This window comes from Ceratotherium simum, chromosome X (genome assembly GCF_057802395.1).
Source record: "Ceratotherium simum simum isolate JZ-2026a chromosome X, ASM5780239v1, whole genome shotgun sequence".
In the NCBI taxonomy this organism is placed as follows: Eukaryota; Metazoa; Chordata; class Mammalia; order Perissodactyla; family Rhinocerotidae; genus Ceratotherium; species Ceratotherium simum.
The window spans coordinates 60,629,767-60,693,017 of record NC_141940.1 but is presented as its reverse complement, the minus strand read 5'-3'; the positions used below and the strand labels follow the sequence as shown (position 1 = coordinate 60,693,017).

General features: G+C 36.8%; 1 protein-coding gene across 1 annotated transcript; it reads left to right on the top strand.

The window, feature by feature from the left end:
* Window positions 1-10,543: 10,543 nt before the first annotated feature.
* Window positions 10,544-63,016, top strand: LOC147911867 (uncharacterized). The gene is made up of 7 exons (XM_087427666.1): window positions 10,544-10,667; window positions 12,424-12,529; window positions 14,734-14,925; window positions 17,351-17,444; window positions 49,388-49,470; window positions 50,062-50,200; window positions 62,791-63,016. Exons 1-7 carry the CDS (start codon window positions 10,589-10,591, stop codon window positions 62,920-62,922), a joined length of 825 nt encoding a protein of 274 aa, XP_087283792.1. The 5' UTR covers window positions 10,544-10,588; the 3' UTR covers window positions 62,923-63,016.
* Window positions 63,017-63,251: the final 235 nt, after the last annotated feature.

Sequence of the window (63,251 nt, the reverse complement as noted above, 5' to 3'; positions counted from 1 at the left end):
CATTCATTCATAAAACATTTATTGATCACCTACTATTTGCCAAGCAGATATTATGTCAGGCTCTGAGGAAACAAAGATGAATAAGATAAATTTCTGCTCTCAAAGGTTTCAATATTGTTGGGGAGACAGACCAATAGATAGATAGGTAGGTAGACAGACAGACAGACAGACAGGTAGGTAGGTAGGTAGATAGATAGATAGATAGATAGATAGATAGATAGATAGATAGATAGATTACAAGTCAATGTAAGTGCTGTGCTTGAGATATGCAGAGAATGCCAAAGAAGCAGGCAAAAAGAACATCTCTCTCAAACTGAAGGGTCAAGTAAAGCTTTTTGGAGGAGATGACAGTCTGAGCTGAGTTATAAGTGAGAAATAAGAGTTATTCATATTACAGCAGAGTGGGGTGTATTCCAGGTAGTGGAAGAAGCTTTTATGAAAGTCTGGAGATAAAAAGCAAGGAGGATTCTAAAGATCTGCAACTCGTTCAATGTTTAGAGGGTGAGAGAAGGAGCAGCAATAGATGAAACTGAAGAGGTAGACGGGAGCCAGATCTTGAAAGAATTTGGTACAACTTGGTAAGGAGTTTGTCTTTATCCTGAAGTGATTGAGAGTCACTGAAGGAATTGACGCAGAATAGTGACATGATAAGTTTTATGTTTTAGAGATAAATCTAGTGAAAAGGGGAAAGAGCCAAAAACAGTTGAGAGGTTGTTACTTTAATCTAAAATTTTTTAATTGAGGTTCTGAAATAAATCCATGGAGGTAGGGAAGAAAAAGCGACACATTCAAGAATTATTTAGGGGGTAGAAGTGAGAGGACTTGGTGACTGATTACATGTGAGAATAGGAGAGATGGTAGGATATAGGAAAACCCCTAGATATTTGGCTTTAGTGAATAGACGGATGAGAGTGCAATTTTAAATGTATTTATTTTATTTATTTAGGGTGTTTGTGTGTGTGTGAGGAAGATCAGCCGAGCTAACACCCATGCCAATCCTCCTCTTTTTGCTGAGGAAGACTGGCCCTGAGCTAACATCCGTGCCCATCTTCCTCCACTTTATATGGGACGCCGCCACAGCATGGCCTGACAAGCGGTGTGTCGGTGTGCGCCCGGAATCCGAACCCGGGCCGCCAGTAGCGGAGCACGCGCACTTAACCACTACACCACAGGGCCGGCCCCTAAGAGTGCAATTTAATGAAACATGGCATATAGGGAGGGGAAGGAACAGGTAGGGAGGCAAAATTATGAGTTCAGTCATATCAAATTTGAGGTATTGGGCTGGCCCCGTGGCTTAGCGGTTAAGTGCTTGCACTCCGCTACTGGCGGCCCGGGGTTCGGATCCCGGGCGCGCACCGACGCACCGCTTATCCGGCCATGCTGAAGCCACGTCCCACAAACAGCAACTAGAAAGATGTGCAACTATGACATACAACTATCTACAGGGGCTTTGGGGGAAAAAAAAGGAGGAGGAGGATTGGCAATAGATGTTAGCTCAGAGCTGGCCTTCCTCGGCAAAAAAGAGGAGGACTCAGCAGGATGTTAGCTCAGGGCTGATCTTCCTCAAAAAAAAAAAAAATTTGAGGTATCTTTGAAATCTCCAAGCAGAGATGTTCAGTTAGCAGTTGGACATCTGGGCTTGAAATAGATTTAGACATACTTTCAGAGAGATGGTAATTGAAAACACAATTACAGTGAGGTTACTTAACAGAGTACAAAAAGTGAGAAGATTAGAACACCAATGATAGAGTTCTAAGAAGTACCAATGTATATGAACTCAATGGAAGAAGAGGAACACCTGAAGAAGACTAAAAAGAATTGTCTATAGAGGTATGGGGAAAGTCAGAAAGATAGTGACGTCACAGAAGCCAAGAGAGTAGAGAGTTTCCAGAAGGGAGTGGTCACCAGTGTCAAATGCTGCACATGTTCACAAGAGATAAATATTGAAAAGTACCCACAGGATTTAGCAACAAGCAGCTTATATATAACCTTATTGACTACAGTTTCAATTTCAGTGGAATGAAGGAAATGGAACCAAGCTGCAGTAGGTTGAGGAGTGAATGAGAAGTGAAGGAGTAGAAGCAATGAGTGAATATTACTCTTCCAAGTAGCTGTGCTATGAAGCAGAAGAGAGAAATAGTGATAACTGAAGGGACAATGAGCTTGATGGAAGTCTGTCTCTTCTTTCTCCCTCCCTTCCTCCCTTCTTGCCTCCCTCTCTGAAAAGACTTGACTATGTTTAAATGTTGATAGGAGGGAGCCAACAGAAAGGAAAAGGTTGAAGATTCAAGAGAGAGGGGATAATAAAGGAAGATGGACCATAAGGAAGCAGAAGAGGAAGGGATCTGGAAAACAAATGGGAGGATGGGGTTTGTTAAGAATGGGAAATACTCTTCCAATGAGATAGGAATGAAGGAGTTAAGGATGGAAGCCAATGCAGAGAAGTTTATATGTGAAGGCCCAATGGCAAGGGCCAGGAATTTGAGAAGTTATCACATCATAATCTCAAGTTTACCCTGTGAAAACTGTTATTTAGGGTGGTGAAAGTCTTCAATAGTAGGTGAAAGTAATGATTGAAGGAGATGGCTAGGGTTAAGAATTATTCCTGGTTTGTCTGATGCTAGAGGCCATGAATGTGTCATGCTCTTCAGATCTACTATTCTTATATCCCATTTCCAATCCATCTGGAAATTCTGTCAGCTTTATCTTCAAAATACACCCTAAATCCAACCACTTTTCTATACCTCCACTGCCACCACCCTAGTCTGAGCCATCAGCATCTCTCTGATTATTATAATAGCTTTGTCCTCCTCACCCTCCTCCTCAGCTTCTTTCAAGGGTTTCTCTTTGTCTCTGGTTTTTAGCAATTTGAATATGACATACTTAGAAGTTGAGTTTTTTGTATGTATCTTATTTAATGTTCTCTGAGATTCCTGATCTGTGGTTTTGTGTGTGTCATTAATTTTGGAAAATTCTCAGCCGTTATTCAAATATTTCTTCTCCTCCTTTCTCTCTTTCTTCTTTTGGCATTCCCATTACACATATGTTACACCTTTTGTAATTGTCCCACAGTTCTTCAGTATTCTGTTCTGAGGTTTTTTTTTTTTTCATTCTTTTTTCTCTTTGCATTTCAGTCTGGAAAGTTTCTATTGACATTTTTTCCATCTCAGACTCTTTCCTCAGCCATGTCTAGTCAGCTAACAAGCCTATTAAAGGAATTCTTCATTTCTGCTGCAGTGTTTTGGTTTCTAGCATTTCATTTTAACACTGTCTTAGAGTGTCCATCTCTCTGTTTACATTACCCATCTATTCTTGCATCTTGTCCACTTTTTTCTATTAGAAGCTATAGCATATTAATCATGATTCTTTTAAATTCCCAATCTGATAATTCCAAAATCTCTTCCATATCTGAGTCTGGTTCTGATGCTTAGTTTGTCTTTTCAGACTGGTTTTTTCCCTGCCTTTTAGCATGCCTTATAATTTTTTGTTGAAAACCAGATATGATGTATCAGGTAGAAGGAACTAAGGTAAATAGACCTTTAATGTAAGGTATTATGTTTATCCAGAGTTAGGGTCTATTTACTGTTTGCTGTAGTTGTGGTGTCAGTGGCTACAATGTCCTCTAGTGTCCTTTTTGTTTTTGTTTTTTTGCTGACGAAGATTCACCCTGAGCTAACATCTGTCACCAATCTTCCTCTATTTTGTATGTGGGTCACCACCACAGCATGGCTGCTGACAAGTGGTGTAGGTCCATGCGTGGGAACTGAACCCAGGCCACTGAAGCAGAGCACGCCAAACTTAACCACTAGGCCACCAGGACGGCCCCTCTAGTGTCCTTGTTATTGCCTCCCCTATTGTCTTTGGATTTTCCTAGAGACTCCTTAAATAGAGTCTCATCTTGCAGCTCTCTCAGTTGTAATCCACTATTATTTTACTGCAAGCTCTGTTGATGTGGCAGTAAGGTATTTGGGAAGAGAAGCGTTGTATAATCTTGTGATTATACCTCATTTTGTTAATGGGCCTGAGTCTTTGGGCTGTGACCTTCAGAGGCATTTCTTAGCCCTTTTTCACCCCTTATATCTGAAAAATGAAGACTAAAGGGGGCTGGAGTTAATTGCCCCTCCTCTAAGTCAGATAAGGCTCTGGTAAAGTAGTTTCCCTTGAGGGCAGGAGGCTTTTGTTACTGAGAACAGAACGCTCTGGCCATTTCAAAGTGGTTAGTTTCCTCTGGTCACGTTTCAATATGCTTACTTTTCCCCTCTCCCTGCCCAAAGCATGAGGGATTTTCCTCTGATCTTCACTATGAGAACCTGGTGGTACTCCTGGAGATAAAATTAATAAAAGTCTGCCTCCACTAAGACTGGGCCTGAGGAGTTTTTTAACTTTCAAGCTGGCCCATGTTCAGCCTCCAGCAATTCTTCAATTACCATTTAAGTGTCCTTACCAGTTATTGGCTCCAGTGGCTTCTGTTCCAAGTAAGCTGATCTGGACTATTATTCTCTATGCTCATCTGCCTCTACAGTTTGGGGGGCAGTGACTTGCCCTGTGACCTCAATTCTCTGATGAGTCTAAGAAAAATCACCGATCTTCAGTTTGTTCAGCTTTTTCCTTGTTGTAAAGATGGAGCGACGACTTCCAAGCTCTTCATATGTTGGAGCTGAAACCAGAAAGCTGTAATTAGCTTTCTACTGCCCCCCTGCCTATACCCTTTCCCCTAGCAGTATTTTCTCCACACAGTGGTCAATGTGATCCTTTTAAAACATAAGTTATATAATGTCACCTTTTTTCCCTTGCCCAGAATGCTCTTCAGCTAGAAATCCACGTGACTCCCTCCCTCAATTCCTTCAAATCTCTGCTCAAATATCACCTGTCTTTAGGAAGCTTACCTTCTAATTGAGGGAGACAGAAATAATCAACAAATAAAATGTATAGAATATCAAGTGGGTATAAGTGTTGTACAGAAAAATAAAGCAGGAAAGGAGATTTGGGCGAGCCGGAGTTGTGGACGTGATGCAAATTTAAAATAGGGTGGCCAGGGAAGGCATCACTTAGAAGTTTACATTTGAGAAGAAACCTGAAAGAGTGAAAGAGTGAGACATTTGGAAATCTGGAGTTGGAGCATTCCAGGCTGAGGAAACAAGTACTTAGTCCCAGAGAACAAAAATGCCTAAAATTTTCAAATAACAGTAAGCAGTCTAGTATAGTGGTTTGAAGCTCAGTAACCAAGGAGGCAATCAGAAGGAGATATGGATAGATTATGTAGGATCTTTAGGCTATACTGAGACTGCGAGGAGCTGATTTAAGGGGAAAGATCAGAAGGTGGTTTGGAAATAAGTTTGAGACACCTATTACACAACCAAGTGGAAATGTCAGGTGGATTGTTGGATATATGAGTATGGAGTTTGGAGCGGAGATAGAAATGTTGGAGTCATTAGCCTGGGATGAGATGAGATCTCCTATGAAATGAGACAGAGAAGAGAAGAGGTTTGGATTTAAGCCAGGGCACTCCATGGTTTAGAAATTAACAGGCCAACAGAGATGACTCTGGAGTGGCCAGTAAAGTAAGAGGAAAAGCAAAAGAGAGGGATGTCCTGGAACCCAAGTAAAGAAAGTGTTTCAAGAAATAGAGTGAGCAACTGTGTCAAATAGGTAAGATTGGGTGATCATGTAACTTGTCCAAAATGGGACACTTTTGAGAGTGAAAGAGAACACTATTAATAATTATGTGGTGAGAACAGGCAAAAACTAAGACTTTCTTTGGCAAACTAGGACATCTGGTCACCAAGATAGGTCATGTAAGATGAGGACTGAGAATTGATTATTGGATTTAACATCATGGTGATCATTGGTGAGCATGACAGGAGCAGTTTTAGTGGAATGGTGAAAAGAAAATTTGATTGAAGTGGATTTAAAACAGAATGTGGAAGAAGAATTGAACTTAAGTCTAGACATCTCCTTTGAGGAGTTTTGCTGTTAATGAGAGTAAAGGAAAATAGCTGGAGGAAGACGTGGGGTCAAGGAATTTTTGTTTTTGAGATGCATGACATGAGAGCATGTTTGTTGATAGGAATAATCCAATGGAGAACCAAAAATTCTAATGCAGAAGAGAGAAGGAAGAATTGCTTAGCAAAAGTCCTTAAGTAGGCAAGAGGAGATAAGGACCAATGTATAAATTATCATTGTCATTAAAAATGTTGTTACTTTTATTATTATTTTTATTCCTTTCAGTACAAATGTTCAAATGCCCTTTGGCTTGCCTGATTCACATGAATCTGTTTCTACTGTTACATTTGGAATTTTCTAGCCCTTTGCTAACCACCATCATAACCAGCCTTTCCTTTTGATAAATTATAGCTTGGACACCAGATGGAATCTTAATCTTACCAAAGAATAAGAGTCCCTCACTGTATAGGATGATGTTTTTAAAAGGAGAGGAGCCTAGAATTTATGATAATGGCTAATACTTTAATAGCATCTACTATATGCCAAGCACTGTTCTAAACATTTTACATATATCAACTCATTTCATTATTACAATAACCCAGTGAGGCAGATGCTACTGTTATTCCCATTTTACAGATGTGGAAACAGAGATACACAGCAAGTAAATGGGGGAGCCATGTTATGAACCTCAACTATTGGGCTCCAGAGTCTATGCACTTAACCCCACCACAATGTTCTTCCTGTCTTCCGAACAAGAATTCATTCAAAGCCCTGGTGAAGATCTCAAGGTTTAGACTAAACTGAGCTCAGTTTAGTCTCCAAAGAAAAGAAAGAAAGCTAAATTCCTTATTATAGTGTCCTGGCCTATCCTCATAAATCTCAGACAGACCTCTCAGATTTGTTTCATTTTCTTATGGCTCATTATTTATGGATTTGCCTTTGTCCATAAACATGTAAAGAGAAGTCATATATGCCTTTCTGAAAGTAAGGGATCTGACTTTAATTTACATTAAACTTGTTAAACCTTTCTATGAGCAACCCTGACTCCCCTTTTTAAAATAACTTTGTATTGAAGTGTTACATTCATAAAAATACATAAATCATAAGTGCACAGCTTGATAAATTTTCACAAAGTGAGCACACCCATGTAACTAGTAACCAGACCAAGAAACAGAGTATTATCAGCACCCCAGGATCCCCCTCTTGCCAACTCTCAATCACTACTCTCCCAAAGGTAACCACTATTGGCTTTATGTTTTTGAACTTAAATCCAACCCATCTTTTAAATTCACTCCTACTCCCATTAACAGTCTATATATTTATTGCCTGATTTTGATGTTCTTTCCAACTCATTCAAGGATGAAAGCTAAAATTATATCATGTCCTATTCACCTAAATGAGCACTTTTTCGTTCTTCTGAGTTTTTGTTTGAACCACATTTATGTCATAAAATTATAAATAGTAACAATAGTTCTCACTACTCAAGCACTTATTATGTGCCAAATAAGTGCTGTGTTATTTTTTTAATCCTCATAGCAAGGCTATAAGGAAGGTACTATTATTATCATCTGTTCTTTTCAAAAGAGGAGACCGAGGCTCAGAGAGGTTAGTTAACTTTCCCAAGGTCACACAGTTAGCAAATGGCACAACTGGGGTAAATTTTTTGTGCTTTTGAAATAGTATGTTTGACCATATCTAGATCAAGCTGACATACCCCAATTCATATAAATGAGCTCTTGTTATTATAAGATTACTTTTACTGAATTATTTACGTATACTTTATTCACATCAAATTATACTTTAATTGCTGGCCACACTCAATTCTCCATTATACAATTATTTCAAAATTTAGGATCCATTATAGGCCTTCTTGGATTTAATTACATCCTGTTTAATGCATCAGAATAACAGGTTTGTAGCCATTACCCTCAATGCATTAGAATACAGAATATTTGCACTTGTTGTTGTTAGTGCTGTCAAGTCAATTCCAACTCCTAGTCACCCTGTGTACAGCAGAGCAGAACTCTACCCAGTGTTTTTGCACCATCCTCTCACCTTCCTGTGCTATATCAGACAGTGGTCTGCTGCTATTCATAGGGTTTTCACGGCCAATTTTTTTGGCAGTGGGTGACCAGGTCCTTCTTCCTAGTCTATCTTAGTCTGGAAGCTCTGCTGAAACCTGTCCACCATGGGTTACCCTGCTAGTATTTGAAATATCTGTGGCATAGCTTTCAGCAATATGCAGCCACCACAGTATGACAACCAACAGATGGGTAGTGTGGTTCCCTGATGGGGAAATGAACCTGGGCCATGGCAGTGAGAGCACTGAATCTTAACTACTAGGCCACCAGGGCTGGCAATATTTACCTTATATCTCTAAAATTCTTTAAAAGTCACTTTAATTGATCCATATTATTGTTCTTTTTCATTAACATGGTGTATCAGTTAGAATACTTTTGGCTGCAAGTAACAGAACACCCAACTAAACACAGTTTAAATAGTAGAAGTTTATTAATAAATCTCGTATAAAAAAGGTCTGAAGTTAGGCAACCCCAGGCTTGATTTAGTAGTTCAATAAGGTCATCAAGGACCTAGGCTGTTTCCATGTTTACACGCTGCAGCCTCTAGTGTGTTAGGATGGCTCTACCCATGGTTGCAAGATGACTGCAGCCATTCCAAGCATCACATGCTGGTACAGCTGTATGCAAAGAAGGAAGAGAGGGGGCTGCAAGAGATGGCAGCCCTTTTCTTTTTATCAGGGAGGAAAATTTTCTGAGAAGCCCCAGCAGACTTCTCTTTATGTCTCATTGGTTAGAATTGTGCCACATGGCCACACCCAGCTGCAAGGTAGGCTGAGATAGCACTAACTAGCACTTTCAGCCTTTGTTGGGGGAAGGAAGGCTTTTGCTTACATAGAAGAAGGTGTTTGTTGGGCTGGGGAGGGAGAATGTATTGTCGGATTTGCAACCACCATTGTGTGCCTCACATAGATAATTTATAGTTAACCTTAATATCTTAGAAAGGATAGAAATGAAGAAGGAAGATATTATCTACTCCCATAGTAAATCAGATATGTTAGCTGAAATGTTTCCTTCCCACAACTTGTCTGCCACTGTGCTTCTGATTACTCACCATATGACAGGACTTTCTAAGTGGGCCACAGTGAATTTGTTCCATAGTGGCTAGAAATTTCAGGAGAGTAGATTTCAGTTTAATAAAAGAAAGAATATTTCTGACAGAGCTGGCTGCTTCCAGAGGGTCTGAGTTACCTGTCACCAGAATGTTTAAGCAGAGCAGTTTAGTGACAATAGTAATCTATAAATTCTGAACCAAAGGAAACTGAGATTCTTCTCAAATGCCAGGGTAATTTTGTAGAGGGGATTCAGGCAGTGGTTACGTGGAGAGTTAGACTCTATTTTCTGTAGTTCATAACCCTTTGTATCTTATTTCTTACTAAACACTCAAATAAGGACTTGCTTCTCATGGTAATAGAAATAAATAGAAATGTTTCATTTTTTAAAAATGGGTATATATATTCTCATAATACTGTACTAATACCATTAAGTACATATTTCACTACTATAAGTATTGTAAAACAAGAAGATTATTTTTAAATGAGATAGAATTATTGAAAACAAGTAAATTATACTGGGTCACGGTAGGCTGTGTAGATAAAAAGTTGTATGTATTAACAGGTGGCATGAAGATTCAACCAGGAACTCTCATGAAACTACCATTTTATTAGTTACCAGAAAGAAGGAGTGGAGAATAAAGTACAATAATGGATAAATTCCAGCAGGAAATAGTACATAAAATATACTTGCCAGTTGGTAGGGTAAATAGCAGATTTTGAGATGCACAGGGGGTACAAGGTTAACAACTTATCAAAATGACCTAGATGGAAAACATATGGTAGATAATATTAACAGAATGTGAACTGACATCCTGACAAATGTGGACTTGAGGAGAGAGAGAGAGAATGAATGAAGGAGAGAGAATTCTAACGAAAGCCTGGTGTACAGCTGGATTCCATCTGTGTCTGTTGTCCTGCCTAATACTTCCTTCCCTGTTCCTCTTTATTTTCTCTTCCTGGCAACTCTCCTTACTTCTATTTCTCTCTTTCTGTCCTCTTCCACTCCTTTTTTTTTTCTTACTCTTTTTTCATCTCTTCTCCTTGCCAATGATATTCAATGTTTTCAGATTATTGCTTAGCAGTCCCAGTGGCTGTAAAGTCCAAGATCTCCGATTTTGAACAGGGTTTAAAACTGCATTCTTAGCAGCATATTTCAAGCATGAGGTGTTTTTTTTTTGGGGGGGTGCAAATGATAAAACATTATGAAACCTAGCGCAAAGATAAACAAATGGTTCTTGTAAGTAACAAACAGCTGTGACTAAACTCAAGCAGTATTACAACTCATCGACAAGTCATGTATGTTCTTCACATAGGAACTGTAGACATAGAGAACCAACTGTACAACCAAAACGTTAACTAGTAATTTACACAGGCTGGAAGGAAAAAGTTCAAAATCCATGCTCACTTATCTCTTATATAAACCACTCACAATCTATTCGCTGATCGCCTCTCATAATTGCTGTAGTCTTTAAGTGCAGTTGTTAGGGCTGCTTGTGTTTCTACCTCACTCTCATGATGGTGGATTGCATGTTTATATTGACTCGAATTCTGCTCATCTCCTGCTGTTTTCTGACTGTACATTGCGCACAACGTAAGAAAATTTTAAATTGTTTTATTTCCATAGGTTGAAGATGTAAAGAATTAATTAGATTTTAATTAGAGAGGGAATCAAGGCTGCGGTAGGTAGCTTAAGGGACTAGACAGGATTCCAAGCAAAGTTTTGTTGTTAAAAATTCACAAACCTGAAAGTATCTGATTTTTTTAAGTGTTTATTTTTAGAAGGGACAAATAATTGTTTTCTCTTGAAGCTAACATATTTGTCTCTGATCTCTGAGATAAATATAAAAAATTCTATGAACTACCAAGTAAAATTTTTACTTGTGTCAATATTAGTGTTTGTTTTAGGCTGCTTATATTTAACACTTTGTTTCTCATAATATATAAAGGTTGTACTGTATTTTTCAGAAAATTTTTGCTCTGCAATATGTTCAATACAAACATGTACTTACTTGATATAATAAAAACCATGTGAATCTCTACAAAAGGAAAGAGATTTCCAAATAAATAAATTATATAATCATATCTGTGTATAAAACATGGCCTAGCAAGCCAAGAAGTACAATTCTTTCCCAAAACATTGCCTGTTGAAAGCAGGTATGACTTAAATTTCTCCAAGCAGCACCATTTGAGCCACTAGTCTGGTGAGGGATTTTTGCAATATTGGGTAGTTAAATGGTCAGTGGAGCATTTTGGTCAACTGAAGTTGTTTCTATACTCAAAGGTTAGAGTGAAACTGTTTTAAAGTACTGTATTGTGTTTTCACTTAAAAATTACATTATGTTTTCTGATGTCACTCTTTGATTTCTTTTAGAAATACGTTTATGTAGCAAAATCAGTGTGTCATATTTTACGTTAGGAAAAAAAATATGCTCTCGAAATGGCAAGCAGTTTTTCTTTGGATTCTATAGGTCTGGTCTTATCAGAGATATTTTCCCTTCTAGCCTGTCACCTCTAACTCCAAACAGATACTCAGAGGCCTGAGACTCGGGCAATCTGAAATCTCACTCTATAGAATCTCTTTGTGTTTAGGCTGGCAGAAGGTCAAAATGGTTCTCCCTTTCTTGGAATTACAGTTTTTGTGCATGTTTAGAGGTCTTGTGACTCCTAATAAATTTTCCTACTCACTGATTTTCAGACTCTAGAATACCTTTTCTCAGTCCAGATTGCTGGAAGGAATACTGCAGCCATATCGTTGGCAGAATGACTCTCCAAGGTAGCCTTAGAAATATCAAAAACTCATTAAGGATTGAGGCTGAGGTGCCTGCTACTCCCAGTAGCCTACTAGTACTATTAATCTATCTGTCTCAACCAGGGCACTTTGAGACTGAAGAGAGCAGTATAATAATTATTCCAGGACAACAGGCATAAAATGGAACTGTTCTAGCAAAGCAGGATATATGTTGATTTGGATATATTGTTTTGTCTTCCCTTTGCCAGAGATGATACTCAAATTTAGTCCAAAAGAACTTTATTTCAAATGTTAGATGTCCTTTGGGCTATAATGTTGTGCATTAACTGTTTTTTAAGCTATGCTGTGAAAATCATCAGGTACAAAATAATAGAATGAAATCATGTTTGTTGTTCATCTTGATTTTTGGAGACTGGTACTTGAAAATATGATATGTGAACATTCTCAAAGTACCACAAAGTTATTTTCATTTTCATATTTTAAGATTCTTTAACATAAATAGTTTTTATAACATGCAGAACTTCTCACATGTGTGTTAGCCAACTCTGAAACATTTGTTCTATATTGTTGAGGAATTTTTGAACGTTGTCATTTACAGCCAATTGTACATCTGTGACTGACTTTGATGATTGTCCAGGAAATATAACAGATTTTTGTCCAGAGAATATTGTTTGTACATGCAAAGATGGAGAGCCTTTTTGCAAGTAAGTGGTTATATATAATGCAAAAGCGGAGTAAGCACAACATGTTGTAACGAACGATTCACTTTGTTTTTATTTGTTTGCTGTATTCAATGATGCAATCTTGTTTTAAAATAATATCTTAATCATAAATGGCTCCTACACATACAGCACAGTTGTAGATTCACTAAAATATTTTAATATATTGTTTTAAAAACAATATAATAAAATTTAAAACATTGAGACGATTTATTTTAACTTTAAGAGATTAGCACCATTCAAAACTGCTTTCTCCCTACTTCTAACTTTGTCCCTTACAGTCTGTTTTCAATACAGTAGAAAACAGAGTGATCTTTTTAAAACAACCTAGATCATGTCACTCCTCTTCTCAAAACCCTGTAATTGTTTCTCATTTCACTCAATGTAAAGTCAAAGTCCTTACAATCATCTATAAGGTCTTTTGTGTCCAGTCTCCTTCCCTCTTTGGCCTTAGCTTCTCCCGTACTCCTCTAACTTTCTGTGCTTCGGCCACACTGATTTCCTTGTGTTTCTCAAACATGCAGGCACCCTCTCTCCTGTTTTAGAGCCTTTGTACTTGCTGTTTCTGCTTCTTGGAATGCTCTTCTCCCAAAATGTCCTATGGCTAACTCCCTCATCTCCTTCAGTCTTTCTTCAAATGTTACCTTCTCAATGAGGCCTGCCTTTTTACTACCCTATTATATCACTGCAACCTGTCCCACTATCCTGCCCCCCACATTGCCAATCCCCCTTACCCTGCTCTACTTTTTCTTTTTTTCCTTAGTACTTATCACCTTTAAACATTCTAGATAATTTACTTATTATGCTTATTTTTGTTGTCTGTCTTCCTCTACTACATTTTAAGCTACTTGAGGGCATAGATATTTGTTTCATTCAGTGATCTATCTAAAATGCCTGGAACAGTACTTGGCACATAGTAGGCACCCAATAAATGTTGTTGAATAAATGAATGAAATGTTATTGTTTAATAGATAATTCCTTTGTGATTCATTCCTAAGCTAAACAACAACTATACTCTTGCAAAAGCCTTTTTTTCTAGGAAGAAATCCATGAGGATTGATAAGATATACTTTTCAAATATATTTTGACATCCTTAAATGAATGACATTATGTTACATATTAGAAGCCATGTCTTATTGAGTAGATTACTACTTATTTGAAGCTGGTAGATACATTTTCCTACAGAATTCTAGACTATCAGAGCTAGAAAAGATTATAATAATCATTTAATCAATCCCTTCATGTCACCCATGACAGTACTCTTTAATATACTGGAACAATACAAACCAGGAGTAGTTTACTTAGGATCTGAAGTTTACTATTCAACTGGGTAATCCTTTATCAGTTCTACAGGAGATAATGAAGCAATCTCTAAAGATACTACATGAACTAACCTCCCCATTAGTCATGCCCATGGAGGATGGTGAGAAGTCATATTATTCCTCTCCACAAACCCATAGACATTTCCATATGGGTGTATGCCACGCCAGTTCAGTCTATGCCCCAGAGAATCACATTCAAGTTATTTGGCAGAGTGTTAAGCCTTTATAAAAACAATAGAAGTTCGTATATGAGTCATTTATTTCTATAAAAATAGAAGAGAAAAATCTGGAGCCATGGGAAAGATGGGACAGGCCGATTTTGCTAGCAGACAGTCTATCCTCACCTTATGTTTCTTCTTGTATTTGATGCAGAGCAGCAGAGTCCCTCTGTTAACCTGCATTCATTGCTGTAGGAATGGGTAGGGGGAACGCCCAGACTGAAGTTACAGAATTGGTAGACTAGGTTCCTTCGAACTATTTTTATAGCACTGATAGAACTAAAGTAGCCAGAGTGAATAGAGGTATGAGAGTGGGCAAAATGTGGATAGTTTTAAAAGCAGTCTTGAGACAGCCCTTCTGGGTGAGCCTTTTTGTTTTTTCCATTTGTAACTAAGTGCCACATCCTCATTAGCTAATGGTTGGGAAATCCTGACAGCTTTCTGTATGCTGACTCAATGTGTTCAAACCTGTAGGTTTTAGAGTGTTTGCTTAAGTGGAAAATGAGACAACATAAATCTCTTGAGGGTCTTAAAGGGAAACCTCATGGTTGAGTAACAATGAAAGTTTTGATTCATTCAAGGGAGACAATTTGGGTTTTTTTTGTTTTCTAATTTGTGAGCTTTTTCTATTTCTACTATCTCTATCTAGATGTCCAAATTTCAGAGGTCAGTGGGGAAATTATTGGTACATGGGGGCCAAATGTGACCAACTCTGGAATACTCTGGACCTGATTTTAGTAGCAGCGTTGCCTGGAATAGGACTGGCTCTAATTGTTGGCATAACAATCCAGACTATCCACTATTGTAAAAAGAAGTCGAAGAAGAATATAAACGATCACCAGTAAGAAATTTCTAAGTACCTCTGAGAATGATGGGAAATCTCTTGTGAGATCAGCAAATGACTCAAGAAATAATGGATATCATTTATCATGCATATAGCTGGTATGTTCTCTTTCATATTCATCAACATTTAATTAAATTCGAACAAAAGTCTGGATAACCAAATACATTTTGTTCAGGATTTGGATATAGCAAAAACTGGAAAGCCCCTTCCCCAGTTAAAAGCCAAGTGTAATTCATTAAAAACTTGTCCTACTTCAGTGCCTTCCTTCCACCAAGGTGGCATCTGTTTGAACCATACTGTCCTAAGGGTGTGGGGGAGGGGTGAGAGGGCTGCTGTACCAGTATCTCCTATTTACCCCGAACCCCCAGCAACAATGCCAGAGAAATGGAAAGAGGAATCCAATAGACTTGACTGTAATCTGACTCTGGGTAAATTTCTTCACCTTACTGGGCTTTGATTTCCTCATCTATAAAATAGAGATTGTTATAATCTGGCCTACCTACCTCACAGAGATGGTGAGAATGACAATGAAAGCAACAATCGTTTACTGAGGGTTTATTATGTGTGTCAGGCTGGATTACAAACATTTCATACCTATCAGTTCATTTAATCCTCACAAGAACTCTATAAAGTAAAGATGAGATTACTGAGGCACAGAGAGATCAAATAATTTGGCTGAGGTTACAGGGCTAAATCTGTACCCAGGTAATCTGGCTCCCAGGCCTAAACTCTTAACCTCCATGCTATACTAATGGAATCTCATGAGATAAAACAGTGCTTTGAAAGCTGTGAAGCCCTGCTGCATGCTCTTTATTTCTTTGTTTAAAAGCAAACAGTAGCCTTTATACTTTGCACTGCTTCTGAATGATAGAAATATGAGGCGTGAATACCAGTAGGGTAAAATCTCATCAATTTTATATCAGTTAATTCAAATTAGCATCTACTTTGAAGTATCATTCTCCAGCGTCAAGATAATGCTACCCTCTATGCAATATGAGGATAGTTTGAAATTCTACATTAAAATTGGAATTGGCTGGTACTGTGAGCCTCACACTTTTAAGAACAGGCTTGCAAATTGCAATAAAATCAACAATTTGAGCAGTCTTAGATATTTGTCTCTGGGAGGGTGAGATAAACTCTCCAATCTTTTCGTTGTTTCAAAATCTTAATTTTTGTTTGTACCATCATTCCATACTCTTTGAAGTATCATGTGTTACACGTGTATATATACATAAAGTCAATGTTAACCAACATTAATTTTGTAAATTGAAATTAATGTGGAGAATTTCATATTACCACTTTATTTAGGTTGGAAGCCTCCTGAGATTTTAAAGAATCATTATAATTAGAAATCATACCTATAAACAAGTCACCATTTAAGCTTTATCCATAACTTTCCTACTCCAAAGCTTTCTAGAATACTGGATTTGTATTCCAATCCTCTCTCTTCTACTAATTGCCTATGACTTTGAGTGGATCACACGGCCCCAGTTTCCTCCATTATAAATGGGGAGTTGGGTCATACATATCCTACTTCTCCATAGTTGTGAAAATCAAATGAAATAATTAATGAAAAAGTGCCTTGAGAAGCAAAGGCAAAACAAAAAGCTTGACTATAAATCAGGATAGTAGTAGCATTCAAAGCACTTGAGGTTACTTATAGGCTTTTCGGGTAAAGAATTAAGCTGCCTTATTTTCCTCCAGTTAAAATATAATCTAGTTTGAGCTCCTTTTTTTCCCCTCTGCCATTCTCTGAATTGTGAATTGACAAAGTGATTTTGTACATACTCTGGGAGATTCCTTAGTGTAGTGGGAACAGTATGGACACAGAGCCAGACAGACTGGGGCTCAGCTCATATCCCTACCCTATAAATCACTGACTGTGTGGCCTTGGGGAATTTCCTTAAAATTTCTCAGCCTCAGGTTTCTCATCATCAAAATGGAGTTAATAATACCTATCTTGTAGGCTTTTTGTCAATATTCAAATAATATAATTTTTTGTAAAATAAACTGATATCTGAAATTTACTTTCAATTGCATCAAAAAATAAGATGAATTAATGGATGGAGAGATGACAGATATATGTTAAAGAAAGCATAGTAAAATGTTAATGATAAAATTGAGGTGGTAGATACATGGACATTCACTGTAAAATTCAACTGATGTATGTTTGAAAATTCTTATTAAAAATGTTGGGAAAAAATCAGATAATGTTACGTAAAACACTTTGAACATGGAAAACATTCAACAAAGGGTAGCCATTATTGTTGCCTTCTCTTGGGTACATATGATAATAGAATCTTAAGATGGGAGCACTCATTCTGTATTGTCAAAAATGAGTTTATCAAAAAGATGATTTATAGCCAATTAAACAAATGCTCTATGCTAACTATGTTTTGTTTTGTTTTAATTAATGTGCCAGAGAACAGAGGAGTTTATCAGGACTTCAACCTCAGCACAATTCTGCATATACTTTTGATACTGCTATGAGACATTCTCAACCTGATCAAGGCCAGGTAAATACTAAAACTCATTTGTCACATAAACTAAGTTTACAGAAGACACCAAAAAGAGAAATGCCTTGGAGAAACAAACAAAAAAAAAAAACCTTGGGAGATTAAAAAAGTAGTCAGAGACAACAAAATGAAGTGTTATCAGAAGATCAAATTGCACAAATATGGAATGGTTGATGACAGGTTATTTATCAGTAGAGGACAGGCTAGGCCTGAGGCAAATTACACTGGGAGTGCTCTCTACTTCTTCTTTCCATCATTTGTTTCCAGGTAAAATCAAGTTAAAACACATATTGAAGACAGCCTTGGGGAAAGTTAAAACACATATCAAAGGGGAAGGAAATTGCTAAAAGAGGGCCAGAAAGATATGGATAAGAGGACAAGGATTTGAGCCATGTGGCTTTTTTTTTTTTGTACTAGCTGAAAATCTCTTCTTATCTAATAATATGTGCTCACTAGCACAGATCCTCTAAAACAGAAGAATTGTGGGAATGTCTTCAATTCACTGTACTTTAGGAATAGCTCTGAATACAGAAAAAGGTCTGAGTGCCATATTTGACCACAAGTGTCAGAAGCAGCAGCAATAAAAACAATGTTTTTATTGTTTAAAATCAAACAAATCATTAGTAAGATACCACAAAATTATCTTTTTGTTATGGTATATTAAGTCTTAGACTATGCCCAATTTTGGTCTCTATATTTTAAGGAAGACCTACATTGAGATTAAAGAACTCCAGCCTCAGTATAATTCTACACATGTACCTGATATGGTACCTTCTCAATAATATCATGGTCAGTTAAAACTGAAAGTCATGAAAAGGTTGAGATAAAAATTTGATAAAGGGTTGATGAATTAAGGATAGTGGTCAGATATTTTCTACTCAAAGTCAGAACATTTAAATAATTAAATATTGGGACTTAAATTACAGTAGGAGGGATTTATGTCTGTCTGTGTGTGTATACATATATACATATATATATATATGTAACATACATATATGTGTAACATTTTTCAAAAAAGAAGGTTAAGGTACTCTGAGCAAACATACTATGGTGATTAATGTTTATGTCTCCAAAAGGCTGACTCTAAGGCTGTCAAATTTTCTCTTGAAGTGACCAGTTGTTTTATAGATGGATCCTAAGAGGTAGAGGCGCCTTTCCTTTTCGAAGGATTCACTTATTCTTAGCCTCCCTAGTTACTTCTGCTACCCACCTATTTTTCAAATTTCCTGGTTGACCTTCTCATCTTCTCTCCTCTCATCATCCCTTTTTTACCTAATGCTATACAAGCTCTAACTGTGGATAAAATTCAGGAGGAAAGCCAAGTCATTTAGGCTATGTTACTCTCCCTTTCCTCGGTCCCAATCTTCCTGCGGCTAAATGCCTGCTTTAGTTCCTGTTACACCAATCTGAATACTTCCACTGTGGACTCCTTCTCTTCAATGCTGTGACCATTTCTTAAACTTCCCTTGACAGGGCACACTACAAGCGAACAACCATGTCTGGTCTCAATCTATCATATTCTTCTCTTCCTGATTGTTTCCCAAAGTCTGGGGAATTAGGAAGCAGAAATGGACTACAGGTTAACAATTTAACAGAGAACTAGCAAACTTACCAGCTGAGTTAAAGTTTAGAAAGGTGTGCTGATGCACCGTGCTCTGAATGTACATTTAAAATATTGACTTTGGCATGTGATGACTTCTCAGAAGCTAAGGCTCAGATCAAGTTTCCACAGAATTGAATAATGCTTTTTCAAGCAAATTCATCACTGTTTTCTTTATTCAGCTAGCTCACACACACAGAACCAGGAATTAATAAGCAGAGCCTGAGTTCATTCTTGAATTGTCAACGCTAATCTTTTCTAATCGACTTAACAATTAGATTTGAGTGGGTGGAGATAAGACAACATATTTGCTATCTCTTCTTCATCCCACCCTCACCCTACTTTTAGATTTAGCACAGGGTAGCTTGTGGCTTTCAAAGTTGTTACAATCCTAGCATGAGCATATAATTAGAAATCCCAATATAGTCTGTGAATCTCTAGCAGAAAGCTCTGCTGCATAGTTTAGTCCTGTGAGAGGAATTCACCATTGCTTTTGTTGTTTATTTTTGGTTGTTGTTCTGATGATAAACATGTTTTTAAAGTTTATCTCCCTTTAAAACCAAGCTTACATAGCATGGTTCAGCACCTTCCACAGGATATAACATGTTTGAATTATTTTCACCCAGTGAAAATATACAGCAACTATGTCAGGGAAAAAAAAAACCTACATTTGTTAGTTAGAGACCCAGGTAATGAGCCTAATCTGAAGAGCACAGAAATAAATACTGATATGGTTTAAAAAGCATACAATAGATCATATCATAGAGGCAACAAATAGTGAGAAATGCTCACTGAAAAAGAAGAATACTTTGACTAACAATGAGATTTTCTAAATTTGGCAGTCATAATCACAAACTTACCAAATAGCTGCATTTATTGTGTTTTCAAATAGAATAAATTGAAAGTGGGAGGAGATGATGAGCTAAGCTTTAAATTATCCATTTACTAAATCCAGGAAATTATTCTTCCTAGATAATAAATGAAAATAATATCCAATAATTAAAGTATTCTTAACATTTCTGAGAATATTATCTTAATTTAAATAATTTCTCATTAGAAGTTGTTAATACCATCTTCAAATAGTTATCAAGCACTCCATTACAGATGACACTGTGAAAATTGTGATAATCTCCAGACCATTGCTACATTTTCCAAATGCATTACCATTGGATATGTACGTTAACTCTACCTTATCAGTAAAGGATTAGTCACAGTTTTATGAATATTTGCATAAAGCCTTACATAATGTCATTTATCTAATTCACTAAATTAGTTTGTTCAAGACTACCAGTTATGTAAAGTGAACTGGAAATCAGCAAGGTAGGAACAACATCTTGACTGTGATTCTTTTTTTCAACAGTCCAATGTTTTGCTTAGGGAAAAAAATAATATTGACTAGAAACACTAAAGGAATTTTAGTAATTGAAAATGGAATATTATTCTTCAGCATTTTATCTTTGTTTTTTTCAAATCAACAGTGGAAATACTTAGTTTCCACTAAATATTAGTTTAATTGGTTTAAAAGATGATTGAAAGCAATCTTATGCACTGATGAAAAGTATATAGTATATCTTATGATCTTAGGCTAATGTCCACGAGAAAACAATTAGCAAAGTCATGAATTATCCTTCTGTTTTTACTTGCATTTCAAAGATTTTATTTTGTTTTGTATAAAGCCAGGTTTCATGCCATGAGAAAATCAGGAATTGCCATATGAAAATGTTAACTGAGTTTGTATTCTAGCGTAAAATGCAAAACCTGTGAAAGTCAAACATTTGTGAAATGCAAATTCAGTTAAAATAATAATAGTCTTTAATCAAGAAACAATATATGAAATAAAAGGAAGGAAGTTATCTCTTTTGTTAGAGGTCTAGGCAGAGGATCATTTGTGAATTTGTTATTTTTCATCCTATTATCAACATTGCCTATTACAAGCACTGGGCATACAGTAGAAACTAAATGAGTGCTTGAATACATGAATGACAGCATGAATGAGTGAAATGAATATGCCCCAGGAGTTTTATTCTACTACATGTATAAATTGTCATATATTATCATGTGTGTCATATATTGATGATCTGGTCACCAAAAAAGGGACCTGTGGAGTCAAGAAAATCTTGCATATTTGGTGATTTGAAACTATGAAATACTGATAGAATAATAGTTTCTCATGGTTACAAACCATAAATGCAAGCCACTGGTTACAAGGGGACCAAACATGAGAGTTGGCATAAATCAGGGTAAGCCTATTTCCATTTCTGTGTTGTGATCCCAAGACATGGGCAGGACACTATTTAAAGGTAAATTAGTAATCTAGTTAGAACTAAACATTTCTTTTATTGTTTGTTGTTTACTGTTTAATCTCATAAAATTAAATCTATAGACAATATTAAAGCTTAACTGTGAATATTTATTTCTATAATAGTATCAACACATTATTTAACTCCTGTACTTTCTTGGTATTTTTATTCCACGGATGTTATCGAAATACAGTTAGTGAATCTGTAATTGTAATCTGCAACATCATTCAAATGTTTTAAGGTTTAGAAAATCTTGCCCTTTCAACTCTTGTGTTGAAACTATAAGAAAATCTATGTTTTCTTACCCATACACATAAGAGCGTAAATACCCCAAGCCTGAAAAAAGAAGAGACAAAGTGTCTCTCACATTCAGAAACTTTATCATTAAGGATTCCTTAATCAAGATGGTCATTAGAAAAGACATTACTCTTTGTCTAGGCTCACCATAAGAATTACTAGACACGAACTGATGGTAAGAGAAGTTTGAAAAGAAAGAAGTAGCATATTATAAATGCCAGATATGATGTGACATTTGGATATTTTCTCCTTTTTAAATCTGTCCTCAAAAGTGATCTACTTATTTCCCCCATTGTTATTTAAATACCTGAATTTGGCATTGAGAATTTATCTCCTGAGACAGTTCTTGGGAAACATTCAACCAAAAAAGTGAGGAAAAAAATCTGTTGATCATCTGTTTCCTAAGTATTTTGGTAGATTATGCCCTGTTCAACCAAGGAATTCCCATAATGCCAGACAAGAGATTGTTGGTGCTGGGGCCAATGACTCTAAGACCAAGGAGCAGGCAAGCTATCCTGCCACAGGGGAACCCAGGTGCTAGCCTATCATCTCCATGTTTACTTCTCTAGAAGGTACTTTTTCCATATTGGGTTAAAGTTGTTGGCTAGCAATACTTCACCGAAGCTTGGCGTACTTCCTTGAAGGGGCTTGGTACCATGTAGTGCTGCTTCCAAACACCGCAACCTAGAGCAGCCCATGTCAAACAAATAGAAACACTATCTTCAATTAGCTAGTCGTCTTCGTCTTGTTCATACTGGGCAGCTAAAACCACTAGACAGGCTCTATGTCTCGTCAGCAAGAATTTTTTAAAGGCAATAAAGACTGTCCTATCCTGAGAAATCTCTAGCTTGAAAACTTTGTAGCATATAATAAAATTTGGGCAGCACCGCATGATCCTAATCTTCAATAATACCAGATGTATGTTCTGGCCTGCATCCTATGACTTTTCCAGGATATTTCTCTAATAGGCCACTGCTAGAGCTTTGGTCTATAGATTATGGGTGATGAGGGGTGGATCAGATAGGAGAGCTTTAAATCACTGGTATATAAATGAGAGTGAATGAGATTGTCTAGGGACAGAGCATAGAGTGAGAAGAGAGTAGGATCTAGAATGAGGAACTCCAACATTTACTAGCTTTGCAAGCTTGGACAAGTCACTGAACCTCACCAAGTGCCAGTTTTAGCATCTAAAAAATGAGGATAAAAACCATACGCCTTGGGGTAACTATGTACAGCAACAAATAATTCAATAAATGGGGCTATAGCTAGCATTATCTTGCTTATGAAATGGAGACTAAAGACTCTTGTGTGTATTTCTACATGTTCTGCTCAAAAGAGGATTGTATTAGGTAAACAAATCCTCTCTCATGTGTTTGTGACCATTGATGTCTAGACTGCAAGAGTGACTTAAAGACAATGCCTAAGTCAAATAAATGGCTCTAATGGTTGGCATTATGGCAGGCTGAAAGGAGATATCATTTAATATGTAATTATTTGCCCCTAAAGTCATACCTCTCACATTCCTTTTGAAGAGATCATTGTGGCCACAGTGTACTGAATTCTTTACTTCTACATTAAAAGGCAAGAAAGGGTATTATCAACCAACTATGTCATATCTCCTTTCCTTCAAACCCTCTGGAACTTTTACTAGGAGAAAAAAGAAGTCTATACGTGGAAATTTATATAAAGAGGATATATACATGTATGCGGGGGATGTGCAGTGTTTAACCATAACACTCATTCACATAGACATTTATTCAAAAATATTTATTGAGTACCTACTACATGTCACACTTTGCTAGGTACTGGGGATGTAATGTCAAATAAGACAAACAGTTCTGCCTTTCATGGAGCTTCTAGTCTAGTAAAAAAGACAGATATCCATCAAATAATCATACAAATAAATGTGAAATTGTAACTACAATAATTGTTTAGAAGGAGGGCAATACAAGGAAAGTTCAAATGTTATGTGTAATAGAACAGAGAGAGGGAAAGGAAAGTGCTTTCATTTATTCTATGCCTCAAATGTTTGACCGTTCTTTCCTCTCTCCTTCTGTTCTTTGTACCTTTTAGACTGACCGTCTTAATTTAGGGCTTATAGAGACATGTCTTAAGCAAAATAAACACACAAATACGTGAATCAACAATAAAAAACTAAATAATTAAAATAAAACTTTCGATCTCTACCTTATGTTAAATCACTGTCATTGTATTGCCTAGATTGTATGGCACCGTAGATAATGGTAAACATCAAGAACCTGCTTACAGAGTTATCAGCTGGTTTGGGAGCAGTAAGATTACATTAGTTTTGTACATCTATAAGACAAACATCTATATTGAAAAGAAAAGCCAAGAGAAAGAATGTTTTGACTAAACTCCTAAGCTTCCTTAGTTTTTTGTTCCTATTTTTCTTGCCATTTTATTTAAGATTATCATGCCTCCAAGTATTTTGGAATTATTTTTTTAAATATATTTTCATAAACAATAAAATATCCATGCCATAAGGAAAAGTCACTGGATGAAATTTTCAATTTTTACCAGGAGATGGCAGTGATTAACCATTATATCATTGGTGGTGTTTCTGGTTTGGAGAGGAAGAGCTTCCTCTGTAAAAATTCAAAAGCAGAAAACCTTTAGTTAAGGACTCAGGGCCAAATTATTCAGAGGACTGTATCACTAGTATCAAATTATGGCGATTCTGATAAAATTTTAACTGATTTGTGTCACACTAACAGCATTGTAAAGCAAGAATCAATCAAGTAAAAAATAGGAAAATAGAAAACTGTAGATGCTAAAGGATCACAACTGTACTTTTTCTAAAGTATGCATAAACAATGGAAATACACTTATCAAAATATTAATCATACTTTTCTTTAGGTGGGAGACTATAGGTGCTTTTTTCTCCCCTATTTCCATTTTTCCATGTTTTTCAAAATTCCAAATTAAAAATTATTTGCTATTTTCGAGTATACAAAATAAATGATGAGCGAAATAACTTCAAAAACAGAAGAAATTAAAAGAATTACAAGAGACAACTTTGCTCAGCCCTATACAGATATATTTAAAAAGATTAATTAGGTAATTTTCTAGGAAAATATAACTATTTCCAGAAAAGACAGTAAATTTAAACAGATTGATTTCCATGAAACTAACAGAGAAAGTGCCACCACCCCGCCACATATACATACACAAAAGGCACTCAGATCAGAAGTTTCAATGAGGAATTCCAATGATATTTAAACTATTTAAGAGCCTAAAAAAGAAGGAAAACTTCCAAATTTTTAGTGAAGTAAGTATAACATTGATATCAAAATCTGAAAAAGATTGCATTTAAAAAGAAAACCATAGACCAATCACTTTTATGACTATATATGCTAAAATCCTGAATAAAATATTATCAGACAGTATCTAGCAGCACATTAAAAAATAACCCATCACGGGCTGGCCCCGTGGCTTAGCGGTTAAGTGCGCACGCTCCGCTACTGGCGGCCTGGGTTCAGATCCCAGGCACGCACCGACACACCGCTTATCTGGCCATGCTGAGGCCACGTCCCACAAACAGCAACTAGAAGGATGTGCAACTATGACATACAACTATCTACTGGGGCTTTGGGGAAAAGAAAAAAAAAGGAGGAGGATTGGCAATAGATGTTGGCTCAGAGCCGGTCTCCCTCAGCAAAAAAGAGGAGGATTAGCATGGATGTTAGCTCAGGGCTGATCTTCCTCACAAAAAAAATAAATAAATAACCCATCATGACTGAGTGAGATTATTCCAAGAATGCAAGGATATATAATATAATTAATCATATTAATATATCTAAGGAAAAAATTTATGATCCTCTCCACAAATATTGAAAAGGCAATTGATAAAAATTAATACTAATTCATGGATAAAAGCACTCAATAAAAATAGAAATAGATGAATACTTCTTTAACATAGTAAGATCTATCTCTCCCAAGCTAAAAGTTAACATCAGTCATAAGAAACATAGACTCAATCCCTCTAAAGTAGGGAACAAGACAAAGATGCCCACTATCACCACTATTATTTAACAATATTTTAGGTACCAGTCAACATAATTAGACAAAGAAAAAAATTAGAGTTATAAAAATTAGAAAGGTGGAGTTAAAGCTATCATTATGTATAGTAAAACCATGTATATAGAAAAACCAAGAAAATTTTGCATAGAATCAGTAGCTTCCATTTACACAGATAATGAGTTTAGAAGATATAATAGAAGAAACTAGTCCATTTACGATAGTAATAAAAAGGATAAAATATTTACATATAGAGAATTGAAGCCATATAACTACTTGAAGAAAAAATTAGAGAAATCCTTTATAACACTGGAATGGGGAAGTTCTAACTATGACTCAAAATACAGGAGCCATAAAAAGTGACTAATGAAATTTTACACTTTAAAAACAAAACAAAACAAAACAAACAAAAAATTTCTACATAGTCACATCACCATGACCAAAGACAAATGACAAAGCTAGGAAAAAATCTTCGCATCTCATATTAGTACAATATGAGATGTACTAATCAGGGTCCCAGGAAGAAAGAGATGATTAATTCAAGGGGAGTTTAATAAAGGAACTATTTAGAAAGGTGTGGACAGGGTAAATCAGGAAACCAAAAGGATAATGTAATACCCCAGAGCTAGTAACATCAGGACTCTTAAATCACCCCTAGTCTTGAAGGAGTGAGGAGAGGAAATGGTTACTGGAACCTGGAAGGAAAGAGTTATGTGGAGAAGGCCACCTTGGTCAAGGGAGGCAGTCATCTCAAGACAACCCTGTAGGGAGGGCGCTGAAGGAATAAATACTTCACTCTCACTCTCCTCCCTCCTTCTTATCTCCTAATGAAACTTCCTGTTGACCAAACGCATTTATAGGCCAAGGGAGCCTATTGATATAATATGGGTCAGCATTCTGGGGCAGAGAAGAGGAGGGAGAAAGATGGGGAGTAGATCTAAAGAGGAAAACAGAAGATATCCAGCATAAATATTACGAAGGGCTAATTTTCCTTAACATGTAAAAATTCTTCATAATCATGAAGTAAAGGATCAATAACTCAATAAAAAAAATGGGCACTGAAACGGAAATTCAAATGGCTGTTAAACATATAAAAAGATGTTCACCATCCATCCTTATTATGAGATAATTGTGAGTATAGTTACACTGAAATACCATTTTTTTTGTCTATCATTTTAGTAAATATCCAAAAACTTGATAATATATTCTATTAGAATGGCTATGAGGGGGGTCAGCTCCATGGCTTAGCAGTGAAGTGCGCACACTCCACTACTGGCAGCCCAGGTTCGGATCCCGGGCGCGTACTGGAGCACCACTTGTCTGGCCATGCTGAGGCGGTGTCCTACACACAGCGACTAGAAGGATGTGCAACTGTGACATATAACTATCTACTGGTGCTTTGGGAAAAAAAAAAGGAGGAGGATTGGCAATAGATGTTAGCTCAGAGCCGGTCTCCCTCAGCAAAAAAGAGGAGGATTGGCATGGATGTTAGCTCAGGGATGATCTTCCTCCCAAGAAAAAAAAAAAAAAGAAAGGCTATGAGGAAAATGGCTGGTGGAAAGGCAGTTTGGCAATTACAAATGCATATATCATTTGACCCAGCAATATCACTTCTGGGAGTATATCCTACAGATAATATTCCCACTGGTGCAAACTGATGTATTTACAAGATTTTTATTGCAGCATTGATTGCAATAGAAAAGAATTAGAAACAACACAAATGCCTATCAATAGAGGCTGGTTAAATCACCTATAGTACATCCATGCAATGGAATGCTATGGAACTTTACAAAAGAAGAAGAAATTTATCTCTGGACTGATATGAAAAGCTCTCCAAGACATGTTCAGTGAAAAAAAAAGGTGCAAAAGAGTGTGTGTAGTATGCTTCCTTTTTTGTAAAAAAGGAGAAGAAGCGAGAATATATATTCATATTTGCTTATATTTATATAAAGAAACTCTAGCTGAGCACACAAGCAACTATAAAAGTGGTTACTGCTTAGAGGGCTAGGGAGTGGGAACTGAGTGGCTGGGGGACAGAGGTAGGAAAAAGAACTTCATTGTTTAAATTATTAATGATTCAAAATTTTTCAGAGTATTTTGCGTCTAATAATGGAATAAATGGAACCACGTTTAAAAAAAAAATCTGCCAGACACCACCTAAACCATGCCATCAAGGTTAACATTACTAGTAATAAGACATATCAACACTACATACCCTCTGATATGATGCACTAAGAAGGGCACATCATTTCTGTGGTTTTCTTGCCAAAAATGAGTAGCCTCAATCTAATCATGAGGAAACATCAGACAAACTCATTTAAGGGACCATTCTACAAAATAACTGACCAGTATTCTTCAAAAGTGTCAAGGTCATGAAAAACAGACTGAGGATCTGTCACACATCGGAAGAGACTAAGGAGAGATGACATGTAAATGCATTGTGGGATTCTGGATTGGATCCTAGACCAGGAAAATGTCATTAGTGGGAAAACTGTTAACATTCGCATAAAGTCTGTTAGTTTAGTTAGTAATATTGTGCCATTGTTGTTTTCCTGATTTTGATAATGTACTGTGGTTATGTAAGATGTTAACATTAGATGAAGCTGAGTCAAGGTAATGCAGGAACTCAGTGTACAATTTTTTGCAACTTGTATGTAAGTCTAAAATTATTTCAAAATAAAAAGTTATTTTAAAATAAGCATTGGTTGAAAAGCTCTTTTGTCTCCAGTCCTGCTGATATATGTGGGAAGACAGATGAACATCATTATCTCTGGTACCCAGAGATATGATAAAGATCCATGAAACAATGGACAAGTCTAGGTCAGGTTCCTTTGCTATACAGTCTCGTAGAAAGATGTTTCTTCCTTTGTAACACATCTCGCTTTGCAACTACATACTCATTTGGATGGCTATTTTTTAATGTCTGCTTCTCCACTAGACTCTAAGTTTAACAGGAGCAGGGAAATGTATGCACAAATTGTACATAATTGGTGTCTTAAAGCATGTGTAGGGCATTTAAGTGGAAGAGAGATTTACGTTTATTTTGCATAGTCCCAAAAGGCAGAACCAAAACCAATTGTGAGGATTACGGGAGGCAAATTTTAGCCCAATGTAATACATTTATTTTCTAACAGTTAGAACAATCAAATAATTAAATAGATTGTTCCAGTGAGGGGGTGCATTCCTCAAAAATGAAAGTATTCCAGAAGAGGCTAGGATGGACAGAAGTGACATCTTCAGGTGGGAGAGCAGACTAGTTAACAGCTAAGAGTCTATGATAGTCAAGTCTAAGATCCTCTATCCTTTTTGGCATATCAACTTTAAGTTTGCTGCAGCTTCCTTCATATTTGAAGAATTAAAGGAGCTCTTGTTTTTTTGCTATCCTTCAACTCAGTGTTGTCAGTATGTTAAATGCCAAGGTCATTCTTTGAAGCCCATTTTCTAATAAATAACATTTAGCTCATTGAAGCTTATCTGCTGAGTTCCACTCGCTCACTCAGCCTTGGGAGATCTCCATGCAGATTATCCTTGTTAGCTCTGCAGTTAATTTTCAGGAAGGACAGCATCAAATGTTAGTTTGAAAGAAATTCTAAAGACCATCTATTCAATGACAGACACTCTAGCCCAATAGTGACCTAAATTTTAAAAGGCCTTTGGTGTGGAAACTTGTCAAAGTTTTTTTTAAATCTAAATAAATTATAACCATTTCAACTCTCATACTAAAAATGCTCAAAAAACCCTAGTTGATTTTGTCAGTTATAATTTTCCTTTACAGAAATCATGATTGCTTTTACCTAGTAGGTTATGTTTTCCTAAGCATTTGATGATATTGCTCTTTATTAATCTGCCACCTCACTCAATGGGAGAATAATTATTATTGGTCTATAGTTCTCAGGATTCTATCCTTATGGATTACAGTTAGCACAGTGGTTATTTATCACAAAATGTAACACCTAGTGGTCGTCTATTCCACAATTTCAACTTTGAGTTCCTTCAAACTGTTCAGGAGATGCTCTCCAGCCCTTATGATTCTCCTACACCCAGTACATTGACTAAGTCTTGACAAGTGATTTCAAATAGAACTTTCTGTACCAACAGAAGTGTTCCATAAATCTATGCTGTCTGATGAGTCAGCCACTAGCCACATGTGGCTATAGTGGACTTTAAATGTGGCTAGTTTGACTAAGGAATGGATTTATTCCAAATCTGGCTAGTGGTTGCCATATTGGATAGAACAGGTATAGACCATCCTAAACATTTAAAATAATTTTCTCTGACACCTCTGACCTATTTAATTTACTGAACACATTCAGACAAACACTTCTTAATTTCCCTCAGTAAAAGTCAATGAAAATAATTCATGTAGTCTCTTTTCTAATCTTTTTTTTTTTTTTTTAATTCTAAGAGTAGCTTTTGTGTCTATTCTCTCATTTTCCTCTTTGGGTTATATAGTGTAAAAAGCTATGATTTTGGAATCATGATTAGAGTCTGAGAAATGGTTCTGTGACCTTGATCATTTTACATATTTAATTTATAAACTCTGAATCTGGTGAATCATGGTCATCGAGTGGTTCCAATGAATTTTTTTCCAATCAACCATCCACTCAGTATTCATTAAGCCTTTACTGTGATTAAGGGACCCTGGGATATGAGTAGGTAATGCAGTAGAGAAGAACTGACGTTTATTGAACACCTAACATATATCAGGCATTTTCTTAATTATAGGATATCTATTTTAATTTTCATGACTGCCTTGCATAGTCTTATTACCCCTGTTTTTAAAAATGAGGAAATCAAGGATAAGATAGATTAAGTGACTCACACACAGCCACAGGACTAAGCAACAGAACTAGGATTCAAAACCAGGTCTTTGAAGTCTAAGTTCAATCTTCTTTCCACTAAACCACAGCTGCCTCCTAAGTAATTTTTTAAAAAAAGTAATAATAACCAGCATAGGTTAGCACTTATGTTCCAGGAAGTATGCTAAATACTTTACATACATTACCATTTAATCCTCATTACAACCCTATGAGTTTTACAGAGAAGAAACTATAAAATATAGGTTAAATAACTTTAAATTAGCAGGGTCAAATGCTTCAGGGAGGTCAAGGAGGATTTGATGAGTCAGCTCTTCTACCATCCTCATTTTTCTTTCTTTTTTTTTTTTTTTTTTTGAGAAACTATTTACTTATTATTTATTTTGGTGAGGAAGATTGTCCCTGAGCTAACATCTGTGTCAACCTTCCTCTATTTTGTATGTGGGACACTGCCACAGCATGGCTTGATGAGCAGTGTGTAGGTCCACGCCCGGGATCCAAACCTGGGAACCCCAGGCCGCAGAAATGGAGCGTGAGAACTTAACCACTATGCCACCAGGCTGGCCCCTCCTCGTTTTTCTTTAAGCATGATAATTGACTGGTTTCAGGTCTTCTTTACATTTCAATTTCAAAATATATCTTGAGTGTTCATCATATACAAAGCATGATACTAGGCTTGGGGAGAGTGGGCAGATTGCAAAGATACATAAAACCAGACTTTTGTCTTCAAGAGTCTTTTGCTCTTCCATTCTCATCAGTATCCCTTCCTTGCCCTATTCACATTCTATAAAATTTACCAAAAGGTATTCAATCTGAAAGCAAAGTCAGTGATATATATTTTTTATTTATTGCAAATTTGGCTCCTAATACAAGTCGTATTGTAATTATATTGAAGTAGGCAGAGCCAAGGTAGAAGGTGTTTAAGGGTTTTTAAACTGGAGTCAAAAATACCAATGAAGTAAGAGGCTACTTCTTGTTTATAAATCCCTGATCCAGTTTTTCCTATTTTGTTTCATCACTTAGATATTTTACCTTGTCTCAAGCACTTCAATGTTCCCCTTCCAGATCTTTTATTTGTTATCATAGCTCTCAAAAGTGTGTTTGTAGACATTTTCAGGCTTATATTGCTTTTCCCTATTCTCTTTAATTTCTCTTGTTTGCTCTAGGAGACATTAAGTACAATCTAAGTGGAAAGATTAGAGCTGGTGCTGGCCAAGTTCATAAAAATCATTTAACAAGAGTAAAATTTGTTATTTGATTAAATAGCTCAACTTGAAAAAATAAGTAAAAAATAGCTGGGTGTAACCTATGTGTGCATGTGTGTATAAGTATGTATACATTCCCCTCCTGGAACTAAATATTGAGAAAAATTCACCTAAGTGAATGCCCAGGGAAATGTTGTTTTCTTCCCTCTTTCGGTAGTCCATTTCTGGTTCAGTCTGGGGAAGAACCAAAGGTTAATCTGAAGTTTAAAGTGGTTCAGTATGCCTACTCTTGGAGACTTGAGACAATTCCCAATTATTTAATCTAGCATTTCAATTCTACTTTGGGGGAGCTGGGGGATTCGGTATAGATCAAGATCTCTGAGAACATTCCAGCACTCTAGAGCAGACTCATATCCAACTTTCTTGGAGAAAGGGACAGAAATTTATGACTCTTAATCACCAGTCGCTCTCCTTTAACTCTGAAAGCAAAACCTGAATATAATTTGTAAAAGCAAGCCCTTAAATCATTTCAAAGATCCTGATCTCTTAGAAAAAGCATAGAGCTATGGGCTATGGGTTTGGCTGTGTGAACACAGTCAAATCACAGCTCTATATATTAGTTTCATCATCTATAAAAAGGGAGATGGGAATATATGCTATCTCTGTCTGCCTCACAAGGCTGTTGTGAATATTCAGTGAGATAATAAAGGTAAAGTGCTTCAAATACCCAAATTGTTACACAAAGTAATATATTATTATAAGGAAAAAGGCGAAAACGTTTTTAAGCATTAAGCACTAAAATAATGTGTACATTTTTTCTGGAATTTTTTTGAACATTTAAAATATACATCTCTCAAAACAAAGCAAGACATCATTTTTAAAAAGTTCTAAACCTTTTAAATTTTCCTGGAAATTTCTAAGCCCTACTCTATAAATGTAAAAAGAAAACAAATTAGTGCAGAATTCAAATAGTTTCTAGTTTGTCCAAAAAATACTATGATTCTGTGAAAGGTCTCTGATATATTTTTAGCATCTTCCACCTTTTACTATCTCTTTGGAAATAAATTTTTACCTTTCTTGCATGTAAAAAATGTAGCACATAAAAAGATATTTGGCCATAACATACACATGAAAACGCAAAAAATATGTTTTAATTGGGTGGGTATATGGTACCCTGTTTTTCATACATTCCACAAAATAATTAACTACTAAATTTTCAAGTTGGTGTGGGTTTAAAGATCATTTTAAATGTCTATGACTGAGGTAGGGTGTGGGAAAGTGAAGGGATTTAAGGAGGAATTTTGGAAGAGGTACGTGTGTGTGTATGTGCATGTGTGTATGCGTGTATGTTTTATGGTAAGAAGTAAAAATAGTTAAAATTATGAAAGGGAACCTCTAAATGAAAATAATTGTTAATATAAATTAACAGCAACCTTTTTATGCAGAGGTAGGTTTCTCAAACATATTTGTACATGCAAAACAGTACATTTCAAAAATGAGATATTGTAAAATATTGGGAGAAAATATCTTCATTACTTTTCCACTTGAATTGCAGATTTCTTAATAAACAGGATGTGACATTCATCATGATATCCCTTTATGCTTATATGAGTGCTATGTACCTCATGAATGCTCAATTAATATTTAATGATAACAAGGAACAGAGATATCTAGTAAACAGTGCTCACTTTCACCTCTCATTTCTATTTCTCATACTGTATTAAGAGCAAAGCATTATCTACATCAAAACGCGGCTACCAAATTGGTCATAATATTCTTGGATTTTGTATTTCAGTGTATAGAACGAATTGTTGACAACACAATTAATTAGCTCACCCATGCAGCAATATAATTCAGCCATTAGGCTGATCAAAATAACCATACCAGATTCTTTCAGGCTCCAGTTATTTTAGTCATATAAGCCAAACATAGAAGTTTCAATTCTGTTAGCTTTGCTAGAATGTCCTAGCTTTGAAAGTTTCTATCCTGGTTCTATGAACATGACATCTCAGAAAACTTGCTGCAAAGGGGGTCCCTTTTGAAAGAAGACAAAATTTCAATGTGGCGATTTTGTTGTATCAAAAGGTCTTCATCCAGGTTCCAGCATTGAAACTTGGTGAATTCTGCATATGCATGTAACGGTTTTTGGCTTCCCCACAGTTCAAGGCTTAAATGTAATCGCATAAGATTTCCTGACAGCTGCATGACACCCAAAAAGGGAGCCAATTTGTGTAACTATTGCTTCAAAACCTCCCTTCTCAGATAAAAGTTTTCTATGAAATTAATGCTAATATCCACTTGAATCATTTATGGAGTTTTCAGAAATCAGGCACAACAAAACATCTGTAACACAAAACTATGAATGCTACTTCGCAGGATTTGATATTCAATTGGTATGTATTGCTCTAATATGTCTATTGCACAGTTGGAGCCAGACAACTGCTAGTTATACAGAATGGTCAGAACAGCTAATAGCAGCATTCGATAAGTGAATGCACACAGAAAGCAAGTTCTTATCTCTTCTTTAATCATTTCCTTGCTGATGAGTTCTAATATATTCCCATACCAATCTATTACTAAGTTGAAAAATATGATTGCCAAGCTCCTTTTTAGAAATGTAAAAACTTAAAAATTTGAGCATTTACTTATTTATGCTTAAATATGTTTTTTTACTGAATTACAAATAAATGTAATGCCCAGTCTCAGCCTTTATAATTATTGCAGGTTTGTATTTAATAAAATTATTTTTAAACATATTTATTCTAAAATTATGGTTATAACACAGCTACATGTGGCCAATAGTGCCTCTATTTGTTATAATGAGCTAATAATAAAATAGTCTAGCCTGTAAGATAGATACATAAAATTAGAAATAACAAAAGTAAAATTTACAAATAACAGAAATAAAATTGGTATCTAAAAAATTTTTTTTCTCACCAGGAAAACTCTATTCTAAAAAGCAATGTCTGTATCTAGTAGTATCTGTCCTGTTTGAATAAGTTCAAGTCATAGTCATCTGATATAAAAATAAAAAACATAGTAATAATAATACTAAAAACTCATGATTATCTACAGATGGTGAATCCACACATGTTGGCATCTAACCCAGCTGGATAAAGGAGATGGTCCTATTTTTCAAGGAACTCAGTCCAGCTTGCATTATTCCCCTAATAGGCATAATGACTATGTTAAGATGAATCATTAGCAAACGTGCTATAAAAGAATTATCAACATGAATGACAGAATATCTGAGATAATATCCACTAAAAGATATACTAGATGTTAGAACAAATATTCTTCTATTTAATAAAATTAATAAAAGAAATGGAGGGGCCGGCCTGGTGGCACAAGCGGTTGGGTGCGCGGGCTCTGCTGCGGTGGCCCAGGGTTCACCGGTTCAGATCCCGGGCGCGCACCAACACACTGCTTGGCAGGCCATGCTGTGGCGGCATCCCATATAAAGTAGAGAAAGATGGGCACAGATGTTAGCCCAGGGCCAGTCTTCCTCAGCAAAAAAAAAGGAGGATTGGTGGATGTTAGCACAGGGCTGATCTCCTCACAAAAAAAAAAAAAAAAAGAAAAGAAAAGAAATAGAACTTATTCAGTTAGTTAGCAGTTTTACTTAATTGTGTTATCACTAGACCCTATCGTTCATTCAAGAGAGAAGTTCACAATTCTACTATAAAATAATGAGGCCAGTCCTCATAAGCTAAACAAAAAATCAGCCTCATTAAATTATTATCATATTCCTATTGTGACTATAGCAGAAGAGCTGATGCAAATATGAAAACTGAGACTGTCAGAATAATGTCAATTATATAAGCAATTGAGTAATTTCATGTACCCCAGAAGGCAGTACTTCTATAAACATGATATTTCAATCAAACCAACTGAATATTTCTATGCTAAATATCGTATGGAATAATCAAGAAGCACAAGATGTATTTCCTCACCTCCATGAGCTTACAACAAAGTTGGAAAGACTAAAGCAACATATGTACGTTTAAGTACAGTTAAAAGTTAAACTGACGATAAGAACAATAGCAGGTTAAAAGAAATCAGTGTGGACTAGAGTAGTTAGTTTAATCAAGGTGAAGTTAGGACTTGAGCTGGTTCTTAGAGGATCACCCTATGACAGATGTGCCAATAATCAATCATGTAACTTAGCTGGCAAAAAGTGCAGATTAATCTATAAAAATTAAAATGTCAAATGCATGTATTGTATGTGGTGCTTTTTCTTTTCCTAAGTACAGATAGATTACAATCTCAGCCTGAATAGAGTGCTTGATCTCAGCTTTCTGTTTTCATTTTACAGACTAATACAGTAGCTTAAAAAGAAAGTCACTCCCAGCCTAACAAGATAAAACTTGAACACTTATGCATGTAGGTCCAGAAGAAAAATGATCTATCAACTAGTATAAGGCATGCACTATCATGAAAAAAGTTAAAACCAAATGTACATTATGTGGCATATGGTGACATTTGGTCATAAGAGAATTGCTAAAGTATTGAATTGAATAAGAATCAAGGTCGTATTACAAGCATAGCTGGGTGATGTTATCATTGTTTCCTTAGCAAGCCTATTTTTTCAGCCTCAAGTGAGGTTAATTGTTCCTTTTTAAAATGTGAATGTATCACTTGAGGTTCAAGTAATAGTAACATGATGTTCTCCAGAATGAAGCTGATGATCTGGGCACAATGTTGTGGGGTCACTGAGTGGCCACGCCTCAACTATGACTGAGAGTTATAACCTTGTGGGAAATAACCCTATGAAATATACAGCCTGACTTCTGAGGCAGAGATAGAGCATGGAATAGTCAGTGCCAGTGCTCTTGCCCAATAGGTCAGATTTCTGGCACTTATTCAAGTTATATAAGAGAATATAAGGACACAATGGTGATTTATGGATTTATTATTGTATTTTCTCTTCTACATTCCCTGAAACAAGCTAATGGCTCCCTTATCCTTAAAACCTCTGCTCAATGATCTTTCAACATATGATATATCCACTATAAACACCTAGCGGTGTAATCCATTGACAGCTTAATCCGTCTCAGTAAGAGACCATCACCCACCCATGTTACCCAACCTAGAAACATGGATTTGATCCTTGACTATTTCCTCTTCCTTACTTGCCATATCAATTATCAAATACCACCTGCTAGCTCTTTATATTTCTTAAATGCATCAATTGCCTCCATCTCCATTGCTACTTAGTTCAACCAACCATCATCTTTCACCTGGCCTATTACCACAGCCTTCTAACTAGCCTATCAGCTTCCAGTCCTGCCCCACTCCAATCCCCACCATCCATTTTCCACAGTAGTTCCAGCATGATCTTTCCAAAACAGAAATCAAATCCTGTTACTTCCATGACTAAAAACTTTTTAATAGTGCCCAGTAACTTATAGGATAAATACCATATTCCTTGGCATGACTCATAAAGCCTTTCCTGGTAGACTCCCTGCATTCTTTGCCAATCTCATTTTCTATGACTTCCTTTTCACCCATCATCCTATCTTCTAACCATTTCAAGGTACCTGGAGTTCCACAAACACTGCCTATATATTCACACTTTCCAAGCTTTGCGCATGCTATTTTCTCTGCCTCCAATGCCCTCCCTTTTATTTTACCCCTACTTCCACATACCTGAAAAACTCATACTCATCCTTCAAAGCTTAGTGCAAAAAGCACATTCTTTGTATAACCCTTCACTTATGAAGTCAGTCATTTTCCTTGTCCACTTGTGCCCAGAGTGTCTCACATACACTGCCCTTATAGTGTACACTATGTTGAATTATAAGGCTATACCTCTACACCTATATTCCCCATTAGTTTTTGAGCTCTTTGAGGGCAGAAACTGTGTCATATTCTTTTCTTTATCCCTAGTGCTTAGCAGAATGCTTAGCTCTCAAAAATTATATGTTAGATGATTTGTTTGACTATATTTATAGATGGCATTTGGTAAATGGGTTATAGACAATATACCACAAATAAAACACATATGTGTATTTTAAAAATCGTGGGCAATAGTTTTAAGTATTTGACCTCCACTCTACTCTACTCTTCATGCTTTTAATCTAAAAAAAGTGAAAAAATCAAACTGAAGTTAATAGAACAGTTTTAGTTAAAGGCAAGCCATGGTTGTATCTTTAGTGGGAGTTATGTACTTTTGGAAGATATGCAAATGTCAAGAGATAATAGTACTGTATATTCCATATCATTCATTCATCAGATATTGATTGAGCACCTAATTGATTCCAGGCACTGTACAAAGTGCTACAGATAAAGACATGATTATAACACAGTACTCAAACTCATAGTCTAATGGGGAGGAGAAATGATGACAATATGATGTGATCAATTCTGTAATAGAGAAGTACTCACAGGATGCTATGTGATCTCATATGTGCCTAACCCAGGGAATGTTAAGGAAGGCTTCCCAGAAATGAGTAGGAATTACTCAAAGAAGCAGGATAAATAATCCATATACAAGAGACCAAGAAAAGACATGGAAGTGAGTGAAAGTGTGGCTTATTTGAAGAACTGCATACGATATATGTTTCAATATATCTAGAATAGAGGACATGGGGATAAAAAAGGCATGGTCCAGTTCAAACACCTATCTAAGTCATGGTAAGGAATTTTATCCTGAAGACTGTGACAGGGGGTGGGGAATTGGGGACGATAATTGAAGAATTTTAAATAGAAGAATGTCATGATCAGATTTGCATTTTAGAAATATCACTGGTTATTATGTGCAGAATGGATGGGAGTGGAGGAAATGGTTGACAAGATCAGAGACAGACAACGATTATAATCAAGGCAAAATGTGATCACGGCCTGAACTGACTTCATAGTAATGGAGGTGAAAAAGATATTTAAAACGTAGAATTGACAGGTCTGATAGGATGTCCACGTTTCAAAAAAAAGGGGGGAGAGTTCAGAATAAAGTCTTAGATTTCTAATTTGGATTACTGGGTGTTTAGGTTACTGATTTGAGTACTGGGTATATCATTCACAAAGACTGGGAATAAGGAAGGAAAAATAGATTTGGAGACAACAGTTTTGGCCCTGTTAAGTATAAAGGACCTGCGGGTCATGAGGGTGGAGACATACTGTAGACAGTTGACTATATAGATCTGCAGCTTAGGAGAAAGGTCTTGGCTGTAAATATTGATTTGGGAGATATCACCACAGAGATGGTAGTTAAAACCATGGAATAAATGACTCCCAAATCTTTGCATTTAGCCAAGGCTTTTCTTCTGGGCTCTAGACTCAGAGTGAGCACATATTTTTAGTGGATTAGTGGAGGACAGAAGGCAGATGGTGGTAGAGTGAGAAGAGAGTGGGTAGTAAAGAAGTAGAGGTAGTGTGGTTCACACTTTTAAGAAGATTGAGTGTGCAGAGCTCAAGAAATAGTGTTATTCCTGGAAAAAATTTAGGATCAAAGAGTTGATGATAGGAGGTGGGATTCAGAAAGAAGGACATATTTTCCATTGAAACTGGAGACAAGCAGGTAAGGATGGGTCTGTATAAAAATAATTTTGTCTGTGGGGGCTCAGAGAGTTGAGTGCATGTTCAGAATTGCATTTTATAAAGATCACTATGACAACATGCGGAGATTAAATTGGAGGTAGTTAAATTATTTCATAAATGTGTGCATTCCTCAAGGCTGGAGGAAAAAAATGGAGTTTTAGCTCTTAAAGGAAGAAGCATAGCATTCCCAACACATTCCTACAAGCCCACACTAGCCATGAGATTGAATATAACATCAGGTTATATTGAGCCTGCAGTTGAAATTGAGCAGGATATAAGATCAATATACACCAATCAATTATATTTCTATACCCTAGCAATGAATAATTCTAAAATGAAATTAAGAAAATAATTTCATTTACAATAGTATCAAAATGAATAAAATCTTAGGGATAAATTTAACAAAAGAAGTATGAAACTACAGACTACAAAACATTGTTGAAACAAAGTAAAGAAGATCTTAATAAATGGAAGGACATCCCATGTTCATGGATTGGAAGATTTAATATTGTTAAGATGGCAATACTTCCCAAATTGATGTACAGATTAAATGCAAGCTCTATCAAAATTCCAACTGCCTTTTTTGCAGAAATGGACATTCTGACCCTAAAATATGACACATGAAATAAGAAAATGCAAGGGAACCAGAATAGCCAAAACAATCTTGAAAAGGAACAAAGTTAGAGTACACACACTTTCCAACAAAGCTACTATAAATCAAGGGCCTAGTGGTCGAGTTCGGTGCTCCACTTCAGCAGCCTGGGTTCAGTTCCCGGGCACGGATGTATACCACTTGTTGGCAGCCATGCTGTGGCAGCGACCCACATGCAAAAGAGAGGAAGATTGGCATGGATGTTAGCTCAGAGTGAGTCTTCCTCAGGCAAAAAGAGGAGTCTTGGCAACAGATGTTAGCTCAGGGCGAATCTTCCTCAGCAAAAGAAGGAAAAAAAAGCTACTATAAATCAAGATGGTGAGGTACTGACATAAGGATAGGCATATAAATCAATGGAATAGAATTGATAGTTCATAAATAAACCCCCACATTACAGTCAATTGGTTTTTGATAAGGGCACCAATACAATTCAATGAGGGAAAGAATAGTCTCCTCAAAAAATTGTGCTGGGACAACTGGATGTTCATATGCAAAAGAATGGAATTGGACACCTATCTCACATCATTTACAGTAATTAACTCAGAATGGATCAAAGACCTAAATGTAAAAGCTAAAACTATACATCTCTTAAAAGAAGAAAACAGATGTAAATCTTTGTGACTTTGGTTTAAGCAATGGTTTATTAGATATGACACCAAAAGCACAACTGATGAAAGAAAATTAGGTAAATTGGAAATCACCAAAATTTAAGCCTTTGTGCTTTAAAGGACACCATTAAAAAATTAAAAGGCAGCCCAGAAAATTTTGGTGAGTCATATGTCTGATAAGGGACTTGTATCTAGAATACATAAACAGCTCCTACAACTCAAAAATAAAAAGATAACCTAATCAAAAATTTGGCAAAATATCCAAATAGACATTTCTCTAAAGAATATATACAAACAGACAATAAGCTCATGAAAAGATGTTCAACATCATTAGTCATCAGGGAAATGCAAAATGAGATTCTGCTTCACACCCACTAGGAGAGCGATAACCAAAAAGACAGACAGTAATAAGTGTTAGCAGAGATGTGGAGAAATTGGAACCCTCTTATACTGCTGGTGGGAATGTAAAATGGTGTAGTCACTTTGGAAAACAGTCTGGCAGTTCCTCAAAAATTTAAACATAGGGGCTGGCCCTGTGCTGTAGCGGTGAAGTGCGCACACTCCGCTGCTGAAGGTCCAGGTTCAGATCCCGGGCGCGCACCACTGCACAGCTTGTCAGGCCATGCTTTGGTGGCATCCCATATAAAGTGGAGGAAGATAGGCACAGATGTTAGCCCAGGGCCAGTCTTCCTCAGCAAAAAGAGGAAGACTGGCATGGATGTTAGCTCACGGCTGATCTTCCTCACACACACACAAAAAATTTAAACATAGAGTTACCATATGACTGGCAATTCCATTTTTAGGTATTTACCCAAGACAACTGAAAACATATATCCAATCAAAAACTTGTACACAAATGTTTATAGCAACATTATTCATAATAGCCAAAAAGTAGAAATAACTCAAAATATCCATCAATTAATAAATGGATAAACAAAATGTGGTATATCCATAGAATGAAATATTATTAGTTGGTGAAAAAAAGTAATGACATACTGATACATGCTACAACCTGGATGACCCTTGAAAACATTGTGCTAAGTGAAAAAAAGCCAGTCACAAAGGATTCCATTTTGTATGATTCCATTTATATAAAATATCTAGAATAAGCAAATCCATACAGTCAGAAAGTAGATTGATGGTTGCCCAGGGTAGGGATGGGAGAGAAACTGTTTGGGGGGAAATGATGAATGACCACTCATGGGTACAGAGATTCTTTTGGGGGTGATGAAAATGTTCTAAAATTATAGTGATGGTTGCACAACTCTGAATATACTAAAAAACATTGAGTTGTACACTTTAAATGGGTGTAATTTTATGGTACGTGAATTATATCTCAACAAAACTGGTTTTAAAAAAGAAAGTAAGTGTAAATGAAAAGGAGTCTCTTACTATAGTGTTGCACTTTTCACGTTTAAAATATTTCATGCATGTTCTCCCACTTAATCCTTTCAACATCCTTTGGAGATGGAGGCTAGAGTATTTACTTATCTGTCGTCCCTTCCCCCCAAACCATATCTGTGTCTTATCTCTATGTACAGATGCTTGACACATAGAAGATGCTCGATAAAAAATTATGGCATAAATAATTGAAGAAGTTATATCCTTATATTAAATATTTTCTTTCAGGTAGACCCAATAAAAAGATATGTCTTGCAAGGCATTTGGCTCAGCACTTCTACACATTTTCTCATTTAATTCTTGTAACAAAAACCTATGAGGCCAGGGGCCGGCTCCGTGGCTTAGCGGTTAAGTGCGCGCGCTCTGATGCTGGCGGCCCGGGTTCGGATCCCAGGCACGCCCCAAGGCACCACTTCTCCGTCCAACCCGAGGCCGAGTCCCACGTACAGCAACTAGAAGGATGTGAACCTATGACATACAACTATCTACTGGGGCTTTGGGGGGAAAAAAAATGAATAAATAAAATCTTTAAAAAAAAAAAAAAAAACCTATGAGGCCAATATTGTTATTATTTCCATTTAAAAGGAAGAAATTGAGGATCCAAGGGGTTAATAATGCAGAGCTGGTAATCAAACCCTGGGAACAGACGTGATCACCCAAGAGTGTACATGGAGAAAAAAAAAAAGGGAGTAATTATAGAACCTTGCCTTGATCCTCAGGTTCATCCCACTAAATTTTATGTTCTCTTTCACATCACTAATTCATGAAGGAATTTCTTTAAAATGAGAGACAATACATGAATAGTAATGAGGACATGATCTAAAAATGAGGACATGAGGTCTGAAAAAGTTTTTTGAATCTGTATATTTATTTTAATCTGTATATTTCTTGCATGGGTATGGCATCATATTTAAGTTATACATTTAGCAAATTTCCATTGTTGAAATAAAGTTACATGAAGTCAGTATTGCCCTATAAAAATTTAAGACATATGGTCTCTCTATTAGGTGTAGTGCCAATGGAGGAAACTGTGAACAACATGAGTCAGATTCTCTGAAGATTTAAATTACTCAACAGTTGTAAAATGTGTACCTTTGGCAGAGGCATTCACTCTTTCTGGTCTACAATACCTTAGGGTACTGTTTCATGGTTTTAAATTTCAAGGGAGGTGACTGCAATTTTAACGCAATTCACATAAATGTGTGTGTGTGTGTGTGCGTGTGTGTGTATGTGTACGTATGACTTAGATCAAAAGTAAGAAAAAAGTTTTACTCAGAGCTTTAAAATACTTAATTTCATTAGACTTGTATGCTTCTGGCTAGAGAGAATATACACATAGCCTAGGAGAGTGTTAATTAACGATTTTTTAAAGGAGATTAAAGCTCTATTATGCTAGTTTTAAAAGCTCATTTTAAAGATTGTACTGTGTGTTAATACATATTTGATCTGTTCTAAGTTGTGTTCTCATTGAGTTGTTTTAACTCCGTTTATATATACTTTCTATATATTTATGGATTTGTTTGTTTTTTCAGTCATGGGTGTGAAGTTTTTCTCTGAGCTTCACAGGCCAGTCTAGCATGAATTAAAGAACATAGAGAAAGGTAAAATTCAATTCACAACTGATCCAAAAGAACTCAAAGGGGGCCTAGGTCACTATTTTCGGTGGATCAGGCTATTATTTGGGGCAGAAGCAGAAGAAGAAACAGTTCCTTTCTGATTGTTGGAGTAATCGTAAAGTAGGAGGTTGAAGACTACTTACTCTTCCTTTCTTCCATTTCTCTGACTCACTTATTTCCTAGATAGGTGACCACTATTCACCAGATGTTAAATATCCAATGCTCAATTATCTTTAGTTCTGATCAGGATGTGAGACAGGGCTGGCCCCGTGGCTTAGCAGTTAAGTGCGCGTGCTCCGCTACTGGCGGCCCGGGTTTGGATCCCGGGCGCGCACCAACGCACCCCTTCTTCGGCCATGCTGAGGCCGTGTCCCACATACAGCAACTAGAAGGATGTGCAACTATGATGTACAACTATCTACTGGGGGGCTTTGGGGAAAAAAAAAGGAGGAATATTGGCAATGGATGTTAGCTCAGAGCGGGTCTTCCTCAGCAAAAAGAGGAGGATTAGCATGGATGTTAGCTCAGGGCTGATCTTCCTCACAAAAAATTTAAAAATAAAAAAAAAAGAGGTGAGACAATAGGAAATTTGGATGTATTAAATCTCTAAACAAAAAATTAATCAAATTTCCTTTCAAAATATTTTTCCTTCTACCAACTTTTGATTAAAGCTGCTAATGGAAACCAAATTGATGAGTTTGAGTATCAAATTTTATTTCTCATTCATATTCTCCTTATGAGGGCACAAAGGTACCAAAAGGCAGGCAATCAGAAGGATAGAGAAGTAAAGAAACTTGGATAATCAGTAGACAGGTTCTCACTGAGAGCCCTCTATGCCTTATTTATTGTTCATATTACTCCTCATCTGGGCTTGGTGTTCTTTCAAGATAGATATATCAAGAGGCCATTAAAGTAGAGGGTCACAGGGGCCAGCCCAGTGGTGTAGTGGTTAAGTTCACCCACTCTGCTTTGGCGGCCCAGGGTTCGCGGGTTCTGATCCCGGGTGCAGACCTACACACTATTCATCAAGCCATGCTGTGGCAGCATCCCTTATACAAAATAGAGAAAGATGGGCACAGATGTTAGCCCAGGGACAATCTTCCTCAAGTAAAAGAGGAAAATTGGCAACAGATGTTAGCCCAGGACGAATCTTCCTCACCAAAAAAGTAAATAAAAATAAAGTATAGGGTCACAGCAAAAGCATTGCAAACTCCATATGAGAAGGAACCAATGTTATTCCCTTTGGTCCTTAGCATAAAACTGCATTCAGTGGTGTTCATTGTATATCATTATTCATTTATACATCGAACAAAAAATTACTGAATGCCTACTATATGCTTGGAACAGTTCTATGCCCTAGGGATACAATGGTATCAGAGATTAAGTCGTGTCCTCGTGGAGCTTACATTAGAGAAGGGAAAGGCGGCAGACAATAAACAAATTAGCAAGTAAATAAGATAATTTCAGATTGTGATAAATTCTGTAAGTACAATAAACAGGGTGATATAATAGTGACTTGAGGGTGGGCAATGTTAGATAGAAAAGTTAGGGAAGACTCTTTGAAGAGGTGATATTTGAATTGAGACTGAAAGCTGAGAAAGACTCTTCCATACAAAAAGTCAGGGAAAGAAATTTCTAAGCAGAGAGAAGAGAAAGTACAAAAACCCTAAGGGAAAAACAGGCTTGATGTGTTCAAAGAAAGAAATTCAACATGGCTGAAATGTCAATGAGGTAGGCAGATCATGCTGGGCTTTGTAGGACATGGTAAGACATTTGATTTTGTTGTCAGTTCAGTGGAAAGTCACACTGGAGGACTTTCTCCATGGGAACAGTTCTGAATGCTGTGCAGAGAGTGGTTTGGAGGGGACTACAACTGGAAGAAGGAAGAAGAGTTCATAACCTGACAGAAGTCCAAGAGAGAGCTAATGATGTCTTGAACTAGGGTGGTGACAGTGGAGATAAAGAGAAGTGATCTATTTTACAAGTAGAACAAACAAAACTTACCGATAAATTGGACATGGGGCATGAGGGAAAGAGAGGAACCAAGGATGACCTCAAGGATGTTGGTTTGAGCAACTGGGTGGATGAGGAGCCCTGGAGGAGGAGGAAGGTTTTTAATGGGGGGAGGGGTCAAAATTTTTGGTTTTGATATGGTTGGTTGAAGATGCCTAATAGACATCCAAGTGGAGGTCTTGAATAGGCAGCTGGATATGTGAATTTGGATCTCAGGAGACAAGTACAGACTGGAGATGTAAATTTGATAGTCATCAGGATACGGGTGTTATTTAAAGTCATGTTACTGGACTTACGGACAGAGTATAGATATGGAGGAAAGAGAGGTTAGTAACAAACTCTCAGGTGTTCCAACATTTAGAGATCAGGTAGCAAAGGGGAAGCTGGGCCAGCAAAAGGAACTGGGGTGGATCATACAGAGCAATAAGAGAAAAACCAGAAGAGCATGGTATCATGGAAGCAAAGAGAAAAAAGAAATTATTTCAAGAATTAGGGAATGGTCCACTATATTAAATGCTACTGAGAGATAAAGTCAGATGAAGACAGAGAAATAACACTAGACTTGGCAACATGAGATGGTTGGTAACCTTGACAAGAGCTGTTTCAGCAGAGTGGTGGGGACAGAAGCAAGCCTGGCATGGATTGAAAAGTCAAAGAGAGGCGAAGGAGTGGTCACAATGAAAGCAGACAACTTTTTTTGAGATATTTTACAGTGATAGGAGGCAGAAAAATGAGGCAGTAGCTAGGAAATAATGTGGAGTTAAGAGAGGTTTGTGTAATGTAAATCTGTATGTTAATAGGAATGATCCAGTAGGGAGAGAAAAAAGTGATACTATAGAATAGAATGGGAATAATTGCATGGAGGGCAAGAAGAAGAGGGATCCTGAGTGCATTTGGAGGTGTTGGTCTTTGATACAAGCAGAGACACTTCATCCATAATAGAGTATGTGGATACAGATGCAGGTAGGTGGGTAAATTTGGTGGTGGGAAGATGAAATAGTTCTCTTCTGATTGTTTCTATTTTCTTAGTGAAATAAAAAGTGAGGTCATCAACTGGGAATAAAGACCATGGAGAAGTTGGAAGTTTGTGGAGAGAGAGGGGGTGGTGAAATAGTTGTCTTCAGAGAGTAGGAGAATTAATTAATTAGGGAATTGTAGGATGGATAGGCAGTGCTGTTGGGCCCTTTGGAGATTTCCTACCATACATTCTAAAACCTGAAATTCATCTGAGAAACTCAGATCCAACCCTCCATGGTGCAGTCTACTCCTGGTTCCAGGTATTGCTGCCCTAGATAGGGCCTTAATCTATAACAATTGGAAGAATCTTTATTGGCATTAGAGAGGAAAATGAATAGGACAACTACTTTACCTGTAACTTCCAATACATGGGGCACCTAGTCAGGCTGTCCCAGATAGATTTGATGGACCTGTTTGTCTTCTTGCACACATATTTTTTGCTCTTTGGAATGTCATCAGAGAGTTCCAGAAACTTCTCTTGATTTCTTTACTTTTCCCAATCCTCAGATGATATTTTGCTCTTTGATTGTGAATTTAAATGGGAATCTGCTGATTTTCCTACATTTATCATGTCCTAATGGGCCCCTCTACATGGCTTTTTCTTTGTCTTTTGAAATTGTCAGGCTGGACCATACCTTAATGCTATACTGAACGTATCTGTCCCATACTCTCACAGCATCAACCTCAGTGTGGGTGCTGAACAATGAAATCAATGATTGTGCCTATGCAATATCAAATAGGGCTTTTCATGGTTTTCTGAAATAAGACATGGAAGAGGAATTTCTTTTGACGGAGACAGTGGAAACCACATTGATTGTTTCTGAAAAACATGGGGAGACTCAGCTTTGGGTCCAACAACAGTAACTTCAAAGTATGGTGACCAGGATAATTCCACTTTCTTTTGGTTGTTCCAATAGAACCTTAATGGATCCCCCTGTTACTCTCATAAATGTTCTTGTTTGGACAATAAATTATGTGGTCACCTTACCTCAAGAATTTGATATAGTCACTGATTCTGGAGAAAACTGTCTTCAGTAGGTAGGTGCTATTCTTTCTGGACCCCCATGTGCTCATAAGAGTAGAGTACAACACTAGTATCACCACCACCAGTACTTGATCTCAAAAAAAAATAAAATCTCACCATGTCAGTCTGGCCCTGCCTTCTACTCTATAATTTTCTGACCTTAGGTTCTACCTGAAACACTTTTCTACATCTACCTAGTTGAATCAAGGGCTAGGTCTGGATTAATGAGTTTAAATTAGGCCCAATCTGGACAAATGGTAGGTAGAGAGCAGTTCCTCTACATGCTGATACACCCCCTACTGCTTCCTATGGGATCATTCTCCCCAGTGTATCCATACTGCTGGAGCTAGAGAATCTTGTTTATGGCACCCAAATCCAAATTTTGGATAAGCCTCTTTTCATCACATCAGATATACTACTGTCTCTTGCCTGCTAGAAAAAGAGACGTGGACCAATGGAGTTAAGTCCACCATAGAAAGAAAGGTAGTCCCTTTAAGACGTAATGTACAAATGGTCAGGAACCCCTGATTCTGCCTACCATGATATCAGGGAGCAAAGATCAAAGGGACAGGGTATAGACACAAGTGAAGCTTTCTTGCCAAGCTTCACTGAAATCACACTTTCAAGAGTCATGGTTTTCTTTTTTGTCTTGTTGTGTTTTTTGTTCTATTTTCAAAAAGATTGCTAAAACAAAGCAGAAAAGGAAAGCCCAAAGACAAAAGAAAGATATTTAAACAACAGAGGAGAAATACTGACTCTGTCCCATTCTTCCTGTTTATATCAGTTTGTCTTTCCAGATGATACCTAACCTTAATCTCATCTCTGACATTATTATCAATTCAAGATTCCCCACCCCGCCAGGGGTACCTGTGGACACGAGCTGAAACTTAGGGATGAGTTATGGTGTATATTTCACATAGTACTTAATCTTCTTTTTAATCAGAAAGTACAATGGATTATTTTATAGTCTGCATCAAATTTCCCCATGTCAAAATATCTCCATCAAAGTAGCTATGTAAAAATATCCTTGATTTCAACATGGCTGCATCAAAACAGCCATGTCACAATGTTATGTACTCACCCATAATCAGTGTGGCTATAAGAATAGGCTGTGTGTAGATCTGGTCTGGATCCACTGTTATATGCCCCATGTCTGTGTTAAAATGCCAATTTCTGGCTTCAATGCCCATGTTAATACAATTTACTCTTTGCTTATGCACTTACTCAAAGTAGTCTTCAAGTACTAAGTCTTTACCAATTGATTTGTATGTTTTAGCTTCCCTCCAAAACTCTCTGTAGTATGCTGTGGCTGTTTGATGCTTCCCTCTATATTCACCTGAAGAATTCTGTGTCTGAGTTACTTTTGTCAACTGTTTTCTCTGGGTATAAGTGTTATTCACACTTTGACAATAGGAAGGGGGATTTATATTTAATCCTTTTGGCTGGAAGGGTCACTTACTGCTTAGAGTGGCAGCTGAAATGAATCTTCCATTTGCATTTCCCTTTCAGTAAGCCATTCTCCATTATAGATAGATAGATGATTGATTGATTGATAGATAGATAGATAGATAGATAGATAGATAGATAGACGGATGGACAGAAAAAGAGAGACACTAAGTTAGCTAAGTTATCACTATAATATGAAAACATTTGCCTTTTAGCAATACCTTTATTTGTCATTTTTCAGGATCAGGCCTAGAGATATCTTAACATTTAGATATTTAGCATGTAGAATCAATGTGAGCTATTCTATTTCAAATTTTCTTAAAATCATGTCTATACCTTTCCTCTCTCCCTTAAAAAAATCTACATGCAGAATCCCTGGAGCTCATCCCTTCAGAGTGTGCTTCCCAGAAGTCCTATATCTCCACCACCACAGTTGTCTGGAAGAAATTACAAGTAAGCTATCTCTTAAAAGGAAAGTTAAAGCTTGTAAATACTGAAAAAGAAAGAAAGCAGGATCTTATTTGGAAAGAATTTTAACTGAGAGTTTTATGTATTTATTTGTCAGTAGGAGGTGGGGTTGCAGAGAGGAAGGGGCATAGTCAGAGATAATAATGTTTCTACTATGGATATCTACATAATTGTGTTTATGCCAGAGTGCAAGGTAACTCAAACATATTTTCTGAGAACAAGTCAGCACTGACGAAAATTAATCTGTAAGATTTTTTAAATTGTACTTCCTTCATTTATCTAAGTATCATAGTAATTTCTCAGATATTTTGAGTAAGAACAAAGGAAATATTCCCTAACAAAAACTCTAGTTTTAGTGAGAAATAGAATAAAAGGAGAATGGTTTTCTTTGTTTTATGAGGATGCCATTATTTTATTATATCTGCTATATCAATCCAATGTGACTGCTGGATGATTTCATTTATTTGCTTCCTATAGAATATAGTGATAATCTATTTCATCATAACACTTACTACGTGTTTGGTTTTTTTTAAGTATCCTAAAATATTTAATGTTTTTTTTTTTTATTTAAAACAGCTTTATGATTCATGAGGCCAAAGAGGTCAATCCTTACATCAATCCATCTTATAATTGGGATGGCCCACTGGGAAGAGCTAAACCTGATGCAAATTATGGGAACAAGTATTCTTCAACTATGCACATGAAGCCATTCTTCGTATGTATCATGCATTTCCATTTTTATATATGGTTATCATCACCATAATTCAAGTAAAGGTAACACAATGAATACTAACACCTTGCTATAGCAAAATGATATGACAGAATCAGTTGAGATAAAGATACAGAGTTTAGCTTATAAGACTCACTATCACTACTATTTCATTTTGAAAAATGGGATTAGTAAATATGAGTCAAAAGTATAGAATATATAATACTTAATATATATTAATATACTTTGTATATACACAAATATATACATGTGTGTGTGTATATATATATATATCTTAAATTTGCAATCTTTAGAAAGGAGATTTGAGATCAAAGGAAGACTGGCTAAATGCCATGAGACTAACTCAGAGGTCAGACTGATCTTATGCTATTATAATCATTAAACTGTCATAGTTTTTTTTTTTTTTTGGTGAGGAAGATCAGCCCTGAGCTAACATCCATGCCAATCCTCCTCTTTTTGCTGAGGAAGACTGGCCCTGGGCTAACATCTGTGCCCATCTTCCTCTATTTTATATGGGACGCTGCCACAGCATGGCCTGACAAGCGGTGCCTCGGTGAGTGCCTGGGATCCAAACCCGGGCCGCCAGCAGCAGAGCGTGCGCACTTAACCACTACGCCATGGGGCCGGCCCCTAAATTGTCATAATTTAACAAGGCAACTTCTATTTTGTGTTTTAGTGTACTTAATATATTAAATAGTACATTGCTTGAGCTAATGGTGAACACTAGCTAATTGCTGGTCTCTAGTTAGAAGATGTATTAACAATTAACTTAAAGTGAAAACTGTGTTTCTTTGTACAAGTTTTTAAAAACAGGAATCAGAGAAAAACAATGAAATGGATTATCACCTAAAAGTTATCTTTATGAATTTTCTTGATAAATGCAATGAATTATAGAAAAATCAAACTGATCCACCAAAATTAATACTTGGTGTTTGTCGGCATATTGAGGGGTTTTTTGGGGGGGCATTTTTAGTTGAGTTGACCACATGACAAAATAACCTTCCCCAAAAAACCCACTGTGGGGAGAGTGACATCACCAAGATGGCAACATGGTCGTTCCTGGTCGTTCCTGACATTACCCGCCTCACAAGAACAACTAACAACTATTCATGAACAAGACACCACTGAGACAATCCTAGAACATGGAGGTGAGAATGAGGGACCCCCACCCCAGCACCACAGAGACCAAGACAGACTGCATTAGAAGGGTAAGAAGTGGCTACACAATGACTGCATTGCCCCTCCCCCAGGCCAGCGCAGCACCACATGGAGAGGTGTCCCCTGAGCGTCTGGTTCCTCCAGTGGGAAAAGAGAGCCCAGGGGGGACAATCAGGCCCCCAGCATTGTGGGTCACTTTGTGGCAGCCCCTACTCTGGTCCTGCCCCAGGAGATGGCAGAGGAATCTACAGGGCTCGACCACTGGGAATCTGACTGTGATGGAGAAGATGTGGGGGCCTGCAACAATCAGCACATGCATGTTGGCAGACCAACTTCATATCTGCAGTGCCCAAGTAGTATCCCCAACCAGTGGCTCTGCTCATCTGCAGAACCAAGTTGGTGGTGCACTCTAACCAAAGAACTCATTGGGATGCAGATCTATTTGACTTGGGTCCTCAAAGGAGGAGTTTTGCTGGCCCTAGGGCCTGGTTTGCCCACCCCCAGGCAAGGAGTTGAGTCACAGCCCCACCCACTGGGGAGAGTGTCTCCTGGCCCCATTTGGTCAGAGGGGCTGGTGAGAGCACCTGGAAGCTATGTAGCCCAGAAATGCTCCAGCTGAGAGGCAGGCAGAGCTGATCGCACCCAGGGCAAAGCCAGTACCAGGCATGGAGGGTTCCCCTGCTCTGCGTAGGCAGGGGGATTAATTCATGGCCAAAGCTGAGGATAGCTCCCAGCCCCGGCTGACCAGAAAACCTGCTTGGATAAAATTGGTAGTTGCCTGGAGTGGCCTTACTCTGTCCAAAGCAGGCAAGTGAGCTGAAACATAGCCCCACCACTGTGGCTCCTGGACCCCACCTGACCAGAAGAGCTGGCAAGAACACCTGGAAGCTTCGTAACCCAGCAACACTCTAGCCGAGAGATGGGCAGGGAGAGAAGATAGTCTGCAGAGCAAAGCCAGTGGCCCTGTTTGGCCAGGGAATGTGGGGCATAGGTTGGCTTGAGTTAAGACAACAAACGAAGAGCTTTACCAGCTTAAGAGCTGCTTCTCCCACTGTGCCCAGGCAGGGAAACTAATTCATAGGCCTGCTCATAGCTGAATATAGCCTCCAGCCTGCCTAACCAGGGAACCTAACCAGAGCACACAGGAAGCTGCATAGCCCATTCAACAGCCTGGCCTACAGTGACACTTGAAACAGAGAGCACAACCCATGGCTTTCCCTGTCTGCAGAGCAAAACCAGTGGCCTCATTTGACCAGGGAATTCAGTGCACACTCTAGCCTGATTCAGGTCCCCAAGCAACAAACCATGCAATCCCTGGGTCCCGACCCACCGCACTGCCAGGGAAGGGAAGCTAATTCATAGCCCATCTACTACTGAGTATTGTGCCCAGTCCTGATCATCTAGTAAGCCTCAGCAGAGAATCTGGGCAACCACAGAGCCCATCCTACAGCCTCACTTGGGTAGGGAACCAAGCCAGCAGTCCTATCCAACTGTTCTCAGTCAGTGGCACCCCCTCCCCAATCCCTGAACCCAGAGCTCAAACAGTTGCCTTGCCCAAAAATAGACCCTAATAGCAGGCTCCGTCTGCCCAAGGACATTACCAGCAGACACTCCCCAAAACTCAAACTGAGTTGACTGGTGAAGATCTGTCTCTGCCAAAGCAAACCTCTAGATTCTGGAAGAGGAGCCTAATTACACAAATGTGCAGATACACAAATGTATTACACAAACGTAAGGAATCAAGGATAATGAAAATTCAGGTAAATATGACACTACCAAAGAAAACTAACAGAGCTCCAATAACTGACCCTAAAGAAATGGAGATCTATGAACTGTCAGACAAATAATTCAGAATAATTCTCTTAAGGAAGTTTAGTTAACTACAAGAATATACAAACAGACAACCAAACAAAATTAGGAAAACAATGCATGAGCAAAATGAGAAGTTCAACAAAGCAGTAGAAACAATTATAAAAAACCCAGAAATCCTAGAGTTGAAAAATACAATAACTAAACTGAAGAATTCAATAGACAGTTGCAAAAGCAGACTCAATCATGCAGAAGAAAGAATCAGTGACCTGGAGGATGGGATATTTGAAATTATCTAGTCAGAGAAGCAAAGAGAATGAATAAGAGTGAAGAAAGCCCAGGGTTTTTGGGGACACAATGAAAAGAAACAATATTCACATTATGGGAATTCTAGAAGGAGAAGAGAAAGAGAAAGGGACAGAGAGTATATTTAAAGCAATAATGGCTGAAAACTTCCCTAACCTGGGGAGAGAAACAGACATCCAGATCCATGAGACCCAAAGGACCCCAAATAGGTTGAACCCAAATAAGGTTACACTCAGACATATTATAATTAAATTGTCAAAAGTCAAAGACAAAGAAAGAATTTTAAAAGCAGCAAGAGTAAAGAGAGAAGTTATATACAACAGAATTCTTATAAGACTATCGGTGGATTTCTCAACAGAAACTTTTCAGGCCAGGAGAGAATGGGATGACATATTCAAAATATTGAATGAAAAAAACTGTCAACCAAGAATTGTATACCTGGCAAAGCTGTCCATCAGAAATGAAGGAGAGATAAAGACTGTCCTAGATAAAGAAAAGCCGATCGGAGTACATTATCACTAGATCTGTTACAAGAAATGCTAAAGGGAGTTATTTGAGTGGAAGTAAAAGGATGCTAATTAACATCATAAAAACATAAAAAGGTAGCAGAAAGCTCACTGGTAATGGTAAAAATATAGTCAAAATTAGATTCTGTAATATGGTAATAGTGGTGCATAATTCACTTAAAACTCTAGTTTAAAAGTTAAAAAAATGAATGTAGTAAAAATAACCATAACTACAATAATATGTTATTAGTTATACAATATAAAAAATACATAAATTGTAACAGCAATAATCTAAAATGTGAGGGGGAGGAGAAGTAAAAGTGTAAAGTTTAGGAATTCTATTGAAGATAAGGTATCAGCTTAAAACAGGGTTATAATTTTAAGATATTTTATGTAAGCCTCATGTTTACCACAAAGGAAAAATCTGCAGCAAATTACACAAAAGAACATGATAAGGAAGTCAAAGCATACAGATACTAAAAGACATCAAAACACAAAATAAGACAGCAGGATAAGAAACAAGGAACAATGGATCTACAAAAAAATCATAAGACAATTAACAAAGCAGCAATAGTAAGTCCTTACCTATTAATAATTACTTTAAACACAAACAAATTAAATTCTCCAATCAAAAGACACAGAATGGCTGAATGAATTTAAAAACAAGATCCAACAATATGCTGCCTACAAGAGATTCACTTTAGTCTTAAAGACACTCACGGACTGAGAGTGAGGGGATGGAAAAAGACATTTCAAGCAAATGACAACCAAAAAAAATCAGTTATATTTATATCAGACAAAGTAGATTTTAATCTAAAAATGGTAAAAAAAAGAAAAAGGTCATTTAATAATGATAAACTGCTCAATCCATCAAGAAGATATAACAATTATAAATATTTATGTGCCCAACATCAGAGCACCTAAGTATATAAAGCAAACACTAACAGAGCTAAAAGGAGAAATAAACAGCAATACAACAATAGTTGGGGAATTTAATACCCCACTCTCAACAAGGGATAAATCATCCAGACAGAGGATCCATATGGAAACAGCAGATTTGAACAACACTATAGACCAAATTCGACCTAACAGACATATACAGAACATTCTATCCAACAACAGCAGAATACACATTCTTCTCAACTGCAGATGTGAAACATCTTCTAGGACAGACCATTTGTTAGGCCACAAGACAAGTCTTAGCAAATTCAAGAAGACTGAAATCATACCACGTTGTTACAATTCTCTGATCACAATGGCATGAAACTAGAAATCAATAACAAGAGGAACACTGGAAAATTCATGAGCACATGGAAATAAAACAACACTCTCCTGAACACTCAATAGATCAAAGAACAAATTAAAGAGGAAATAAAAAAGTTTCTTGAGACATACAAAAATGGAAACACAATATACAAGAACTTATGGGATGCAGCAAAAGCAGTTCTAAGAGGGAAGTTAACAGCAATAAATGCCCACATTAAGAAGCAAGAAGGATCCCAAATAAACAACCTAACACTACACCTTAAGTAACTAGAAAAAGAAGAACAAACTGAGCTCAAAGTTAGCAGAAGGAAGGAAATTATTATAAAGACTAGAGCAGAAATAAGTGCAATAGAAAACAGAAAAACAATAGTAAACTAAGAGTTAGTTCTTTGAAAAGCTAAACAAAATTGACAAGCCCTTAGCTAGACTAATCAAGGAAAAAAGAGAGAGGACCCAAATCAAAAAAATTATAAATACAATGGATCATAAGAGGCTACTATAAACATATATACACCAACAAACTGGGCATCCTAGAAGAAATGGAAAAAATTCTTAGAAACATACAATCTACCAAGACTGAATCAGGAAGAAGTAGAAAATCTGAATAGGCCAATTACTATTAAAGAGATTGAATCAGTCATCAAAAATCTCCCATCGAAGAAAAGCCCAGGACCAGATGGTTTCACTGGTGAATTTTACCAAACATTTAAAGAAGAATTAACACCAATCCTTCTCAAACTCTTTCAAAAAATCGAAGAGCAGGAAATGCTCCCAAACTCATTTTATGAAGCCAGCATTTTCCTGATACCAAAGCTAGAAGAAGACACTACTGGAAAAGAAAACTATAGGCCAATATCCCTGATGAATAAAGATGTAAGGATTCTCAATAAAATACTAGCAAAGCAAATTCAAGAGCACATTAAAAAGATCATTCATCAAGATCAAGTGGGATTTATCCCTGGGATGCAAGCATGGTTCAACATATGCAAATCAATCAATGTGATACATCACATTAATAGAATGAAAGAAAAGAATCATATGATCAGTTCAATAGACTCAGATAAACCATTTGATAAAATTCAACATTTGTTCATGATAAAGATACTTAACAAATTAGGCACAGAAGGAACATATCTCAACATAATAAATGCCATATATGACAAGCCCACAGCTAACATCATACTGAATGGTGCAATGTTGAAAGCTATTCCTTGAAGAATAGGAACAAGACAAGGGTGCCCACTCTCACCACTCCTATTCAATGTAGTACTGGAAGTGCTAGCTAGAGCAATCAGGCAAGAAAAAGAAATAAAAGGCATCAGAATTGGAAATAAAGAAGTAAAACTGTCTCTATTCGTAGATGACATGATTTTATATATAGAAAATCCTAAAAGCTCAATCAAAAAACTGTTAGACCTAATCAACAAATGCAGTAAGGTTGCAGAACACAAAATTGACATACAAAAGTCAGCAGCATTTCTATACACTAACAACAAATTTTCTGAAAAAGAAATAAAGAAATCAATCTCATTTGCAATAGCATCAAAAAATAAAATACTTAAGAATAAATTTAATCAAGGAGGTGAAAGATCTCTATTGTGAAAACTACAAGACATTGATGAAAGAAATCAAAGAAGACACAAATAAATGGAAAGGTATCCCTTGTTCATGGATTGGAAAAATTAATATTGTTAAAATATCCATACTACCAAAAGCCATTTATAGATTCAATGCAATCTCTATCAAGATTCCAATGACATTTTATACAGAAATAGAAAAAACACTCCTAAAATTTATATGGAACCCTGAATAGCCAAAGAAATCCTTAGAAAGAAGAACAAAGGAGGAAGCATCACACTTCTTGATTTCAAGCTATACTATAAAGCTATAATAATTAAAACAATATGGTACTGGCATAAAAACAGTCAAATAGACCACTGGAACAGAACTGAGAGCCCAGAAATAAACCCAATCATATACGATCAACTAATATTTGACAAGGGAGCCAAGAACACTCAATGGAGGAAAGACAGTCTTTTCAATAAATGGTGCTGGGAAAATTGGAAATTCACAAGTAAAAGAATGAAGCTTGACCCCTATCTTACATCACTCACAAAAATTAACTTGAATTGGATTAAAGACTTAAATGTAAGACATGAACCCATGAAATGCCTAGAAGAAAACATAGGAAAAAATCTCCTTGACATGGGTCTTGGTAATGATTGTTTGGAAATTACACCTAAAGCACAAGAAACAAAATAAAAAATAAACAAGTGGGACTACATCAAACTAAGAAGCTTATGCACAAGAAAAGAAACCATCAACAAACTGAAAAGACAATGGGAAAAATATTTGCAAACCATATATCTGATAAGAGGTTAATATCCAAAATACATAAAGAACTTATACAACTCAATAGCAAAAAAAACAAATAATCCCATTAAAAAATGGGAAAAGAACCTGAATAGACATTTTTCCAAAGAAGATATACGAATGGCCAACAAGTAAATGAAAAGATACACAACATCACTAGTCATTAGGGAAATGCAAGTTGAAACCACAATGAGATAACACCTTCACACCTGTTAGAATGGCCATCATCAAACAGACAAAAGATAACAAATGTTGGCATGGATGTGGAGGAAAGGAAACCCTTGTGCATTGTTGGTGGGATTGTAAATTTGTACAGCTAATATGGGAAACAGTATGGAGGTTCCTCAAAAAATTAAAAATAGAATTACCATATGATCCAGCTATTTCACTTCTGGGAATATATCCAAAGGAAACAAAAGCAGTAACTCAAAATTATCTGCACTCCCATGTTCATAGCAGCATTTTTTACAACAACCAAGACATGAAAACAACCTAAGTGCCCATCGATGGATGAATGGATAAAGAAGTTCTGTTATACATTTATACATATATATATTTATATGTATTCCATATATATATATATATATATATATAAAATGGAATATTATTCAGCCATAAAAAATGAGGAAATCCTACTATTTGCAACAACATGGATGGACCTTGAAGGCATTATGCTTAGTGAAATAATCAGACAGAGAAATACAAATACTGTATGATCTTACTTATATGTGCAATCTAAAAAAAATCATCAAACTCATAAAAAAAGGATGAGATTTGTGGTTACCAGAGGCTGAAGGTCAGGGAGGGGAAATTGTAAGAAGGTGGTCAAAATGTACAAACTTCCAGTTATAAGAAAAATAAGTACTAGGGATGTAATGTATAACATGATGACTATAGCTAACACTGCTGTATGACACTGCTGTATGATATATAGGAAAGTTGTTAAGAGAGTAGAGCCTAAGAATTCTCACCACAAGGAAAAATTTTTCTTTTCTTTTTATAGTATCTATATGAGATGATGGATGTAAACTGAACCTGTTATCGTAATCATTTTCACAATATATGTAAATCAAACCATCATGCTGTACACCTTAAACTTATACAATGATGTATGTCAGTTATTTCTCAATAAAACTGGGAAAAGAACCCACTGTGAATTGATAAGTGACCTCAGGGAGGTGAAGTAAGGAAATGCAAATATGGAGTTTTAAGTATGTTAATTGTGCAAGATGAAGACAAAATACTGGATGTGTGATGGAATAAAAACTGATTTTTCTAATGTGCTTAGCACACATTAAATAGATGGTACCATGTATGTGGACCAGTGATCCTGGAAGACAGAACTGGGAAGAAACTGGGAACTTTCAAGGGACATGTGAAATCAGAAAGAGAAGCAAATAAGAAAGAGTGGTATTGAACTCACTGTGGGTCAATATATGTGGAAATCCAAGCTGAGAAAAATCTGCGTAATAAAAGAGCAAAGGCTAATATTGAGATTACAGAGGGAAATCTGACTGGGTTTGAATGCAGGTGGCTTCAGGATCAGTTTTGATCTGTGTATTAGTTCTCTGTTGCTGCATAACAAATTACCACAGACTTAGCAGCTTACAACATACATCTATTATGCCACAGTTTACGTGGGTCTGGAGTCTGGATAGGGCTTATCTGGGTGCTCTGCTTAGGGTCTCACAAGGCTGCAATCAAGCTGTCAGGCAGGCCGCATTCTCATCTGGAGTTTGGGTCCTCTTCTAAGTTCACATAGTGGTTGGCAGAATCCAGTTCCTTGCAGCTGTAGAACTTAGGTGGTCTCCCTCCGCCACCACTCCCTCTCTTTCCTTGCTAGATGTTAGCTAGGGGATCGCTGTCAGTTCCTAGAGGCTACCTACAGTTGCCATGTGGCCCTCTGGCAGATCCTCTCACAACATTGCAGCTTTCTTCAAGGCCAGCAAAAAAATCTCTAGCTTCATTCTGCTAGGATAGAGTCTTATATAATGAAACCTATTCAAGGGAGTAACTATCCCATTGATACTCCCTATCATTTTCTCCATATTCTATTGGCTAGAAGCAAGTCACATGTTCTGCTCACACTCATGGGTAGGGCGTTATGCAAGGGACATGACTCATTGGGGGTCATTCATTAGATGTGTTGAAATAAATAGCATGTTACCCCTTGAGGGAGACTAAAATGGTACTAAATGAAATAGCTCAGCTTTTTACTGGAAGGCAAGATGAATAGGAAAAAAATATATAGTGGCCATTAAAGGTTATAGGGTTATAGGAATCTTGAGACAGATAGATTAATCTTTTAAAACTGAGTGAAGTTAACTGAGCAACATGACATTTTTCATTCATTCAACCAATTGGTTGCTCATTATGTACCAAGCGCTGTTGTGGTAGTTAAACAGTGATGTAAGAAAAGTTGCTGCCCCTGCTCCATGGAGCTATAATACAATTGGGGAAACAGATATTAAATAAGTAAACACATACAGAATTACAAATTGCAATAAGTGCTACAAAGGAATAGCCCAGAGGGTAGTGAGAGAAAATAACAAGGGTAGTGCAATCACCTTCAGTGCAGTGTGTGTTATCAGTATTACCCTTAATTATAGCCACTAAAAGAAAAGCAATAATACACAAGAGATGGAGAAGAGACTTAAAAGGGAAGAAGTGGCCATAGCTCCCTTTCATGGCTACCTCAGTCAAAAAGTAGTAGCAATAATTTCCAAGAATTAGGGGCAGGATTGGAAGTGGAAGAAGCAAGTAAGAGAAAAAGTTGAAGTGAAGTTGATATTGATAAGTGTAGAAGATAGTGCACCAGACAAGACAGAATGTGCCCAGAGCTCCTTAGGAAATAGCTGAAGGAAAATTTCATCTGAGTTTCTTCTGACAACTTGAACTTTTCTTTTTCTCAAGAAATGTCTCGTTGCACTGTGATTTAAAGGACACATGGAAACCAAGTTCAGCATTCTATTAAACCATATTATTAAAATTGCTCTCATTGAGATTACTTGTAATTCCCTGGTTGTCAAACTTAAAGGCCTATTTTAAGACTTTCCCTTACCTGATATCTCTGTTGGCATTTGACACTCATTGCTTCCTGAACTCTTCCTTTGACTACCAGGGTACCACTGTCCTGGTTGTCTGCATACCTCTCTGACTATTAATCCCCAAACTCCTTTCGAAACACCTCTGACTGTCCACAACTTAAATGGTGTTGTTTTTCAGGGTTCCATCTTGTCGTGAATTTCACAACTAATTTCAACTCATAAAAGTCTTTCTAGATCTAGACCAGTGATTCTAATAGTCTAGAGAATATTGTACATTTATATTTCTAGCAGGCTCCTTAAAGACCTAAGTCATTATCTCTTCAATCCACCCTGCTCCTCTTCCATATTCTGTATCTCAGTGAATGGTATCATCTACCCAATCATCTAAGCCTGATGTCTGTGAACACTAGGAGACTATTTTCTCTCTTTTACTGCTCTCTCTAAATATAATCATGCACAAAGTCATATGGATTTTTTTGTCCAAAATCTAGGGTGACTAACTCATCACAGTTTTCTTGGGACAGTCTTGGTTTTAAAACTGAAAGTCCCACATCCCAGGAACCCCCTCTGTCCTGGGAAAACTCATTCCCTCTGCCACTGACTTAATTCAGGTCTTCATCACGTCCCTTCTAAATTATTGCTAATTCCTCTGCCACCTGTCTCTCTATTTCAGATTTAACTGTCACACTGCTGCCAAAGTTATTATCCTAAAACCAAATATGTGAAATACTGTGATCCAGCTTGAGACCCTACTTGACCCTTATTGCATATAGGTCAGAGTCAAAACTCCTCAAGAAAGCATAAAAGGCCCTTCATATTTTAGCTCCCCTCATCTCTCCAGCTCTCCAGCTTCATCTCTTGCTGATCTTGGGCTTGCACCCTATGTGCCAGCCATACCAAATATATGGCTTCCCAAGCATATGGTTCCCAAGCATTTATGGTTCCATGCCTGGAAAACTCCTAGTCATCCTAGAATATCTACTTTGAATCTATATCACATTCTTCATGAAGCCTTTCCCAAATCTCTAAGCAGAGGTAGCACTCTGTCCTCTGTCCTCCTAACAGCACTATGTTATTGCCTTCATTCTTGTACTAAGGTATCATGTTATAATTATTTGTCTATCTGTCTATTGGTCTGTCTCTCCCACTTGATTTTTAATTCATCCAGATCAGGGACCATCTCTTATTCATTCTTATATCTTTAGTGCCAAGCGCACAGTGCCTGCCATAGACTGTTGGTCAATATGTGTGTATGTGTGTGTGTGTGTATTTATCTTTGAACCATTCTCTTACAAATGGAGAAGGTGATCAGCACAATGTTTTCCAATAAAAATAGAGAATTCTCAAACTAAAGGCCTACAATATTCATACTCTCTCAGACCTGTTTTAAAATCGTATTTTTAAATGCTCATGAACATGTTTCCTTAGTGTCTCTGCAATACAAAATGCATCTGTGAGCGGAGATTTTTAATTGTCAAAAAGTAATGTTATGCTGAGAAAATGAAGTTTTATCATGAACTCCTATTATAAAACAATTCTATAGCAGTGACAAAACTCTGGTTGGTATGACATACATAATGTTGCTATAATAACATATGATGTGAAAACACTAGTGATGTAATATAACATTTGTGCATATGATCATACGATAAAAGAAAAGTGGGCTATTTCATAAAAGCAACAAATTTAATTTTGCAGTTATACAGTACTAACAGTCATCACTGTGTAAGATCAGAGTGTGAACTTTGGTACTATAATGTCAGAAAAGAGAGGTATTTGTTTTTCTTAAGCAAATTTGTTCCTGCAATGTTTGCTTCTTACTTTAGTACAGAGATTCTGGATTGCACAATATCCAAACTTGTCTGGAGGAACTGTATTACAAGTACAGTGTTAATGGTTATTTAAAAGTAGCCAACAATTCATTTGCTAAAAGAAAATATTTTTGTGTGTTGTTTTAAATCACTAAAATTTATGATGGTGATTAAACAGATTTTCAAAATGACTCTGATATTATATGCCCAATTTTCTAATACATAAGCATATCTAAACAAGAATATAAATTTTATTAAATGCCATTTAATTACGTTTGATATTTTTAACTTCCTTGCAGAGTTCTTCCACACAAGGAGTTCCAAAGTCAAGCCACATTCAAAGAGAAAGACAACAAATTGGATACTCACGTTCTGAGGAGCCAGAAATCCCTTGTAGGATAGGCCGTGGACAGATGAAACCCAACTATTAAAAGTTTCCTTCAGAAAAATTATATATATATATTTACATATATATATTCATCTAATCATTTTAAAAGCATATGCAAAATACTTTAAGAAAACACTATGAGTATCTACCCATGCTGTAAATTATACTTTACCTTTCTTTCTGTATTTATGCCATCAATTTTTATCTCTTCATACCTTTAACTTTTCCTCCCTCCCCCATGACCACAGAGCAAAATTTTCATTTCCAATATCCAACTTCATTAACTCAGCAGGGATGGAAAATACTTGTTATCTCTAAAATTCAGCATAACACTTGCTTACTGATTTATGACATGTATCTTTATAAAGTGCT

Coding starts and splice junctions, on each gene's coding strand:
- LOC147911867 (XM_087427666.1), top strand. CDS start 10,589: ATGATGGTGGATTGCATGTTTATATTGACTCGAATTCTGCTCATCTCC. Junction 14,926..17,350: donor AAGAATATAAACGATCACCA/GTAAGAAATTTC, acceptor TTAATGTGCCAG/AGAACAGAGGAGTTTATCAG. Junction 17,445..49,387: donor CTCAACCTGATCAAGGCCAG/GTAAATACTAAA, acceptor ATCTACATGCAG/AATCCCTGGAGCTCATCCCT.